We start from the raw sequence: 71,767 nt of genomic DNA, 5'->3' as shown, positions 1-71,767 counted from the left end.
GAAAGATGAGCCCAGAGCAGATGGGGAAAGTGACCCTGACTTTAATCAGGTTATTAATTCTTGTTGCTTTCTTTCTTCTCTGTAGCTTTTAGTAACCAAAGCCTTAGGGCAGTGGCACACCGGGAGATTCTGGGTCCCTAATGTGCGATGGGTATTTTACTTCATATGAATTGAAGGGTTTTGTTCTCTGCCCAACAAACTACTAAACTCTCCGTATGACTGTGCGGGGATCCTCCTGCCGTCTCTGCTGGAGACCCTCTCGTCTCACAGACTGTAAGAATAACTGCAACTTGCTCTGTTAAAGGGACAGTGTGTCTTGCAGTTCATTGTATCCTTTCCCTTGTTTTCATTGAAGGTGAATGGAACGGCTAAAAAACAGAAGTTGTCCGGCCAAGGGCATGTGTCCACTCAGAAGCAGGGGGTCCGACGAAGCACTCGGCATAGGAAAGTGCGGGGGGAGAGGGCCTTGTTGGTCTCGGCCAATCAGACCCTAAAGGAACTAAAAATACAGGTGATGTATCCAAGCTGTTTAGCCCCTTCCTGCTGATCTAAGGGTCATAGAGTGGGAGCAGGGAAATTAGGATTTCCGCTAACACGTCCGTTTTATTAGATGTTCACTTGTAAATGTGACTTCACTGTTTCAGCAGGGGGGGATACTGTGTGTGTACAGGAAGGGCAGGGAAAGGTAGTGCGACACTGGGGGTGGTATTACTATTATTTGCACTAGTGTTTCTATATCGGGGGGGGGGGGCTGGACTGGGACTATGAGTGACTAATACCAGTCTCTTCTTGTACTGGGGCAGATTATGCATGCGTTCTCTGTGGCTCCGTTTGATCAGAACCTGTCGATAGAAGGAAAGATCCTGAGTGATGATGCAGCCACTCTGGGGAATCTAGGAATTGTTCCAGAATCCGTTATTTTGCTAAAGGTAATGATGTTTTCTGTGTCCTACAAGAGCTGACGACATGTGTAATGAGTAATATACGTGTGATGAGTAATATACGTGTGATGAGTAATATACGTGTGATGAGTAATATACGTGTGATGAGTAATATACGTGTGATGAGTAATATACGTGTCATGAGTAATATACGTGTCATGAGTAATATACGTGTCATGAGTAATATACGTGTCATGAGTAATATACGTGTCATGAGTAATATACGTGTCATGAGTAATATATACGTGTCATGAGTAATATATACGTGTCATGAGTAATATATACGTGTCATGAGTAATATATACGTGTCATGAGTAATGTACGTGCAGTGAGTTATATAGGTTCAGTGAGTAATGTACGTGTCATGAGTAATGTACGTGTCATGAGTAATGTACGTGTCATGAGTAATGTACGTGTCATGAGTAATGTACGTGTCATGAGTAATGTACGTGTCATGAGTAATGTACGTGTCATGAGTAATATATGTGTAATGGATAATATACGTGCGTGATCATCACCTGGTAACCAGGTTCTACCACCAATATCTCTCCATACAAGTAGTAACCACAGCAAGATGGTCAGGGAAGGGAGGGATTTGTGGGGTATTGAGAATTTACCTGTAAGTATATTGTCAGTAAATTTGTAATTGCTGCCCTGGCCCTTGGTGATTAATGTCTGGGCAAATACTGGCCAGGTGGCAACGCTAACCACCAAGTATTACAGTGAGACTATGGTTTTTGAGTGATTTCTTATTCAGCAGCTCTCCAGTTTGCAATTTCAGCAATTGAGTTTGTAGGATCCAAATTCCCCTAGCAACCATGCACTGATGTGAATAAGAGACTGGAATATGAATAGGAGAGGCCTGAATAGAAAGATGAAAGATTTCAGCAGGTATCTGGTTGCTAGGATCCAAATTCCCCTAGCAACCATGCATTGATGTGAATAAGAGACTGGAATATGAATAGGAGAGGCCTGAATAGAAAGATGAATACGAATAAGAATATATCTGTAGCCTTACAGAGCATTCGTTTTTGATGGGGTCAGTGACCCCAATTTCAAAGCAGGAAAGAGTCAGAAGAAGACATAATTCAAAAACTATAAAAAAAAGAAAAAATGACGGTCAAGAGAGATGTTGCTTTGAATTAGCCATTCTATAACATACTAAAAGTTAACTTAAAGGCGATGCCACCCCTTTAATGAAGCTGCTGGAACAGGAATTTCAGTAGTGAAAAACTGTTTTTTGTAGATACATTGTGTTTAATTGTCTGGACTGAGCTGCCCTGCAGGTAATGCTACTGGTGTATCTCCAGTGCCGCACACCTAAGAGTGTAGTTGTGTTACTCACACAATATGTGTTATAACAACTGCACAACCAGCAGCCAAACCAGAGAGAGGCCTGAAACAACAACTGCAGCATTTTGGAAACGTTTATTTTTTGGTTTTAGGGAATGGGGAAATGGGCAAATTTGTGCTACAGTTACATAAATACAATCCTATAAGTGTCGTCCACTCCCATTACGTCTATGGACATACTATCAGGGAGCTCTATTAGATTAACATCAAACAATGGGACCCATATCCTTTCAAACTTGTCTGGACACCCCGGGCCAAGTACTTGATCCTCCACTAGGCCTAGTAGTCGTTCTCTGAGGAGCACACGCTAGGAAGGGTTGTCTACTAGATAGGTCATGACCTCCCCCCAGAAACTCTCTACTGGGGGGCACTGCCATACTAAATGTAGAAAGGCTCTCAGCCATCTTGGGCACTTAACCTTTAGCTGTCTGCTCAAATTTTTTGGAGCATTTCAGGGGTAATGTACAGTTGTGGCTTTGTCAGTTACCAGACATTAGATTCCCCCTGGGCACGTTCTGCTTGTAAAATATAAGCATATTCCAAGTCACCGAGGTGTTCCATGATCATATAGATGGTTGTTTTTATACAGCTCATGGAACTCCGAGGTGACTTTTAATATCCTCATATTTTGCAACAAGGGGCACTTTATTTATTATAATACACAAGTTTCAGTGAGTCATGTGACAGAAATGACATCACTCAGCTCTGATTATAACCAATGACATCACTAAGCACCATTTACAGGATATTCATGACTCTGGTGTGATCTATTAAACTCAATACAAAGACTAATATTTCATGTTGTGGTTTCAGGCTGACGAGCCGATGGCAGATTATGCAGCTATGGACGACGTGATGCAGGGTGAGTGGGGTTTCCTATTGGTGGGATTTGCTACTGTGTCTGTCTGCTCCCTACCTGCTCTCCTCATGACTTGATTTAATGTCACCTGCCTGGAGTCCTCTCTAGTGACGGGTCAGCACAGGACCAAGGATCTGTATAGAATGTGCTCTGAACACACATTGAGATAATTTTGTCTCTACATGAGCCTTAAGCTTCTGGATTGGCCAAGCCAACTGCCATTATTGTGGCCCATTAGTGACGAGGGGCTTCTATCCATGAGCCCTGTGCCCAGTATATATCATATACCTGTAAATATGTTCAACCTCATGCTCCATAGATCTCTGTTCCTTCCCTCCGACTCTGAGTGACTTGTGCTTTTGTGCTAATGCTTCTCCCTTCCCTTACAGTGTGTATGCCGGAGGAAGGATTTAAAGGTAACTTCACGTTATTTTTATTCCCGTCTAGACTCTCGTTCTGCTTGAGATCAAAAAGGTTTCCATATCTGAGTCATGTTTCCATTACTGCCTCCACCACCCCTGCCTGGGCACCGCACCCTGTCGTTTCACTTACTACTTCACCAGTCTCTTTGCCTTGTGCATCTCCTCTCTGTATTTTCTTATTCACCTTTATCCCTTCTGTGCAGCCGAACTGAATCCTAATTTGCATATGCAAATTAGGGGTGGGGAGGGAAATCATGTGACTTTTTGTTAGGGATGCACCGAATCCACTATTTTGGATTCGGCTGAACCCCCGAATCCTTCTTGAAAGATTCGGCCGAATACCGCACCGAATCCGAACCCTAATTTGCATATGCAAATTACGGGTGGAAAGGGGAAAACCTTTTTACTTTCTTGTTTTGTGACAAAAAAACATGCGATTTCCCTCCCCGCCCCTAATTTGCATATGCAAATCTGAATCCTGCTTAAAAAGGCCGAATCCTGGATTCGGTGCATCCCTACTTTTTGTCAGAAAACAAAGAAGTAAAAAAATGTTCCCCTTCCCACCCCTAATTTGCATATGCAAATAAGGATTTGGTTCGGTATTGGGCCGAATCTTTCGCAAAGGATTCGGGGGTTCGGCCGAATCCAAAATAGTGGATTCGGTGCATCCCTAATAAATATATATATATATATATATATTTTTTTTATTTGCGTTCTGACTTTCCAGCTTCCAAATGGGGGTCACAGACCCCATCTTAAAAACAAATGCTCTGTAAGGCTACAAATGTATTGTTATTGTTACTTTTTATTCCTCATCGTTTTATTCAGGCCTCTCCTATTCATATTCCAGTCTCTTATTCAAATCAATGCATGGTTGCTAGGGGAATATGGACCTTAGCAACTAGATTGAAATTGCAAACTGGAGAGCTGCTGAATAAAAAGCTAAATAAGTCAAAAACCACAAATAATAAAAAATGAAAACCAATTACAAATTGTCTCAGAATATCCCTCTCTACATCATACGAACAGTTAATTTAAAGCTGAACAACCCCTTTAATAGAGTTTTACCTTCATTGGCAGGAACGGGTCTGCTTGGGCATTAACCCTCCCCGGGCCAATGAGACGTCGGTGAGCTGCGTATAATATTGAGGAACAGAAGGCGGATCTTGGCTCTTCCACAAGACGGGAACGGTGTTGGGCTGAGCAGCTTCTCTTCCACTCGTCCCACTGGGAATGCCTTACACCCCCTCTCACATGCACTGACGGAGCGGGGGGGACACGGGACACAATTCAACTTTTATATGTAAATAGCGGAGGAAATGAAGAGTTTATGTGAAGAACAGATGCCATATTCCTTGTTTACATACAGATATAAGGGACTTTTTTTCTGCCCACTTCAGTGCTTTCTATCATATCAGTTCCCCTGAGAATAAGGGCCCGGCCCCTGGCATTGCGTTTCTCTTGTGTGAGATTTGTCTCATTCTCATATTAAACTATTCATGGGTTTGGCTGATCCCATGGTTCCTTTTTTATAAACCACCCGCGTTCTGTTTTCTTGCTGCGCTACAGTCTCGCATAGCAGCCAATCAGCAGGCGGTATTCACTAGTCACATGTTTAATTGTTGCTATGGGTTACTAGACCTGGACTGACTTTGAAGTTTCTTCCTCATGTAATAAAAGGCACAAAGTCAGACCTGAACTTTCACCCCAAGGTGCCAGTACTGTGTTGGCAGGAGGGACGCCCAGTATCTGAGCCAAAACAGGGGGCGTCTCCCAGTCCTGCACTAATATTGTCCTACTGGGAAACAGCTGTGTATTCCCACAGTCACATTCTGCCCTGCTGTTCCCTGTCCCACACGTCTAACCCCTCTCTAGCTCCCAAAATATACCCCTGTCCCAGCCAAGATGATGGTGCAAATAATGCACTTTATTATTGTGCTAGGCCAGGGCTGTCCAACCAAATTCTTGTGCCCCTTGAAGCTAGAAAACAAATCCAATAGATCTGCGAGATAAGAGAATAGATACTTGGGCAGCTCCTGACAATTAAAGGGGAAATAAACAATCTTACCTTTAAAGAAGTGCCTGTATGAGCCCAACCTTAAACTCCTGTCATTTGCTTCCCAGACTCTCGGTATCTGAGACCAAAGACAATCTCTGGGTTCCTTTACCCCCTCAATCCTGTGTGACTGATACAAGGAGATCCGGCTCATAGTGGGTCGAGGCTCATGAACAGCAAAAGATAAAGCCTGGGGCCAGGTCCACATGTACAAGTTTATTGCTCCTTTACCTTTAGGAGCAGCTCCGTGACTAAAGAAGGTTTATTGTTGGGCAGGAGGAACAGCAGCTTATGATTAAAGGAGAACTAAAGCCTAACTAAAGAAGTAGGTAGAAATGTTGTAGATGATGTTTTGTGCTTCTGTACCAGCCCAAGGCAACCACAGCCCTTTAGCAGTAAAGATCTGTGTCTCCAAAGATGCCCCAGTAGCTCCCCATCTTCTTTCTCTAGCCGGCCCTTCCTGTCAGTGCAGACGCTATGGGGTTAAGTATCCATCTCCGGAGGCAGGACAGAAGAAAAGGATTCGGCTCCACCCCCTTGATATATACTGATGCTCCTCCTGAACCCCTCAGTTTTTTTCTTCTGTCCTGCTGGAAGTGGGAACTGCATCCAGAGGTGTTCCGACAACTAGTTTCCAGATGGGGGGCACCAGACATAGACATGTTGGCCTCAAGACACAACTTCAAAGTTCCTACTTACTGCGCCAGGTCCCAAGACCCGGGGGCGGCGTTTGTGGACGCCTTAGTCATACCATGGACTTTCAAAAAGGTTTATGCTTTTCCGCCTCTAGCTCTACTGCCACGAGTCATTCGCAAGATCCGGCAGGAAGGGACACAAACCATACTCATCGCCCCAGATTGGCCAAGGAGGGCTTGGTACTCAGAGATTGTGAACTTGCTAGTGGCTCCTCCGTGGCGGTTACCTCTCAGACAAGATTTGCTCATGCAAGGGCCAGTAAAACACGACAATTTACAAGGGCTCCATTTGACGGCGTGGCTCTTGAATCCGCAATCTGGCGGGCCAAGGGGTTTTCGGAACGAGCCACAGACATTCTGCTGAAAGCCCGAAAACCATCCACTTCTAAGGTTTACCATAGAACGTGGAAGACATTTATTGACTGGTGTGAGGCCACGGGGATTCCATGGCGCCAAGCTTCTATACTAACCATTGTCGAATTTCTCACTCAAGGGTTTCAGCTCGGCTTATCCTTAGCTACTCTGAAAGGCCAGGTTTCAGCGCTCTCCTTATTGCTTCAGCATCAGTGGGCTAGGGAACCAGACCTTATGCAGTTTCTTCAAGGGGTGGGTAAGGTTAGACCTCCCTTTAGGGACCCTACTCCCCCTTGGGACCTTACCACGGTACTCAAAGTCTTGCAGGGGCCCCCATTTGAGCCTTTGGCTTCTTGTTCATTGAAGTTCCTTACCTGGAAGATGTCTTTCCTCTTAGCAATTACATCTGCAAGACGGGTGTCAGATATAGCGGCCCTATCCCAAAAAGAACCTTGGCTTATTCTGCACCAAGACAGGGCGGTTTTTCGTACGGTTCCATCATTTACTCCCAAGGTTGTCTCTTCTTTTCACATTAACGAGGAAATAAACTTACCTTCACTCTGCCCACGGCCATCTAATGCAAAAGAAAAAGAGTTGCACAAGCTAGATGTGGTCAGGGCAATTCGTTATTATTTGGATAGGTCCTAATCTTATAGGAAGACAGATTCCTTTTTGGTGACTTATGGGTACAACCAGGGTTCTCCAGCTTCTAAGAGAACTATTGCTCGGTGGTTAGTGGACACCATTAATTGTGCTTACGATGTCAGTGGCAAACCCAGACCGTTTAAAGTCAAAGCTCATTCCACCAGAGCAATGAGCACTTCTTGGGCTCTTTATAATTCGGCAACCCCTGAACAAATTGGTAGAGCAGCTACTTGGGCTTCGCTCTCCACCTTTTCCAAATTTTACAGACTACACGTCTTCATTCCGCACCTGCAGCCTTTGGTAGCAAAGTTTTACAGGCTGTAGTGCGGTGCTAGTAATTATCTCATCCCACCCAGGTCGGGGTCCAGCTTTTGGACATCCCCATAGCGTCTGCACTGACAGGAAGGGCCGGCTAGAGAAAGAATGATTTTTAACTTACCGAAAAATCTTTTTCTAGACGGCCTGGACTGTCAGTGCAGTAAGCCCCACCCTGATAATTTCTGTCTGTTATGTTGTTATGTTCACATGTTCTGATATTGTTATGTTGTGCACTGTTTGCATGTGTTTTCTGCTCTTCTCCTCCATACTAAGCTAGCAAACTAACTGAGGGGTTCAGGAGGAGCATCAGTATATATCAAGGGGGTGGAGCCGAATCCTTTTCTTCTGTCCTGCCTCCGGAGATGGATACTTAACCCCATAGCGTCTGCACTGACAGTCCAGGCCGTCTAGAAAAAGATTTTTCGGTAAGTTAAAAATCATTCTTTTCTGCTGATTCACTGATTCACATGCTCTGTGCTGCTGTCACTTACTGAGCTTAGGGAGCCACTCACAATATACAGTACACATAGAATAGAAATGTCACAATATAAGGCTGATTAGTAATTAATACACATAATTACTACATGGCAGCACAGAAACCAGTGCAATTAGCATCAGAATTGAATAATCAGCAAACCTGTAGCATCAGCTTATATTACAGCCAGGGAAGCTCATTTTCTGCTGGATAATTAGTGACGAGCCCTAAGCTTAGCTTCTCAACAGCCAATCAGAGCCCACTGAGCATGTGAGTGTCACAGACACTTTCCAAGATGGTGACCCCCTGTGACAAGTTTGAAGTCCTGGATCATTGCTGCTATTGACAAGCTCAAACTTTAGCCTCCTGCAATAAGTTCACTATATAAAATAGGACATTTTAGCCACATTCATTTTTATGGTTTAGTTCTCCTTTAAGGGCTAGGACCTTCCATTGAGACGGGGGTTGCCATGGAGCAAACTGGGAGTTGCAGTATGAGACACCTGTGTTTTTGCACCTGGATCTAATAATCGGGGCCACAGAATGTTCCATAATTCTTTCCATGGAAGGGGAACTGGCACAAATCCCACTGTTTCTTCATATCCACAAATGTTTTTCCATAAACTAAAAGTGTCCGTTTGTATTTGCTCCCTGGTTGCCAAATGCCGCACTTTATTGCCTCCTGGAAGGGCCGTGTCCAAGTTTATCTGATTCAGAAGGAAAATGTTCAGATTGGGCCAATTCATATCCATGACGTCTCCCCCCCCCCCCCCAAGAGATAACGATGATTATTTAATGGGTCTCCCACCCCACACTCTTTCTTACACTAACGATGCTCCGACTGGTACTGACTGTGGTTCTGCCCATTGCAGGTAAGTGCTCGGGGCACCGGCTGTGGGACTGAACCATGTGTGTTTGTTTGGGTCGGAACATTGAGATAATGAGGCGTTGACTGTGAGTGTTCAATGTTTTTGTGCTGATTAATTGGTGAGAACTTCCAAAATTCTGAAGGTCACCCCTGCCTGGAACTGATATGGGCTGTGCCAAACCTAAAGGGGAACCTCATAATGGAACTCCAAGCAAATTTCCAATATCCATTATTGTACTTACCCTTGTACAGACTCTACTACCTCTAGTAGGCCAGTCCTACCCTGTAGCAAAATACCTACATCAGGGAAAAGGAACATCAACAGGAATGTAGTCGATCTCTTGGAGTGCGGACATTGCAGTAATCAATATGTGGGCCGTACCACCTGAACATTGAAGGACGGGATAAGGGAACATATCAGGGAACATATATCATCACAAACAAGGAAGAAACCACCCCAGTAGGGAAACATTTTATGACTTTCCTCAAATGGCATCAAGGACCTACAAGTGATTTAGCAAGTAAAGGTCCCATTAGAGGTGGTGATGGATTGATCCAGAGATTGAACCTCACTGAGGCTTTTTGGATCCTGAAATTAGAAGCCAGAATAGCAATTGGGTTAAACGATAGACGTGATATCAGTTACGTCGATTAGAGAAACTCATCCGATGCTTGAGGTGACACAAGGGAAGACCTACATTAACATGAGGAGCTCAGTGAATCACATATAGTATATATATATATATATATATCTATAATACACAAAAGCCATGAATATCCTGTAAATTATATCCTTATAAACGGTGAGTAGTGATGTCATCAGTTATAAACGGTGAGTTCTGATGTCATTTCTGTCACATGACTCACTAAAATTTGTGTATTATAATAAATAAAGTACCCCCAGTTGTAAAATATAAGGATATTAGAAGTCACCTCGGAGATCCATGACCTGTATAAAAACACTCGGCCTTCGGCCTCGTACTTTTATATGGTCATGAAACTCCTCGGTAACTTATAATATCCTTATATTTTACAAGAGGGGGTACTTTATTCACTATATATATATATATATATAAATATATATATATATATAGTGCCATCTAATGTAGGAATGGAGACAATTACATGTATTACACATAAAAAGCCCCTATAAGGTGGTGACAAAGAATGAATGGGAAACAAAATAAGAATAAGTAGGGACAGCTCAGCTTTTAATAACCCCCGAAAACATTCTTTTCAGACGAGGAAACACCATAGAATATATCATGATTGGCACATTTCCTCTTCAAACTATGGGAATATACAGTAATGTTTGGCTTTAATGATGAAACAATATTTTAACATTTTCTCTTTGCTACAAGGTCTTTAAATGACTTAAATAAAAGGAGCAATTTTACAGAAAGCCCACTAGGGGTCACCTGAAACGTTTTAGGCCATTTGCAGCAGTCTACCACAATAAATATTGTCCAGAAGTGCCGTCTGCCTGTGGAGTGTATTGATAATTCTCTGTACTTCCTGTTCCTGGGCTGTTCTCTTTCCCATGGTCAGACAGGAACCTCCCCCTGGGTAAGTGAATCCAATCTCCCCCAGTACTTACCCAGGTACAGAGCTCTGATTCTCTGTACTTCCTGCTCCTGGGCTGTTCTCTTTCCCATGGTCAGACAGGAACCTCCCCCTGGGTAAGTGAATCCAATCTCCCCCAGTACTTACCCAGGTATAGAGCTCTGATTCTCTGTACTTCCTGCTCCTGGGCTGTTCTCTTTCCCGTGGTCAGACAGGAACCTCCCCCTGGGTAAGTGAATCCAATCTCCCCCAGTACTTACCCAGGTACCAAGCGCTGATTCTCTGTACTTCCTGCTCCTGGGCTGTTCTCTTTCCCATGGTCAGACAGGAACCTCCCCCTGGGTAAGTGAATCCAATCTCCCCCAGTACTTACCCAGGTACCAAGCGCTGATTCTCTGTACTTCCTGCTCCTGGGCTGTTCTCTTTCCCATGGTCAGACAGGAACCTCCCCCTGGGTAAGTGAATCCAATCTCCCCCAGTACATACCCAGGTACAGAGCTCTGATTCTCTGTACTTCCTGCTCCTGGGCTGTTCTCTTTCCCATGGTCAGACAGGAACCTCCCCCTGGGTAAGTGAATCCAATCTCCCCCAGTACTTACCTAGGTACAGAGCTCTGATTCTCTGTACTTCCTGCTCCTGGGCTGTTCTCTTTCCCATGGCCAGACAGGAATCTCCCCTTGCGTAGGATTTTTATAGAAATGTTTAGAGAATTAAGTTGCCATAGTGCCTGTCTGGGGGTTGTTTCCCCTCTATTTGCCCCAGTTATAGTCAGTGCTATTAGTGATGGTGAGTGATTCCTGTATTTGTGTTTCGATGCCCTGCAGCCTATGGATGTGGGGTCCCCACGTATCATCCCAACACAAGGGTGGTAAATGGAGAGGATGCCGGACCCTACAGTTGGCCGTGGCAGGTAAGAATCGACTCCAATTCTGTTGCCCGGTATGAAGGGGGCGCTGTCTCTCTGTTTATGTTTAATGCCATAACTACCCCTGGTTTGTCTCTTCCCCAGGTCTCTCTGCAGTTCCTGATCAGGGGAGGTAGATACCAACACACCTGCGGGGGGAGTCTTATTGCCCCCAGCTGGGTCATTACAGCGGCTCACTGCATTCAGTAGGTTCATAGCCCATGCCCAAGGGGCTCCACTGCTTTTTGTAGCCTCATCTAGAGACGTATTTCTAACCTTGACCCTCCATATGTTGCTGGACTACAAATCCCAGAATGCTTCAGCACTTTGTCAATGTATAAACCCTGCCTGGAGTTCTGGCCCTAAATCTAGACATCTGGGGGCCCAAGGTTAAGAATCATGGCTCTAGGGTAAAAGTCTAATTCTCACTTGGGGAATTTCCATCTAAAGTCAATGTGGGGTTACAACAAGCCAACCATCAGAACCCCATTCTTTTTGCCGGGCCCCATACAAGTGTCATGTGGGGCCATTGATTTCAAGGCTTCAGTAATGACCAGGGTTGGACTGGAGGCCCCTGGGAACCCCTCTCCAGAGCCCCTCGCATGCGCACACATACATTTATTTGTGGGGCCCACCAGGTTTATTCCCAGCACCTCACTGGCCTAGTCCAACCCTGGTAATGACTGGGCCCCCACAGTTGTCCTGTACCCCAATATATGTCTTGGACCCAAAGTCATCTCAAGCTTCACTTGTTGGTCCTGGATCTTGAATTGACTTTAGACAGGGCTTGGGTCATTACTGATACATTCCTTCATGAAAAGGGGTGGGGCTCCCTAGAAAGTGGGTGGAGTTGGGAGACAGTATTGGAGTGGCTTAAAATTGGACAGGTTGGGAGGTGAGTAATAAGTTATTTTCCGTTCCAACCTCATCTTGTTTTTCCATCACAGCTACGACTACACCTACCGCATTGTACTCGGGGAGCACGACCTGAGCCTCGAGGAGGGGGCTGAGCAGTATATTTTGATTAACAACAATGATCTCTTTGTCCATCCCCAATGGGACGAGGGGTGTGTCCAGTGCGGGTAGGTTCTCAGTAAAACAGCAGCCAGATGGCAACCTCGCTTAAATCTCATTGGCTGTTCACAGTGGGCGGTCTTGTAGAGATTGTCTACTCCCACTCATGAATTCCACCCTTAGTCATTGAGTTATAACAGAGTTTGAAGGAAAGGAAAAGGGAACAAGGGACACTGGCACTAAATTCAGGTCCAATTCCCTAAAATGCCCTAGAAGTTGGTTTGATGCCCATATTCCCATGATCCCCCTTATAACCCTTTCCATCTTCTTCTGGCTGATTTAATAAACTGGGGTTTGAGGAATTAGAGGCTCATATTTACAATATATTATTTAAGATTCTCCAGTAGGTGGTCCAGGAGTATTTTATGGGGACTTTTCTGCTCTATCGAGACATGTTGAGTTGGTATATTCCAAACCAGGGTCTCCTAAAAGCAGAGAAGTCAACAGCTAATCAAGTTTCTGGGTTCCAGTGAAACCCAACAAGAAGGTCCCAGCACCCTGAAATACCTGAATGTATCTCAAAGGTTTCATTTCAAGAGCAGCGGTTCCCAGACTATGGAGGTGGACTCAATGCTGTAGCTGGATTGGATCAGCCTAAAGGCCACTTGGATGAGCACATGGGGTTTATTCTACTAGAAACCTTTGGAAGACCACCTTGAAAATAATGTAGGGCAAGATTTGGGTTCAAACGTTACTTTCTGTCTCCTAGATGTGTTAAATCTATATTTTGAGTACAGCAGTGTTTTACACACCTATAACCAATGGGGTGTAACGAGATGTTGGACATCAAAGGTGTCTCTTAACCAGAAAGTCTAGAAACCAGACAATGGACAATGTCCCTTATGCTGCAATGTCCCTTAGTGCAGGAGCTGAGGGCTAATGTGTGGCAGGTTGGTGGCCATTGTGTGACCTGTCATCTGACCTTTACAGTAGGTTCCCTTTGTGCCCCATTTGACCTTCTGGTCTTGTGCCTCGTCTCTTTAGACATGACATTGCCCTTATCAAACTCTCCAGAGAAGCTCAACTCAATGACAAGGTCCAACTGGGCTGTATCCCACCACGAGGGGAGCTTCTCTCCCACAACCAACTCTGTTATGTCACCGGCTGGGGGCTACTTACCTGTGAGTACAAACTGGGCAGTACATAGCAACACAATGTGACTTTTGTACTAATGTAACTTTGCCCTTCCAGCTTCAGGACCTTCTCCTGACATCCTTCAGCAGGCCGACCTACCTGTGGTGGGCATTTCTATCTGCACCCAGTCTGACTGGTGGGGGAAAATCAATGAGGAATACCTTGTGTGTGCTGGAGCTGCTGGGAAGGCTGCCTGTAGTGTGAGTCTGGGATGGGCACATAGTGGAAATCAGTGAGTGATGGGAACTGGGCTGGGCTAGGAGATCCTTCAGTAGTCTAGTACCTACATACAGAGCTCTGATTCTCTGTACTTCCTGCTCCTGGGCTGTTCTCTTTCCCATGGTCAGACAGGAACCTCCCCCTGGGTAAGTGAATCCAATCTCCCCCAGTACTTACCCAGGTACAGAGCTCTGATTCTCTGTACTTCCTGCTCCTGGGCTGTTCTCTTTCCCATGGTCAAACAGGAACCCCCCCCCCTGGGTAAGTGAATCCAATCTCCCCCAGTACTTACCCAGGTACAGATCCTATATTATTGCACAAGGGTAAGACAGTAGCTGAGGCAGGAAGTAAAGGGAAAGCAATAGAATAAAACAGATATACTGTATGTGGAATATTGGGGACCCCTCTATCTCAGACATGAGAGGTGCAGGTTGGGGAGACAGTTATGGGGGAGATTATATACATGGGGGTAAGTACAGAACATAGAGATGATAGTAATGGCTGCTCTTGTGTTTTTGCCCTCAGAGTGACTCGGGGGGACCCCTGAACTGTAAGAGCAGTGACGGGAGGTGGTTTGTTTATGGGGTCACCAGCTTTGGCCCTGGGGCCTGTAATTTACCCAAGAAACCCACTGTGTTCTCCCGAGTGTCGGCTCATAATGACTGGATACAGGAGGTAAGTACTGGGGTGCAGCTTCGATTCTGCTTGAGAACTCCTGAAATAAGATAAAATGACTAATTCCTTGGGTTTTATTCTCAGGTCATGGATAAGAACTAGTGAAGCCGAGAGAACGGGTCCAATGGCACCGACACCTCACGGGGCAGAACTAAAGCTTTAGACCAACGTCTTTCTCTAAAGTCTCTGCTTGACCCAAACTCAACTGCCTATAAATGTCTGCTCCAATGACAATATGCAATAAATGGGCTGGTTCTGAATCACATGACAGTTCTATGGGTCAGTTCTGAATCACACGACTGAGTTCTATCGGCCAGTTCTGAATCACATGACTGGGTTCTATGGGTTGCTTCTTAACCACACGACTGAGTTCTATGGGCCGGTTCTTAACCACACGACTGAGTTCTATGGGTTGGTTCTGAATCACACAACTGAGTTCTATGGGCCGGATCTTAATCACACAACTGAGTTCTATGGGTTGGTTCTGAATCACACGACTGAGTTCTATGGGTTGGTTCTGAATCACACGACTGAGTTCTATGGGCCTTTTCTTAATCACACGACTGAGTTCTATGGGTTGGTTCTAAATCACATGACTGAGTTCTATGGGCTGGATCTTAATCACACAACTGAGTTCTATGGGTTGGTTCTGAATCACACGACTGAGTTCTATGGGTTGGTTCTGAATCACATGACTGCGTTCTATGGGTTGGTTCTGAATCACACGACTGAGTTCTATGGGTTGGTTCTGAATCACATGACTGCGTTCTATGGGTTGGTTCTGAATCACACAACTGAGTTCTATGGGTTGGTTCTGTATCACAAATGAGTTCTATGAGTTGGTTCTGAATCACACAGTTGTGTGATTAAGAACCGGCCCATAGAACTCAGTCTCTTACGACTAGCGAAGTTGCGCTCTGACGAATGGACGTAACTCCGCAAATTCAGTAAGACGCGGATTTTACTGACCGTTACCTCTATCGCCAGACTTGCCTTCTCCACCTCAGACCAGGAGAAGTACAATAGAGTAGATGGGACTTCCTCAAAAAATAGCTGAAAATTTTTCTAAGTCCCAAAAAACGCTGGCGACTTTTCATTTTTCAGGGTGATAGGCTGCAAAAGAACGTAATTTTTTTTGGGGTAACCGGCTTCCCCCCTATATTTCCTAACATATGGCACCTATACTATACAGTGGGCTCATGTGTAGGGCAATATAACAACTTTATTTTGTTTTATTAAGGTTCCCTGGACTTGTGTCATGTAATGTATTTGCTGCAACATATACGTCCATTGTACTTTAACTTCCCGCCGTATGTAAATGAGGCAACGCTGGCGCAACTTCGCAGTATCAGAACTAAAAGAAAGCAGTGGAGAATCTCCAACCAAGGAAGACAATTTCCAAAACTGAATAACTGTCAAAAAAAGGAGTAAATTCAAAATTAAGATTATTATTTTGAAATAAAAATTTCCAAAAAAAAGTTGAATCTCGAAATAAAGGATTTTTTTCTGAAAGTCGAGATGAATATCCTTCCACCTACACTGTGTAGCACTTATACTTGATATGTATTTTATATTAATAGATTAATTCCATCCCATTGTATCAATTCTAACTCTGGATTAGTGGATTTATTTCCACCAGATAATCACTTAATTAATTAATATCGTGTAAGAGCCGCAAGTTAAAAGCTCAGGTAAATTCAAGCCAAGACAATCATCTGAATTTACTAAGGACAATCTTAGGTTTTTTCCTGTTCTAGAAAAATCATCTTAAAGTTCTTCGGTGTGTTTGAGTTATAAAAGGAGAGCATTAAAGAATAACTAAACTCTGGAAAAAACAACATTTTAAAAAAAAACTTTTAGGGGTAGTTTTACTACGGTTCAAGTGAATTTTAGAAGTTAAAAAAGTTCAAATTTCAAAGTAATTTTTTGAATACTTCAACCATCAAATAGGATACTACAACTTCGAATTTACTTCGACTTCGATTCGAAGTAAAAATCTTTCAAATATTAAACCATTCGATAATCGAAGTACTGTCTCTTTAAAAAAACTTCGAATTCAATACTTCGCCAAATTAAACCTGCCGAAGTGCTATGGTAGAAAATGGTTGTAGAAGGTCCCCATAGACTAAGTCTTTGCACATCGAAAAAAAATCCTTCGATCGATCGCTAAAATCGTTCGAATCGTTCGACTTCGAAATTCGACCCTTGATAAATCTGCCCCTTAAATTAAGTGGGGAATGAATCCACTTCTCACTCTGTGAAATGAAACATTTAATTATGATAAAGTCTAGAAAGATCTGAAGATAAAAGTAAACCTAAATATTTCGTTTAAAGTCGAAAAATTTGATTTTTTTTCAGTCAAAATTCAAATTTTCAGGTTAAAAAAAACTTGAATTTTTCTCGAGGTCATGAAGGAATCAATGGTGGAGGTCCCTTGAACCCTTTGAAGATATTTGTAGCCTTCGTGATGTTCTAATTTTTTTCAGTGGGTTGCGAGCGTTTTTTTTTTTTGTTGCAAAAATGCAAATTCTGTTTTTTCACCCCGAGTTTTTTAATAAATTAGATAACATTTGGGTTGTGAGTTTATTTGAGGTATAAAAAAACCTTTAAAAACCTCACAAACTCAACCTTTATTTTCCTTTGAAAGCTTCTGTCGCCATTGAATGGGTTTTATCCAATAACCAATTATGGGGTTCAATAAAATCAAAACTAAATTAGGCAAATGATGCTCTTCAAGGACAAACCAAGAGCAATAAAGATCTAACAAAAATCATAAAAGTAAAACTAAACAAAATAAAATACATTAGAACAAAGAAAAATAGATAAATACATGAAAGAAATAAAAACAATAAAACACTTAGGGGCAGATTTACTAAGCTCGAGTGAATAATTAGAATAAAAAAATATTAGATTTTCGAAGTATTTTTTTGGGTACTTCGAACATCGAATTGGTCGAATTCGTTCGAACCGAATGATTCGAACGATTCGAAGTAAAAATCGTTCGACCATTCGATAATTTGAGTACTGTCTCTTTAAAAAAAACTTTGACTTCATACTTCACCACTTTACACCTGCCGAAGTCCAATGTTAGCCTATGGGGACCTTCCCCAGCACTTTTCTAAGTTTTTTTTTTGGGTCAAATAAAAATCCTTCGATCGATCGAATAAAATCATTCGATTCGAAGGATTTTATCGTACGATTGGACGATTTTTATTCGATCGTTTGATCGAACGTTTTGCACTAGAATCCTTCGAATTCGATATTCGAATTCGAAGGATTTTACTTCTAGGGTCGAATTCGAGGGTTTTTTAACCCTCAAAATTCGACCCTTGATAAATCTGCCCCTTAGAAATAATTAGAACAATTTCCAGGAAATATTTTGACTATTCAATTCCCTTATTCAGAAGATCTTGTGAATCCCATTTTAGTTAACAATTCTTTTTTGGGTTTATCAAATAAATCTAGATATCTGGACCATAAACAATAAAAAGAATAATTAGACTTTTCTTTCTCAAAATTATATCTAAAAGCTTCTCGCAAAAAAAGAACTTTCTTTAAGGTAGGGACTTCTTTCTGTATCCAATAAAGAGATACGTTTCCTCGTAGCATAAAAAGATCGAATTCAAAATCTCCTCTATTTTCAAGGTTGGATTGTCAAAAAAACTATCACTCTAAATTAAATCTAATAAAGCAAAGGTGGGATATCATTTGATTTATTTCTCTAATCTAAGAGAGAGAAATCTTTCCAATTTTTCCCATAATTGAGAGATTAAAGGGCAGGACCAAAAATAATGAAACATGTCCACGTTCTCAGCCTCACATTTTGGGAAATAAGAGCTTTTTTTAAAATGATCAAGTTTTTTATAGCAGGACCCGTAACCCTTATGGACTAAATCTAAGGGGCATATTTATCAAGGGTCGAATTTCGAATTGAAAAAACTTCAAAATTCAAATTCAAAAAGACCAACCGAAATGAAGTCGAAGGTTTTTTTTGGTCGAATAGGTAAGTTTTCGATCAAATAGGTCCGTATTCGGCCAAATTAGAATTGTACAAATTGAAGGAATAGCGCATTAGAGCGAATTCAATTAGAAGTTTTCCCAACAAAAAACTTAAATTTTTCAAAGTCCACCAATTAACTCCAAATGGGTTCTAGGAGGTCCCCCATAGGCTAAAACAGCAATTCGGCAGGTTTTAGATGGTGAATGGTCAAAGTCGATTTTTGAAAGAGACAGTACATGATAAATTTCGATATTCAAATTTTTGAATTCGACTATTCCCTAATTGGACTATTCCCTAGTCGAAGTACACAAAAAATAGCTTGAAATTCAAATTTTTTTCATTTGAAAATTCACCTTGACCTTTGATAAATCTGCCCCTAAATGTTGCAATCTCCAATTCTCAGCTCCCAACCTCTTATTATAACTCTTATAACCTCTTATTATAAGAGACAAAGTCCGAATTTACCTCAATATTTTCTGAAAAAAACTCCGACCAAATCCGCATGTTTTTTTTTGGCTTATTTATTAATACACTTTCCCCGAAAATTTTGTTTGCAGGAAAAAATCGTGAAAAATCTGATTTTTCACAATTTTTTTGGTATTTTCCATCCGATTTTCTTGGATTTTTCACCCGAAAACTCTGAATTTTGCCCAAACCCCCCCAAAAAATTTGGGGTATAGCCAAAAACCCAGCGCACATCAAAAAATAATTTGGACTTCTCCCATTGATTTAAATGCAACCTCAACAGATCTGAGATGCTGAATTTTCAGATTCTGACTTTCCCCATCCTCTGGGTTTAATAAATTCTGAAAAATTCATGATTTTTTTAAAAGTCTGATTTTATAAAAAAAAATTATGAATGTTTCGTGATTTTTGGATTTGGAGTTTAGTAAATAACCCCCTTAATGAGCAGAACTGATGTAATAGGATACTCTAGGCACTTAGACCATGATGGAGCAGAAAGATGTAAAGGATCATCCATTTTCGGAAGAAAATTTAGAAAATTACTGGATATAAAATTGACTTTATTACAGAAGGGAAGTTTTATAAGCTTATTAATCAATTGAATTAAGTTGTGACTCACAAAAGCTAATGAGCTAAGATTAAAATATAACCTCAAATGTTTGATTTGAAAATACAAAACCCTCTCGTTATCAGAAAAATGTAATTTATTTTGTAACTCTTCCCAAGAAAGAAGCTTTCCTTTGTCTAAATCCAATACATCTCTTAGCCAAGTTGGAATATTATTCTTAAAGCCACAACAATGTATTATTAAATAGGAAAGTCACCCCACTCTTATTATTAATTACTGGGGAGAAAACTTTATCCTCTACCCAAGACTCTCAATATCATTTAAATGTGTTTCTTGAATCATCACAACATCTGTCAGTCATTTTTGTCAATGTCACCAAAAACTTTCTTCCTTTTGATATAATGATTAAGCCCAAAGGATGATTCTTAGGGAATTCATATAATGGAGGTTTGACATGAATGGAAAATAAAATATATAACAAGAGGGTCACTTTCATAGACAATAAAAATAAAGCCATGGAACAGAGCATAAAAAAATGTAGAGAAACCAAATAAATCACCCAAGATAAGAAAAACAAAGAGTAGAATGTTCCCTTTGACAATAGAATTACAGAAAAACTGAAGAACATATAAGAAACTCTTATAAGACCTCTCTTTTTCCTGGAAGGAGATGAGGCCACAATCTTCTCTTCTAGCCAAGGAGAAAAACCTCCCATCACCCAAACCAGAGATCACTAACGTTTCAATAACCACAAATAAAGCAACAATTTAAGTGAATATAAGGTCAATCACAAGGTCCATCATAAGGTCCATCATAAGGTCCATCATTAGGTCAATCACAAGGTCCATCATAAGGTCCTCTCTATTGGAGGGAGAGGAGTCTGTCTCAGAGCAAACTGGAGATCTGGATCGATGTCTGGGAAGGGAAGAGTTGTCTCTTGCCGCATATTTTGAAGAACTTTGACATCTGGAAGAAACAACTTGACTCTTGTTTGTGAGTTGGGTTTAGAGGAGAAGCCTGTAGTAGAAGAAGTAGTAGTCAATTTAAGATAGAGGGAATCGATACATTGCGAGGTCTCCTGTTAAAAACCTTTAAACCTGAATCTAAAAATAATTTGAAAATTGCTGGATAGTCCAATGCAAATGTCACAATGACATTTGCTCCAGAATTATTTTTTTTTTGGGAGAAGGAATGAGAGTAGTCTTGAAAAATAAGAATGGGTCGACCATCCAACGTCAGGTTATTATGCTTTTTGTAAGCCTGGAACAATCTGGTTTTATCTGAATAATCCAAAAATGTAGCATTTAAAACTCTTGGACTCATTGTAGACATCTCCTTCCATGGTCCAATCCGATGAATTTTTTTATTAGATTTTTATTTATGATTTTATTCTTAACCTCAAAAAAGTCATTGAGAAGCCCAAGTTTCTATGAAAAAACGTACCAGTTATAAGAGAGGACAAAGAGTTATTTTTGTAAGATTCAGGAATTCCAATAAACCTGAGATTATTCTCCATGTCATCAATCTTTTCTTGTCTTTGCCCTTTGCACTACAAGTCAAGTCTCCTCATAAACAAACTTCAGACTCAATATTCTGAATTCTTTTCCCTTCTTGAGACAAATGATCAGAAATCTCTTGCATTTTGCAATGAATTTTGTCAATAGCTTTTGCCAAAGAAGCCTCGGTTGTTGGATAAATTAATTCCTCAACTTCTGCTGATGTCATAGAGTTTTCTCTTCAGCTTTTTGACTTTATAACACAAATCCTTTATCTGAAGAAACTCCGGCCAAATTGTCACATTCTTGGGGTTTCAAATTTTTTAACGTTCCATTTTTTTTTAATGTGTCTTCAAATGAGACTTGTGTGAAAATTAGAGACTATGGTATTTTTGGAATGTAATAAATACCCCACAGATCCCAGTGAAATTCAATACTTTTTTGGGTTTTTGCTTGTAATTTATATATTTTATATTTTCCCCCTCATTTTTTATTTCCTCTCTTTTTTGTTTTGTTTTTCTCTTGTTTGTTTTTGCTTTTTTTTCCCCTCTTTTTTGATTTTCTAATTTCCCCTCCTTATCCAACTCCTATTTCCCTTTTGAGTGAAGCTAATATAAAAAAGCTAAGACTAATATTAGCCAATAGTGATAGAGCTCCTCTCAGTGCCACCATCTGGCTCAGGTGCCGCACAAAAAGTCTTGATCTTTACTGTTGGCCGCTGGCTGTTGGCGGCTGCTCCTCGGGGCTGGACAGTAAGTAAAGTATATAAAATGCAGTATTTATAGCCTAATGCTTTTTTGAGGGTTATTTTGCCTTTAAACTGTAAACTATACTGTTGAGGCAGCAGCCTGTGCCAGGGTGGGACATTGCCAGGACTGTGTATTTTGGGTTGAATCCATGAAAGATCTGGGCAATGAGTATCTGGGCTGACAGCCAATAGAAAACAGTGTAGCCTTGGGCACCGGCTCCTGGGAATTGCCCCACCTGTGTCCCTATTAGGGGCCAGTGGACTCCCAGTAGCCTGATAAGGCTGAGTATTAAAGGACGGGGTCTGCAGTTGACTGTTTGTCTGTCTGTCTGACACAATGCTGCAGTTGGTCGTTGCTTTCCTCTTGGCCTCTGGAGGTGAATGCGGCAGGATTTGGGGTTAATTGGGGCAATTCTAACTAGACTGGGGGCTTTGGAGTGTGTAACAGTATCCGCCACTGACTGGGCTCATACAACTGAGGGTTATTGAACTCTAGTTCTCTGGGATGAATCCCATGTGCTCCTCGGGGGCGGGACCATGTGCCATGTGTTTTTCCACTTGTAAAGAGGAGGAGGTGGGCCCACTGGAGGGACCTGGAACCATGGGGGGAGGTTGAGGGGAACCAAATGAAGCTGCAAAGTGCTGAATAGAACTCACAAACATTCCTGTACTTGCCCTTGAGCTGACCATTAAAACAGAGTGTAAGCTCTTTGGCACAGGGGTTATCTCTATTGATATATGAATATTGATTTTATCGGGAGAATTAATGAGCCTATAGGAATTGCAGGGAAGGTGCTGCAGCCTCCACAGGCTTCAGTAGGAAGGTGCCCCCTGGTGGCCATTATGTGACTCTCAGTGGTCATTTTACTCTGATCTTGGCCCAGATATTGTGACTAATGTGTGGCCCTTTGTGTCCCCCTGTAGCCTATGGGTGTGGGGTTCCCACCTACTCCCCTCACAGCCGAGTGGTTAATGGAGAAGACGTAACGCCGCACAGTTGGCCCTGGCAGGTAAGTGATTCTTCCTATTTCCCTGGGAACGGAGATCATAGAATTCCCAATACTGGGATTTGCACCTTTGATCCAGTTACATAAAATAACATATATGTCCTGGCTCCTTCCCAGCATTCCCTGGGCCCCATTGGCTGAATGTGATGTGTATTGGCCCCTCTCCCAAGTTGAGACGTTCAATGAATAATCACTTTCTCTCCCCAGATCTCCCTGCAGTATTTCAATGGACAAGTCTTTGCCCACACATGTGGGGGGTCCCTCATCGCCCCAAACTGGGTCATGACCGCAGCGCATTGCATATCGTACGTTCCTTCTTCCTTCTGTCTGGCGGGTAACACACTTGGGGAGACAGGGGTCAGTGGGTAACACACTGGGGAGACAGGGGTCGGTGGGTAACACACTGGGGGAGACAGGGGTCGGTGGGTAACACACTGGGGGAGACAGGGGTCGGTGGGTAACACACTGGGGGAGACAGGGGTCGGTGGGTAACACACTGGGGGTTTTCATCATTTGTAGAACTTGGCTGCCTGATTCTATGCCCCTCCCCCTTTCCTTAATACCCTCCATGTTCTGGTTCTGCAGTTCTTCTCGGACTTACCAGGTTGTTCTGGGGGAACACGACCGCAGCATGAATGAAGGGGGTGAGCAGATCATTCCTGTGGCAAATGAAGACATCTTTGTTCATGAGAAGTGGATCAGCATTTGCGCTGCCTGTGGGTGAGTGGGGTCCATTCCACATGGAAAGTTCTGAGTGTGTTTCCCTTAGTAGGAAGATGGACAGTGGGACTGGATGGGCATTAACTGCACAAATCAGGGTCTCTTAGTCTGAAATTGTATTTGTGAATAAAGTTTGGTTGATAGAGTCCCAGGCAAACCAGACTTTGTCTTCCTCTTGTCCTACTTTCTCCATCTTCTCCTACTGTCTCCCTCTTGTCCTACTGTCTCCCTTTTGTCCGACTGTCTCCCTCTTGTACTTCTGTCTCCCTCTTGCCCTTCTGACTCCATCTTGTCCTACTGTCTCCATCTTGTCCTACTTGTCTCCATTTGCCCTACTGTCTCCATCTTGACCTACTGTCCGACTTGTCCTACTGTCTCCCTCTGGCCCTACTATCTCCATATTGTTTACCTGTCTCCATCTTGCCCTACTGTCTCAAACTTGTCCTAATCTCTCCATCTTGTCCTACTCTCTCCATCTTGCCTACTGTCTCCATCTTGTTCTACTGTCTCCAAGTTGTCCTATTATGCCTATTATCATCCACACTTCCAGCTACTGCTCAGCAAGTGCAGGCCTTCTTATCTGGACCCCTTAAGAAGTTCTTGATAGATGGACAATTTTTAGTTCTCCTGCTCAGTTTGTGGTGTAACATCTTTGATCTCTTCCCCAGGAATGACATTGCTCTCATCAAGTTGTCTCGTCCTGCCCTCCTTAATGATCAGGTGGAACTGGTCTGCCTGCCACCAGCTGGGCAAATCCTCTCCAACAATTACCCCTGTTACATCACTGGTTGGGGGCGTCTCACCAGTATGTTTGGCATCTCACCTCTTATAATGTGCCTTTATCAAACATAAAGTGTTGGTGATTGTGTTGTGTTCCCAATATGTTGTCTCTAATGTACACAGAAAGTGACCTCAGTGACAGGGGGGGGGCAATGTTGGGGCAAATCTGTAGATAACAAAAAATGCCCAAGGGAGATGGATATTATGGCAGTTGCAATATTTTGTGAGTCACATTTGAGTGACACCATGTCCATCCCACTTCCTTGTGTCTTGTAGCTGGAGGGAACCTGCCTGATGTTCTTCAACAAGCTCTGATGCCAGTCGTGGACCACAAGACCTGCACCCAGAGAGACTGGTGGGGCCCGAGCATCAAGACCACCATGGTGTGCGCTGGAGGAGATATCCGTGCCGGCTGCAATGTGAGCAATAACTTTCCTTTGGCCGTTGCTATGACAACACAAGAGAAACTATATCATCAGTGAATACTGGTCCCCAAAAACTACCGGGTCATAGAGTGTGGCCTTTACACACTCAGTTTATAATCCTTTTACGTTTAACCCTTGATGAGAGACCAGGGTGCTGCTATCCTTTTGTGTCCTTATTGAAATCACTAGAGTTGCGACTATCGCTGTTCTCTAAATGTTATTGGAAGTTCTGGTCTTGTTATTTACAGCAGTTTTACTTTTGTCGTTAGGGTGATTCTGGTGGCCCCTTGAACTGCCAGGCACCTGATGGCACTTGGCATGTCCATGGCATTGCCAGCTTTGTCTCAGGCTTGGGTTGCAATGCTCTGAAGAAACCAACAGTCTTTACCCGCGTTTCAGCCTTCAACGACTGGATTGGCAATGTGAGTATGGGCACCATCCCTGAGACTTGGGCACAGTGGGTGTGAGAGCCCCTAATCCCTTCTGGAGAATAATGTGAGCCCACTACAGATGCTACTAGGGGTAAGAAGGGGAACCTACTGTGATTATTGCTGCCCTGGTTCTTGTTGTCCTATATGAACCAAATAAGCACACGATGGAAGTCATTGTTGAGATTGTTTGAGATTTGAGACCTCCATCCCCTTCCCTTGTGAGCACAGGGTCAATCACAGAAATCATCTATATAACTGTAAGCTCCTCTCTATTATGTGCTGCTCTGGTTGGGTCACCTGAAACCCATAGTAGGATCTATGAACCCACAAATATTACTTAGTACATACAAGTCACACATGGTCCAATCAAAACATATCAATGTTCTTCTTTGTCTCCTGCTCAGATTATCAACAACAACTAAGCAGATGGATGGAAGAGGACAAGGTTGGAGAGGAAGGACAAGGAGCTTCAGATCATATGACCCTACTCTATGTCCCCATGAAAGGAGGTGAAACCGTCATGGTGGAACTTTCCCAGTAGAACCTTCTCTGTTCCGACAGAAATAAAGTTACATACATTCAGCAACGTGTCTCTTGTGTTTATATTTATGGAGACGGAATCACTGCTATGAAAGACTCTGTGACCTCCCTCAGACAGCCTGATTTGGGGTATTAAACCCAAAAGTTCTAGTTAGCAAATATTGGCCCATGTGGTATTGGACCTTCTGATTCTATTCTCCCACTTACCCCCTCCAGCCTTTTACACAGCTTCCCCACCCCCAAGGATTATCTAATAACCTGTACTGACCAACCCAACTCTAGGCCATGGTGCTGAACAATAGGTTGGACCCTATTGGTACTGAATGGAGCTGCCACCCAGCACTTTTACTTCTATGACAGTTTTTCCTCACTAGCAAGTCCTATGGGCAGGGGTATAAAATGGGCACCCAAACATACACCCATCAGAAGATATAAGTCTTGTGGGTGCTGAAATCCTGTTGATCTGATACAGATGTTTCCCCTTTTCATCAGTGGATCAGAACCACAATCGTCAAATTATAAACTCCATTTCCCACAATGACGAGACTTCTTCTGTCCTTACGTCTTCTATCGAGTCTGATCATCGACTGTGAAAAACGATATTGTTAAGTGTTGTCACTTTATAGATGATTTAATTGTGATTTGGGAAGGAAGTGAGACGAGTGATTGTAACGGTAAATCCATCTGGTGAAGAGATCACATACAATACTGGAAAAAAGAGTGTAGAATATTTGGACATAATGTTTTCCCAAGAAAAAGGAAAGGTGGAGACAGACAGGGTCGGACTGAGGGGCCCAGGGCCCCTTCCGACCCCCCGCCCCCTTACTATGATGCGCCGAGCGTGCATGGATGCTAAATCAATTGGCGCCGCGTGCATGAGCAGATGGCGCTGTGCGACGCATAAAAAAAAATTTTTTTTTCAAATCCAATCGGGAGAGGAGACTGGCGGGGGACCATTAAGGGTCGGGGCCCACTGGGTTTTTTCCTGGTGTCCCGCCGGGCCAGTCCAACACTGGAGACAGATGCCTATAGGAAACCAATAAGTAGGAACTCATTGCTATTGAGAGAAAGCTGCCATACTGATCCTCTCCTGGGGCAGGGCCGAACTGGGAGTTAAAAGCAGCCCCCCATTAAAATTAGACAAAAAACATTAGTGGTCAGGGTCCCCAATAAAATGAAGAAATAGACATTGGTGACCAGGGTTCCCCATTAAAAAAAAAACCATTAGTGGTGAGGGTCCCCATTAAAATTTTAAAAAAAAAACAGTAATGGTCAGGGCACCCCAATAAATGGTGGTTAGCGTCCCCCATTAAAGTAAAAAAAAAAAGGACCATTGGTGTGTCTTCTCTCTGTTTCCATTATTCCCCTGCTTCATCTTCTTGATATTTATATAATAATAATAATAATAATGCGCCTGAGCAGGTGGCATCTTAACAGACAAATATGACCCATTACTGTAATGGAGACAGACCAAGCAGACAAAATGTAGAACCAATTGGCTGATACAAATTTCTTTCAGTTCTGACCCATGGCCCACACTTGTACAGAGAGCAGTAGAGAGAGCTGTAGAGAGAGCCATAGAGAGAGCCGTACAGAGAGCCGTACAGAGAGCCATAGAGAGCGCCGTAGAGAGAGCAGTAGAGAGATCCATAGAGAAAGCAGTAGAGAGCCGTAGAGAGACATAGAGAGAGCAGTAGAAAAAGCAGTATAGAGAGCCGTAGAGAGAGCCATAGATAGAGCAGTAGAGAGAGCCATTGAGAGAGCAGTAGAGAGAGCCGTAGAGAGAGCAGTAGAGAGAGTCATAGAGAGAGCCATAGAGAGAGCAGTAGAGAGAGTCATAGAGAGAGCCATAGAGAGAGCAGTAGAGAGAGCCATAGAGAGAGCAGTAGAGAGCGCAGTAGAGAGATCCATAGAGAAAGCAGTATTGAGAGCCATAGAGAGAGCCATAGAGAGAGCCATAGAGAGAGCCATTGAGAGAGCAGTAAAGAGAGCCGTAGAGAGAGCCGTAGAGAGAGCAGTAGAGAGAGAGCCATAGAGAAAGCCGTATAGCACAGTAGAGAGAGCAGTTCAGAGAGCAGTACAGAGAGCAGTACAGAGAGCCATAGAAAGAGCAGTAGAGAGAGCGGTAGAGTCATAGAGAAAGCCGTAGAGTGAGCAGTAGAGGAGCCATAGAGAGAGAAGTAGAGAGAGAAGTAGAGAGAGCCATAGAGAGAGCCGTAGAGAGAGCAGTAGAGAGAGCCATAGAGAGAGCAGTAGAGAGAGCCATAGAGAGAGCCGTAGAGAGAGCCGTAGAGTGAGCCATAGAGAGAGCAGTAGAGAGAGCCATAGAGAGAGACGTAGAGAGAGCCATAGAGAGAGCAGTAGAGAGAGCAGTAGAGAGAGCCGTAGAGAGAGCCATAGAGAGAGCAGTAGAGAGAGCCATAGAGAGAGCAGTAGAGAGAGCCATAGAGAGAGCCGTAGAGAGAGCCGTAGAGTGAGCCATAGAGAGAGCAGTAGAGAGAGCCATAGAGAGCAGTAGAGAGAGCCATAGAGAGAGCCGTAGAGAGAGCAGTAGAGAGAGCAGTAGAGAGAGCCGTAGAGTGAGCCATAGAGAGAGCAGTAGAGAGAGCCATAGAGAGAGCAGTAGAGAGAGCCGTAGAGTGAGCCATAGAGAGAGCAGTAGAGAGAGCCATAGAGAGAGCAGTAGAGAGAGCCGTAGAGAGAGCCGTAGAGAGAGCAGTAGAGAGAGCCGTAGAGTGAGCCATAGAGAGAGAAGTAGAGAGAGCCATAGAGAGAGCCGTAGACAGAGCCGTAGAGTGAGCCATAGAGAGAGCAGTAGAGAGAGCAATAGAGAGAGCAGTAGAGAGAGCCGTAGAGAGAGCCGTAGAGAGAGCCGTAGAGAGAGCAGTAGAGAGAGAAGTAGAGAGAGCCGTAGAGAGAGCCATAGAGAGAGCATTAGAGATAGCAGTAGAGAGAGCAGTAGAGAGAGCAGCAGGATAGAAGGACACGGTGGCAAAGAAAAATATTTCACATAAATAGTCGAAGGAGCTTTGGTCTTGAGCCCAGTTCGTCCTGGCAAAATTTCACCAAAGGAAGGTGCCCAAGGACCCTGGCACTGGAAAGTGGGAATAAGCAGATGGTTCTTGGTGATAATCACATCAATTGCACCTGCTTGGGAACCAGTCCATGGGGTCTGTTCTTAGAAGCAGTAGATAATAGTCAGAGGTGTGTGGAACATTCTGGGTTGATAAAGACCATGACGTAAGGTTTGTGCTGATAAAAGTCCCTATGTACGACATTGAGTAATGCAAAACTTTCCTTTCAAACAAGATGTTGAGCTTGATCTTCTCTATCCTGGTTGTATCAGGAGGTGAGTGGGGAGTAAGAGCAGTTATTAGGGTTGTGACTATCTAGTTGGAGTTTGCAGGCCATCTCAATGGGTGTATTGGTTCTTTCAGCTCTAGTCTCTAGACTCTTTGAGTTCCATTCATTAGGAACCCTAGCTATAATATTCTGGAGATGATGTCACTGCATAGTCTAACAACACCCTGGTCAATAGGTTCCTTTGTTTGTTGTCTACAAACTCTTCTTTTTGGTTGGTAAGTTCATCTGTCTTTGGAAAGTAGGGTCCTCTCCCTCTAGTCTAAAGGATCCTCATCCCACTCATTAGGTTTCTCCACCTCTAGTCTAAAGGATCCTCATCCCACTCATTAGGTTTCACCACCTCTAGTCTAAAGGCTTCCCACCCCACACAGCAGGTTCCTCTGTCCCTGATCCATTGGCTTTCTCTTTTTGGTCAGTAGGTTCCTTTCTATTGAGTCTAAAGACTCCTCATGCCACTCATTAGGTTTGTCTGCCTCTAGTCTACCAGCTTCTCATCCCACACAGCAGGTTCATCAGTCCCTTGTCTACTGGCTTTTATTTTTGGTCAGTAGGTTCCTCTGTCTCTGGTCTAAAGGCTTCTCATCCCACACACCAAGTTCTCCTAATTCAGAACTATTTGCTTCCCTATTTGGTCAGTAGGTTCCTTTTATTCTGGTCTAAAGGTTCTCCACCTGGGTCAGTAGGTTCCTCTGTCTCTGGTCTACAGACTCTTCATCTTGGTTCCAGGCCTGCAAATTCTTCAGTTTTGCCAGTAGGTTTGTCTAATGGGTTCTTCACTCTGGTTATAGGGTATTTTCCGTTGTCGTAGAGAGACTTCTCATTCTATTAGGTTCACTGAGCTCTGGTCTGTTACTCTCTCTGCAGCCTATGGATGTGGGGTTCCCACTTACGCTCCATCTGCACGAGTGGTGAATGTTGGGGAATTATCTCTTAATCAGATCTGTATGTTGTAGTAGATGAGGTTGAAACAGACACAAATCCATCTTTTGCTGCTTTAGGTCTCTCTGCAGATACTGAAAGACGGGGTATTTGCACACAATTGTGGGGGGACCCTCATCGCTGACTGATGGCTTCTGACTGCCGCCCACTGTATCAAGTGAGTATCACCAGAGGCTACACAATGTGGGACACACACTTAGCTTCCCAGGGGCAATAGTAGGTGAATCATACTCCCTGTCTGTTGATTGGTTAATCTCTCTCATTGCAGTTTCTCCCGGACCAATCGGGTTGTAGTGGGAGAGTTTGACTTAGAGAAGGAGGAAGGAGCAGAGCAGATCTTTCCTGTTCCATCAGAGGACATGTTTGTGCACCCGTCATGGAACCCCAGTTGTGTCGCTTGCGGGTAGGGGGAGTGACCATTGTGTTACTGAGACCAATCATATCTCATCTGCACACTGATTGGCCGACAGTGGTCTGTCCTGTTTTCTCTTTCCTTTAGGAACGACATTGCCCTGGTCAGATTGTCTCACCCTGTGAAGATAAGCGATAAGGTTCAGCTAAGCTGCCTCCCCCCCGCCGGGGAACTGCTCCCCAACAATTACCCCTGTTATGCCAGCGGCTGGGGGCGACTTTACAGTAAGTACATAGAGGTTTTATTGCTAAATATAATCCCAAAAGGGGTTGGCCAGGTCCATTGAAAAACAATTCCTAAACTTGGGCTGTTCTCTGTACTTCCTGCTCCTGGGCTGTTCTCTTTCCCATGGTCAGACAGGAACCTCCCCCTGGGTAAGTGAATCCAATCTCCCCCAGTACTTACCCAGGTACAGAGCTCTGATTCTCTGTACTTCCTGCTCCTGGGCTGTTCTCTTTCCCATGGTCAGACAGGAACCTCCCCCTGGGTAAGTGAATCCAATCTCCCCCAGTACTTACCCAGGTACAGAGCTCTGATTCTCTGTACTTCCTGCTCCTGGGCTGTTCTCTTTCCCATGGTCAGACAGGAACCTCCCCCTGGGTAAGTGAATCCAATCAACTGGTATTACAGGAGACAGGGGCAGATGAATATCATGGGCTGGGGGGTACCATATAGAGCTTTACATTAGTAACACAATTTATTTTGTTTTACCCCTGTGCAGCTGGAGGGCCCATTCCTGATATCCTGCAGCAGGCACTGCTCCCAGTGGTGGATTACACTCACTGCTCCCAGAGAGACTGGTGGGGCTCCTCAGTGAAACCAACCATGGTCTGCGCTGGAGGGGACATTTGCTCTGTCTGCAATGTGAGTGTCAGACTGTAGGGGGAGCTGTGACACAAACAGTGTGAATAGAAGTGATACTGCCCCCTACAGGCCATACAGTAGATCCCACTGTAACTCCCTTTAAGTGTAGAACAGTAACATCAAAAAATTAAAGTGTTTTAAAGTAATGGAAATATAATGTAGTGTTGCCCTGCACTGGTAAAACTGATCTGTTTGCTTCAGAAACACTACTATAGTTTATATAAACAAGCTGCCGTGTAGCCATGGGGGCAGCCATTCAAGCACAGGATACACAGTAGATAACAGGTAAGTACTACTATAGTTTATATAAACAAGCTGCCGTGTAGCCATGGGGGCAGCCATTCAAGCACAGGATACACAGTAGATAACAGGTAAGTACTACTATAGTTTATATAAACAAGCTGCTGTGTAGCCATGGGGGCAGCCATTCAAGCGCAGGATACACAGCAGATAACAGATAAGTACTACTATAGTTTATATAAATAAGCTGCAGTGTAGCCATGGGGGCAGCCATTCAAGCACAGGATACACAGTAGATAACAGATAAGTACTACTATGGTTTATATAAACAAGCTGCTGTGTAGCCATGGGGGCAGCCATTCAAGCACAGGATACACAGTAGATAACAGATAAGTACTACTATAGTATATATAAACTATAGTAGTACTTATCTGTTATCTACTGTGTATCCTGTGCTTGAATGGCTGCCCCCATGGCTACACAGCAGCTTGTTTATATAAACTATAGTAGTACTTATCTGTTATCTACTGTGTATCCTGTGCTTGAATGGCTGCCCCCATGACTTTAAAACACTTTCATTTTTTGGTGTTACTGTTCCTTTAACTAACGAGGCAAACTTTGTAATTGACTCATATTGTCTTATTTAGGGTGACTCTGGGGGACCCCTGGACTGTCAGGCAGCTGATGGCCGGTGGTATGTCCATGGGGTGACCAGCTTTGTGTCTGGCTATGGCTGTAACACGCTCAAGAAGCCCAGTGTGTTCACTCGAGTGTCGGCCTTTAACTCCTGGATCCAACAAGTAAGTTCTGGGGGGTCCATAAACCGGGGGCCTGTGGGCGGGAATGTATTGGACCAATACTGGGGTGATTTCTTCTTTGTGGGGGAAGGTGACCTGGGGTAGATTAAATGTATAATTTGCTGGGGGGGAGGGGTAATAAATCTGCGTTCTGATTGGTCGAGATTATTTTCTCAGTGAGAATTCCGTCAGTTTGTTCCAGTAGATCCTTCCCGGGAATCCTCAGCCACAGAACTTGGGAATCTCTTCTATTCCTCTTGGTTCTGATTCTCCAATAAATCCTCAGCAGCCCAGAAGTCTTTTTGTTTTCATTGTGATCAAGTTCAGTTTGGGACTGAGGGGCCCGACATTTGGGGCCCATTCAATGTAGATTTAGGGGGGGACACACAGGCCTGGGGCAGAGTTGCCCTTATTTGGGGCAGATTTATTTTAATACCCCAAAACTACAGGGAAGGAATAGTTAATATAGAGTCACCCTATCATTATTGGGGCCAAAAGGAATATCAGTCTCAGGTCCTGCTCCTTGTCAGTAGAGTCGCCCCTTCCCCTTGGTACAAACCACATATTGATTCCACCCCCTGAAAATTGTGCAGCCTGGAGACATTCAGCTGCTGTTGGACCCTCCATTGTGCTGTCACTGACTGATTCTGGCCCCATTGTGCTGTCACTGACTCTCATTCTACCCATTGTGCTGTCACTGGAGGGTGCAAGGGAGGGGAGCAACTTTGGGCCATAGGGTGCTGTCAGCGGAGGGTGGGAGGAAAGACAGAAACTCCAGGCCATTGGGTGCCATCATTGCAGGGAGATACTGGAGATAACCCCAATGCCCATTGTGCTATCACTGAAGGAGTCCCTTTATTATTGTCACACTGGGAACCCCCCTTCTTTAGTAGTCTTGTGGTATAACCCCCCCCCATATAACATGAAGATGCAGGAGTCTGTACAGACTGAGTTTATTCCTTAGAATCTTCATTAAAAGCTTTGTACAAATAATAGAATTATTTCCGATAAATACATTTTCATTTAATTCCACGGAGAGAGACAAACAGACAACAGGAAACACGAGACGCCCATCGTGCCCAACATTAATCCCTGGGGCAATTAGTGTTTCTAACGGAAAATAAATTAAGTGGGGGGAGGGGGATAAAGTCACAGAGATGCCCCCGCCATTGTCATTACAACACAGAGCCACAAGAGGGGGTGAATATCCACACCCAAATATAGGGTTAATTTCCTGCTGATCCTGGTTCCCCTGTAACTGCCCCGGGCTCATTCCTACAGAACCAGAGGCCACACCCACCGGATCCACTTGCTCAGGAGCCAATCATTACTGAGAACTCACTATTAAATGAAAGGGTTACTGTCTGCTCTCTCTCATTTCCCTACAGAAATAGGGATTGGTAACACTAGATAGGTACCTAATATATAGAGACAAGGGGAAAGTGTTGGAAGGGTTACTGTCTGCTCTCTCTCATTTCCCTACAGAAATAGGGATTGGTAACACTAGATAGGTACCTAATATATAGAGACAGTTGCTATGGGACAGACGTTAGTAACGGGGAGCATGCTCAGTAGGGGCTGGAGGTAGAACCTTGGCTCATACCCTCACACAATTCTTCTATTTAGTTAAAAAGTCTTAATAAAATATATCCTGTGCAAAAGATCAGGGAGTTGAGCAAGTGCATTCTGGGAGTTATATTGCTCTGCTGAGTAACCATGGAAAGTGATGCTTGCAGTGGCTGTAGCGCAGTACGACTGTATCGTATAATAAAACAATAAAGATTCCCACCATACTGACTGTACCTGAGGTACCAAACAACGCACTAGGTGGCAGCATTTTCTTTTAAAGGGACAGTACAGCCTGTTTATGGCATTAGGCAGTATAATAAATCTGTAGTGGTACCAACCTGTGGGTGGCGCATTCCTCACCTGGTTAATAAACTGCAGCTTCTCTATTGCGACGCCAAAGCTTCTTATTGCACCAGCCTTACCATGTGACTGCTACTTGGGCTGATTAAGCTCCACCCCTAAAATGAATAGGGGGGATTTAGTCCACAAGCAGGAAGTGCAGGGGAATATGCTGGGCATCGGTACTGCAGGTTGTCTCATGGGGTTAAAGGGACACCCAGCACCAGTTTCCACAAAAATAAAAATACATTAACAGAAAATCAGGAGCCAACAGTTTTCATGTGTGTATCCCTTTAAGGGAAAGAGGTTCCTTCATGTAAGTGCCCCCGTCCTGTATAATGTGCGGCCCCCCGGCTCATGGCGGGACCCATTGGGGAATGTTTAGCGAATCCGTACGAGACAAACACAGACGCACATTAGGTCAGTAGGGAACATGCAGGGGCCCCGGAACTACCATTAACCCTTTCACTGTGTGACTGACAGTCAGAGTGGGTGCAACTGCCACCTTGTGCCGCTGGAGAGTCTCATACACGACTATAATGCCCCTGGCACCCAATCAGCAATCATTATTAATGTCCATTGCTGCCCAAACTATAAGGGGACCCCCACATGCTGAGCCCCCCAAGGTTTCCATGTCCTGGGTTAGTGGGGGGCAGCTGGGAAAGGTTCCAGTAGTGTTAGTGGCCGTTGGTCGGTGCAGGTCAGAAGTGCAGGTCAGTAGTGCAAGTAGTGATCACGTCCATTATATGCGCAGTCTCACCACCGGGGGTTCCCCACTCACATCTCAGGGTATCCCACTCCTTAGAGAATTATGGGGGTACAGGAGGAAGCAGATGAATTCTGTCCTTTCCCCTCCCTTGTCTGTCCCCAGTTTGGGAGAAATCCCCCCACAACAGGGGCAGTGGTCAGTCCATTGGCATCAGAACTGATAAGTCTGGGGGTTGCACTTCTGCTCGGAGGGGTCCCCCATCTGTTGCATCGAAGGCCGGAGCCTGGCGCAAATCCCTCAGCTTCTGCCTGCGCTCAGCAACCTGGGGAGACACGGCCCTTAATTTAACAGTGACCACTACTAACCCCACCCCCAAACTGTACCCCAAAAATAACCCCCACCCCACTGCCCTTCCCTCCCTCGTTCCCATCTGTTATAAAATGGACATTTAGTGAGTGAAGAGATGAACAGCAGTGTGGTCAGGAAAGGGTTATTAATACTCACTAAATAATATCAGCACTGACAACCCCTAAATGAGCCAATCCCCCAATGTGCAATAAATAGGGCTCCTCTCATCCAGGATGTAAATGGGAGTAGATACAGGGAACAGACTCCCAGCAGGGGTGGTTGGACTAATACAGTAAAGGAATAGGAGAGAGAGTGAAAGGAACATAAGGAAGTGATACTTTACAGAAAGGGGGATAGATACAGGGAACAGACTCCCAGCAGGGGTGGTAGGACTAATACAGTAAAGGAATAGGAGGGAGAGTGAAAGGGGGATAGATACAGGGAACAGACTCCCAGCAGGGGTGGTAGGACTAATACAGTAAAGGAATAGGAGGGAGAGTGAAAGGGAACATAAGGAAGTGATACTTTACAGAAAGGGGGATAGATACAGGGAACAGACTCCCAGCAGGGGTGGTGGGACTAATACAGTAAAGGAATAGGAGGGAGAGTGAAAGGGAACATAAGGAAGTGACACTTTACAGAAAGGGGGATAGATACAGGGAACAGACTCCCAGCAGGGGTGGTAGGACTAATACAGTAAAGGAATAGGAGGGAGAGTGAAAGGGAACATAAGGAAGTGATACTTTACAGAAAGGGGGATAGATACAGGGAACAGACTCCCAGCAGGGGTGGTGGGACTAATACAGTAAAGGAATAGGAGGGAGAGTGAAAGGGAACATAAGGAAGTGATACTTTACAGAAAGGGGGATAGATACAGGGAACAGACTCCCAGCAGGGGTGGTAGGACTAATACAGTAAAGGAATAGGAGGGAGAGTGAAAGGGAACATAAGGAAGTGATACTTTACAGAAAGGGGGATAGATACAGGGAACAGACTCCCAGCAGGGGTGGTGGGACTAATACAGTAAAGGAATAGGAGGGAGAGTGAAAGGGAACATAAGGAAGTGATACTTTACAGAAAGGGGGATAGATACAGGGAACAGACTCCCAGCAGGGGTGGTAGGACTAATACAGTAAAGGAATAGGAGGGAGAGTGAAAGGGAACATAAGGAAGTGATACTTTACAGAAAGGGGGACAGATACAGGGAACAGACTCCCAGCAGGGTTGGTAGGACTAATACAGTAAAGGAATAGGAGGGAGAGTGAAAGGGAACATAAGGAAGTGATACTTTACAGAAAAAGGAGTAGATACAGGGAACAGACTCCCAGAGAATCTGCACTGCGCTAAGGCAGAGAAAGTAAGTGAAGTCATATCAGGGGATCATTATTAGGGGGTGCTGGGGAGAAGCTGTGTGAATACATTTCATTGGGTGTTGATTACAGGGGATGCTGGGAGTGTAACACAGGGCAGGGTTAATAAGATTATTATATATAAATATCTATATTATATATCAGGGTTTGGGTGGCTGTGCTGTTGCTGAGTTTCCTTATCAGACTGGATCTGTTACTGTGGGTTCTGAGCTGACATTTTGCTGCACTAAACACACAGCACTTACCCCCCCCGGGGGCACTTATATAACAATTACAGTAAATAACAGGGGCAACTCTCCCCCCAGACCATCTGTGCAACTCCCTGAAGCCTCTGCACTCAGTACTTGCTGGGAATAGAAAGTGACAGGGGGGGAGATTGACAGACACACTAGGGAGAGAGCAGAGAGAAGGACTGAGATGGGGGGCTCAGACCCACCCAATTGCCCCCCCCCCCACACACAGACAGAGTGTAAGCTCCTGGGAACAAGGCTGACCTGTGAGGAGGCAGTTCCACGTAGAACGCACGAGGGAGGGGCTAACATCGCTGAATCAACACCGACACACAAGAGACATAGGAGAAAAGAAACGTTAATGGAAGGGTCCCGGGAGTTGTTGCCCTCCCCTGGGGCAGACATATAAATATTGGGGTTACTTGACTCCCTGGTGTCAGTCCAGCAGGGGCAGATACACAACACGACTAGTTCTGCCCCATACAGGGAGGGGTAAGAGAAATATCCGGGGGAAAGAGGGGCAGCCAGGAATTATTGGGGTCCATGAGAAAAGATGATCTTACCCTGGGAGTCTGGTTATGTCACGCCCAATACTCTGCAGTAAGTTCTGTGCTGGCCAATCAGGAGGCAGGAAAAACTCTTACCTGATTGGTTGTGTGATGTTCTGTCTGTTCCAATTGGATTTTGATCTCGGGAAAAGAGGGGTCCCCTGATCTGCGCCCGTCCGGCAGTGGGGAGTGGGGGAACCCTGGGGCAAGTGTAAGAGTCACAGCTGAAACCCACCACAGAGATGGAGCTGAACTATAACCCCCACACTCAGCGCCAGTTCATATGTATAGAGACCCGCACTGGGCAGAACCAAGAAGACTGGCACAGAACTGCACCACCCCCAATACTAAGCGAGTTCAATTCTGAGACTGATCCGGTACCTGAGGAACTGCCCCCGCTGGCCGTGCTCACACTACTCATGCTGTCCTCCAGCCACGTGCTGTACACAAACGAGTCCCTCTTGTGGGGGGTCCCCGAGGCCGAGGCGCTATCCTGCCCCAATAAAGAAAAGAAGAAGAGAGAAGTTTAAGGGGGGCTGTTGGGGCGACAGAGAGGAGGAGAACAGCCACTACCAAGTTTTTACTTAATAGGAATGTATATATTTATATAACCCAAAACTGGGTCTAAATACCCCCTTTTAGCAACATGAAGTGTCCTCCCAAAACAGACATTTAAAAAAAGAAGACATCAATTCCACTTTGGGGAATCTTTACACAATGTATGTCCTGTGTGAGGCAAATGCTCCTCTCTTTGGACCAGGGTGGACTCAACTCAACTTGCACCTCCTTGTGGCAATATTTACTTCACCAACTCAACTTCTTCTTTCCCAGGGAAACCATACTTGTTCTAGACCAACTGCTCTACCTCTTGAAAAATGCATTCTACTGTAGGCCACCTGCAACCCACGAAGGCCGCCTCCATCCCTTGTAGGCCATATGCAACTCATGGAAACCGCCTCCAGTTCTTGTAACACACCTGCAACCCATGAAGGCCGTCTCCAGCCCCTGTAGGCAACCTGCAACCCATAGAGGCTGCCACCATATCTTGTAGGCCACCTGCAACCCATGAAGGCCATCTCCGGTCCTTGTAGGCGACCTGCAACCCATGAAGGCTGCTTTCAGCCCTTATAGGACACCTACAACCAATGGAGGCCACCTCCAGTCCTTGTAGGCCACCTGCAAACCATGGAGGCCACCTGCAACCAATGAAGGCTGCTTTCAGCCCTTGTAGGACACCTACAACCAATAAAGGCCACCTCCTGTTCTTGTAGGCCATCTGCAACCAATGGAGGCCTCCACCAGTTCTTATAGGCCAACTACAACCAATGAAGGCCACCTCCAGTCCTTGTAGGCCACCTGCAACCCGTGGAGGCCGCCTCCAGCCTTTGTAGACCACCTGCAACCCATGGATGCCACCTACAGTCCTTGAAGGTCATCTACAACCGATGAAGGCCACTTTCAGCCCTTGTAGGCCACCTGCAACCCATAAAGCCTTCTTTCGGCCCTTGTAGGACGACTACAACCAATGAAGGCAATCTCCATTCCTTGAAGGCCATCTGCAACTCATGTAGGCTGCCTCCAGTCCTTATAGGCCACCTACAACCAATGAAGGCCACCTCCAGTCCTTGTAGGCCACACCCACGAAGGCCACCTCCAGACCTTGTAGGCCACCTGCAACTCCTGGAGGCTGCCTCCAGCAACCCATGGAGGCCACCCCAGTCCTTCTAGGCCATCTGCAATCCATGGAGGCCACCTCCAGCCTTTGTAGTCCACCTGCGACCCTTGTAGGCCACCTCCAGTCCATAAAGAAAATCTTCTGCTTTACTGAAATGCCTCCACCTCTAGGCACACACCTTCCCCAGTAAGGAAGCCTAAGCTAGGGAACACCTCCTCAAGACAAATTCCTCCTCCCCTGGACAGGCCCCTCCTCTTCATTACCCATTTTAAGTGCCTTTTTTCAGCCCGTCGCCTATCAGATGTGAAGTGCCAATGCTAGATATCCAGTGACATTACCATGCCCATGTCCTCTTCATCCAGCAGTTCATTTTCCTCCACCACGCTGGCAAAACTACTGGCACTGGATGAAGAACGAGAGAAATCTCTGCCGACATCGGGTTTGGGTGCCGATTCTCTCCTGCCATGAAACAAGAGACAAACAATGAGCCCATATAACTATAATATAACTACTATATAACTACTATATAACTATAATACAAATATAACTATAATACAAATATAACTATATCTATAATATAACTATAATATAATATTACTATAATATAACTATAATCTAACTACAATATAATATAACTATAATCTAACTACAATATAATATAACTATAATATAATTATAATATAGTGAATAAAGTAGCCCCTCTTGTAAAATATAAGGATATTATAAGTTACCGAGGAGTTTCATGAACATATAAAAGTACGAGGCCGAAGGCCGAGTGTTTTTATACAAGTCATGGAACTCCGAGGTAACTTCTAATATCCTTATATTTTACAACAGGGGGTACTTTATTTATTATAATACACAAATTTCAGTGAGTCATGTGACAGAAATGACATCACTACTCACTGTTTATAACTGATGACATCACTACTCACCGTTTATAAGGATATAATTTACAGGATATTCATGGCTCTTGTGTATTATATAGTGAATAAAGTACCCCCTCTTGTAAAATATAAGGATATTATAAGTTACCGAGGAGTTTCATGACCATATAAAAACACGAGGCCGAAGGCCGAGTGTTTTTATACAGGTCATGGAACTCCGAGGTAACTTCTAATATCCTCATATTTTACAACTGGGGGTACTTTATTAATTATAATACACAAATTTTAGTGAGTCATGTGACAGAAATTGCATCACTACTCACCGTTTATAACTGATGACATCACTACTCACCGTTTATAAGGATATAATTTACAAGATATTCATGGCTTTTGTGTATTATATAAATATAATCTAATCTAACCACAATATAATATAACTATAATATAACTACAATATAATATAACTATAATATAACTACAATATAATATAACTATAATATAACTACAATATAATATAACTATAATATAATACAATATAATATAACTATAATATAACTACAATATAATATAACTATAATATAACTACAATATAATATAACTATAATCTAACTAGAAGCTTCAGGTCCAGTCACTAGTTAGTACTAACCAGGTTTTGCAGTGGAGCAAATGGAAACAATGGAAACCCGAGCAGGTGGGATAACTATGACAAACCTGTTTTTTGTGGTGGGCATCTCAGGAGAGCTGTGATTGGATGAATTCTCAGATTTGGGTTCCTGGGAGACAGGGCTGACGTCCGGGTACTTCTGGGGGCCGGTGGGACTTTCCCTGTTGAAAGAATAAACTGGGATAATCCTCTGGGGCCCCACAGACCTGTAAGCGGCTGCATTTGCTGCACAAGCCATTTCCAGGGGTTACGGGCCTTCTGAATTTGCCCAAACAAGATAAGGAAGAGCCGGTCCCACGGGGGGGGGGTTATAATTAACAATGGATTCGCGTGATGCACTTTATGGGCCCCGAGGAGAAATCCCGTTATGAAAGAACATTCTGTGGTTCTCACGCAATGGAACATTCCCTTACTGACACCCACACTGATGTTTCACTGCTGCCCTATTCACTGCTACAGACACCCAAGCCCCACCCACTGCTTGAGTCACAGACTCCCTCCCCTCATTAAAGTACCTCTTCTCCTGGACCTCCTGGATATTCTCTATGCCGATGGCGCTGCTTCTCCGGGAGCTGAACGGACCGGATTTCTTCCTGGTCGGACTCTTTCCTGGAACAATCAATGACTGGAAAAACATGACCAATCACGTGGGTACAGGGATCAGGCTGATCAACTCCCCCCTTTGCTCAGAGTTGGTGCTGCCATGTTGCTAAAGCAAGGGCCTCACTATTGGTCAGAAATGGGTACTGCTCTACTATTGGTGCCTATAAAGACTGATTTAGTCAACATGGCAGCTCCCACGTATAGGATCAATCACGGATACTAAGCAGAGGTTGGTTGGGACCCAGGCAGGATGAGTATGAGGTTAGTAACCAGAATAAAGGGAAACTATTCCCAGAGGGGCAGCTTCTGAGCTAATAATGTTAACGTCCCATCATGCTTAGGGGGCACGTATGGCATCACCATAAAGCGAGGGGTGCATTCTGCTTTCCCTGTGAGGTCTGGGGGTGTTGTGGGCAGGGGGTAACATGCAGTTATAACAGTTACAGTCCCATGGCAACTCCCAGGGGCAAGTTTGTGCCCATCAGAGACCTTTATGCAGCTGTTCCCTTTTTGGTAGATACCAGTAAGTTTACTTTGCCTTTAACACACACAATTGCGACTCCCAGAAACCTGCACTACGGCTGCTGATAATCTCTGAGCTGAGTGGCTGAGGTTTAGGAGGGGCCAATCTTGGGGGCCTACATGGGGCAAAATGGGGGGGCAGAAACCTCTTTATCTGTCCTGGTGCAAATCAGTGAAACGTCGTGTAAATAAATAAATATCCACCTCTTCTATGGTTCCTATGCCTATGGCACTGCCCCGGCGTCCGTGTCTATTCACAGCTTTCCCTGGCACCAGCAATGACTGAAGCAGAAGAGAGAGGGGCACAGGGAGGGGCATAAGGGGGTAGTTAGGGTACAAGACAGGACAGGGGGGGCAGGAGGGGAGTCAATGGGAAGAGTGGGAAGGGGCAGTTGGAGTGGGAAGGGGCAGTTGGAGAGGGAAGGGGCAGTTGGAGAGGGAAGGGGCAGTTGGAGAGGGTGGGGTATAGGTGGGTTTAGGAAAAAGGAAAGAGAAACCACATAGGGCCCCAGCAAAAGGCAACATAACACAGAAGGGCCACAGAAGGGCCACAGTACAATAAACAGACACAGGCAGAATCCAGGAACGGAGGTGGAGACACGCGCACAGCAAACAGAGAGGGAGGAGTCACAGGTGGGGGAGGAACAAAAAGAAGAGAAAACAAGAAGTCATCATGCGAGGAATTGCAATTAAGGGTTAATTACTGCAAATGGAAACAAAAGAAATTGTGGAAACTCGTCTCTAATTAAGTTGCCAGTAGGGAACATACTGCTAATTGGGTTTTACTGGGCTCAAATTGACACTGCACTAAGTATGAAACATGAGAGTATTGGCTTTACCCCCAGTACTTTCATTCTCTGTACTTCCTGCTCCTGGGCTGTTCTCTTTCCCATGGTCAGACAGGAACCTCCCCCTGGGTAAGTGAATCCAATCTCCCCCAGTACTTACCCAGGTACAGAGCTCTGATTCTCTGTACTTCCTGCTCCTGGGCTGTTCTCTTTCCCATGGTCAGACAGGAACCTCCCCCTGGGTTTATATAAGTCTATATAATTGCTTCCTCCCCCAAGTACAATGGTGCAACTTCCTGCTTCTGGGCTGTCTTATGATTAACCCAGGAGTCAGTTCCTCTCTAACCATGGGAAAGAGAACAGCCCAGGAGCAGGAAGTACAGAGAATCAGAGCTCTGTACCTGGGTAAGTACTGGGGGAGATTGGATTCACTTACCCAGGGGGAGGTTCCTGTCTGACCATGGGAAAGAGAACAGCCCAGGAGCAGGAAGTACAGAGAATCAGAGCTCTGTACCTGGGTAAGTACTGGGGGAGATTGGATTCACTTACCCAGGGGGAGGTTCCTGTCTGACCATGGGAAAGAGAACAGCCCAGGAGCAGGAAGTACAGAGAATCAGAGCTCTGTACCTGGGTAAATACTGGGGGAGATTGGATTCACTTACCCAGGGGGAGGTTCCTGTCTGACCATGGGAAAGAGAACAGCCCAGGAGCAGGAAGTACAGAGAATCAGAGCTCTGTACCTGGGTAAGTACTGGGGGGAGATTGGATTCACTTACCCAGGGGGAGGTTCCTGTCTGACCATGGGAAAGAGAACAGAGCTCTGTGCTGGAGAAAGTACTGGGGTAGGGGTGGATTGACACTACTACTTTTGGACTTTTAATTAACACTGTAGGGTTCTGACTGTATGGATGTAGCCAGGCTGCACACAGGGGGCACATTATTACAGCAATGCTTTCTATACGTGACTGTCAGTATTGCTGGGTTAATGCTTGTGCCCATAGCTGACATCTCGCTAGTGCCCCCCAGTGGCTGGGCAAGTTTGGCAGGTATTTAATAGGAATGAAGGTGAACTTGCTGCCTCTGCTTTACCTTAATCTCCTGACTACCAACACCTTTTAACCCACAATGCACTGCTGCACATTCCTTTCCATACTGTCTATTTATTGGGGAAATGCAATAAGAAGTGCAAGGTCTAGTTACCCATAGCAACCTATCAGTGGGGAGCATTTGCAGGTGAACTTTTCAAAAAGAACTGCTATGCAAAAGGTTGCTATGGGTAACTAGACCCGGAGAAGATGTTGCTCCCTTTATAATTCGCCATATAGTCGATTTCTATAGTGTTGGGGTGCAGTAGCCTTCCTTATATTTTGGGGTGTGAGACTTACAATTCCGGGGGGCTTGAGGATATCGGGGTTGTTGTGGCCGAAGCTCCCGCTGTGACTGGTCGATACGGTTTGTTGCTTCTTGTTACTCAGCCCCACCGCGTCCATGGACTGACTCCGACTCCGGATCACCCTCTGACCCAGGGAAAAGGAAGAGGAATTAGAGAGAGAGGTCGTTAAGGGGAACTTGGGTCGCCGGGAGCAACTAATGAATCTATTATGTTCCCTATAATTTGTGCGTTTATATTGCGAGCGCTCGGCCGGCGAACATCTGCGCTCGGCCACTTACCCCAAGTGCCACGTATTGTCCTCTCTCAATAGGAGCCACTAATAGCGACTACACACTTCAGTGTCCTAGCAGCAGTCGCATAATAAAGTGCACTGGGTTCTCTGAGCAAATGGGCCCCTAATGCACCCGCCCCGGGCCATTCAGCCCCCAGCTCTGCAAATACTTCCTCCATGTATATATATGAGTATATAGCGTTGTGTATATATATATATATATATACTATATATATATATATATATAATATATATATGTGAGTATATAGTCTGTGTGTGTATATATTTATATATATATATGTGAGTATATAGCATGTCAGGGGATCATGGGAAATTCTCCTCCCCACCCTCAGTCAATGAGAAATCTGCTTAGAAGTGACATTCACGGGGTCTCTCACCTTAAATGATTCAAAGAAGCCTCCGCCTCCTCCTCCACCGTTTTCCATCTTGTCGTCATCCCCCCCGAGGCCCATCATGGCCTGACTGTTCAAGTGCAACTCCTCATAGAGGGTCTCCAGTAGTGCAGCTCGTGTGCGTTCCTTGGGGGGAATGGACAGACATTGTGCTCTTACTGCATTGTTCTACGTCCAGTTGGGATGGAACTTGGGCTTAACTGCACTTGTAACCTTCCCCTGGGATCCACTCTCCCTCCTGCTCTGAGAACAGCTCCTTTCCCAGGGGGAGGTTCCTGTCTGACCATGGGAAAGAGAACAGCCCAGGAGCAGGAAGTACAGAGAATCAGAGCTCTGTACCTGGGTAAGTACTGGGGGAGATTGGATTCACTTACCCAGGGGGAGGTTCCTGTCTGACCATGGGAAAGAGAACAGCCCAGGAGCAGGAATTACAGAGAATCAGAGCTCTGTACCTGGGTAAGTACTGGGGGAGATTGGATTCACTTACCCAGAGGGAGGTTCCTGTCTGACCATGGGAAAGAGAACAGCCCAGGAGCAGGAAGTACAGAGAATCACCTGTACCTGGGTAAGTACTGGGGGATATATATCAGTATAAAGAACACAGAGCACTCATGGGACTTAATTTATGTACAAAGCTTTAAAGGTTTACATAGTAACATAGTAAGTTTGGTTGAAAAAGGACACATGTCCATCGAGTTCAACCTTTTTTTTTTATTAACTACCTGCCAGTTGATCCAGAGGAAGCAAAAACCCCATCTGAAGTCTCTCCAATTTGCCTCAGAGGGGGAAAAATTCCTTCCGACTCCAAAATGACAATGGGACCAGTCCCTGGATCAACTTGTACTATGAGCTATCTCCCATATCCCTGTATTCCCTCACTTGCTAAACACCATCCAACCCCTTCTTATACCTATCTAATGTATCAGCCTGTACCCCTGATTCACTTCCCAGCTCTCCCTGTAACACCCCTTTCCCTCCTCTAATCTCATTGGCTCCCTCCTGTCTGCTGGGAGAGCTACTGGGTGAATAAAGCATCCGACCCTTCCTTGTACCTATCTAATGTTATCAGCCTGTACCCCTGATTCACTTCCCAGCTCTCCCTGTAACACCCCCTTTCCCTCCTCTAATCTCATTGGCTCCCTCCTGTCTGCTGGGAGGAGCTACTGGTGAATAAAGCATCCGACCCTTCCTTGTACCTATCTAATGTATCAGCCTGTACCACTGATTCACTTCCCAGCTCTCCCTGTAACACCCCTTTCCCTCCTCTAATCTCATTGGCTCCCTCCTGTCTGCTGGGAGGAGCTACTGGTGAATAAAGCATCCGACCCTTCCTTGTACCTATCTAATGTATCAGCCTGTACCACTGATTCACTTCCCAGCTCTCCCTGTAACACCCCTTTCCCTCCTCTAATCTCATTGGCTCCCTCCTGTCTGCTGGGAGGAGCTACTGGTGAATCAAACATCCGACCCTTCCTTATACCTATCTAATGTAACAGCCTGTACCACTGATTCAGGGAGACAATTCCACATCTTCACAGCTCTCACTGTAACAAACCCCTTCCCAATCTTTTCTTCTAATCAGATTTAAGTAGACATGTTGGTCCTGCACAGAGGACCTTTATGAAGACATCACAAACAGTTCCCCAAACCAACTAGTCATTAGTGAGTGAAAATTGTCACCTAAGTAAATATAGATAAGGAGAAATGAGAGGAGGAGTTGAGTGACCAGCACATAAAGAGACTTCAGTACTACTATAGGTCAGCAGAGTGTCAGCCTTTGTTCCATCAGTATCATGTGGATATCCTGGGACCCAAAAATTTGAAAAGCCTCCTTCAAAGAGAAAAGCTATAAGGGCAAAGAGTGGACTATACCTGGGGTCGCAGGACTGTATATTTATCATGAATTCCCATTCTGGGCAGTAGGGGGCAGAACAGAGCACAGGTTGTATCACAGGAGATCCACAAACTGGGGACATGGTAAGAACAGGCTCAGCATAGGGAGAGCTGTAATGTCTATACTGAGTGTCAGACTCGAGGCTCAGACGGGCGGCACATTATATTGAGTTTATAATAAAAATAATAAAAAAGCAACTGTCTCACAGAGAAGTAAAAACAGTAACGAGGGACAAGTTATTATTATTGGAGGCATATGATGGTCATGTGAGCTGCCTAATGACTAATAGTGAGCTGATAGCGTGAAAGGGAGTTGTAGTTGCACAACATCCGAAGTAGGAAATCTGAGACCAGGGTAACCAGTGGGGTCATACAGTGGGGGAACGAGTAGAGAAGAAAAAGGGGGAGAAGAAAATAATGATATATTTATATTTATATAGGGAAGATATGGAAAGAGTAGAATTGCCGCACCTCCAGTTTGGCGAATTTCTCAGCTTTATAACAAGCGTATTCTGCATTAATCAGCTTCGTAAGTAGAAATTCCTGGAATTCCTGCCCCTGTAGGTAGAACATTTCCCAGTTAGCACAGTGAGACTAGTGAGACTAATGAGACTAGTGAGCCAGACTGGGTGAGACTAGTGAGACTAATGAGACTAGTGAGCCAGACTGGGTGAGACTAGTGAGACTAATGAGACTAGTGAGCCAGACTGGGTGAGACTAGTGAGACTAATGAGACTAGTGAGACTAGTGAGCCAGACTGGGTGAGACTAGTGAGACTAATGAGACTAGTGAGCCAGACTGGGTGAGACTAGTGAGACTAATGAGACTAGTGAGCCAGACTGGGTGAGACTAGTGAGACTAATGAGACTAGTGAGCCAGACTGGGTGAGACTAATGAGACTAGTGAGACTAGTGAGCCAGACTGGGTGAGACTAGTGAGACTAATGAGACTAGTGAGCCAGACTGGGTGAGACTAGTGAGACTAATGAGACTAGTGAGCCAGACTGGGTGAGACTAATGAGACTAATGAGACTAGTGAGCCAGACTGGGTGAGACTAGTGAGACTAATGAGACTAGTGAGCCAGACTGGGTGAGACTAGTGAGACTAATGAGACTAGTGAGCCAGACTGGGTGAGACTAATGAGACTAGTGAGACTAGTGAGCCAGACTGGGTGAGACTAATGAGACTAGTGAGCCAGACTGGGTGAGACTAGTGAGACTAATGAGACTAGTGAGCCAGACTGGGTGAGACTAATGAGACTAGTGAGACTAGTGAGCCAGACTGGGTGAGACTAGTGAGACTAATGAGACTAGTGAGCCAGACTGGGTGAGACTAGTGAGACTAATGAGACTAGTGAGACTAGTGAGCCAGACTGGGTGAGACTAGTGAGACTAATGAGACTAGTGAGCCAGACTGGGTGAGACTAGTGAGACTAATGAGACTAGTGAGCCAGACTGGGTGAGACTAGTGAGACTAATGAGACTAGTGAGCCAGACTGGGTGAGACTAGTGAGACTAATGAGACTAGTGAGACTAGTGAGCCAGACTGGGTGAGACTAGTGAGACTAATGAGACTAGTGAGCCAGACTGGGTGAGACTAGTGAGACTAATGAGACTAGTGAGCCAGACTGGGTGAGACTAGTGAGACTAATGAGACTAGTGAGCCAGACTGGGTGAGACTAGTGAGACTAATGAGACTAGTGAGCCAGACTGGGTGAGACTAGTGAGACTAATGAGACTAGTGAGCCAGACTGGGTGAGACTATGAGACTATGAGACTAGTGAGCCAGACTGGGTGACAGAACTAATGAGACTAGTGAGCCAGACTGGGTGAGACTAGTGAGACTAATGAGACTAGTGAGCCAGACTGGGTGAGACTATGAGACTATGAGACTAGTGAGCCAGACTGGGTGAGACTAATGAGACTATGAGACTAGTGAGCCAGACTGGTGAGACTAGTTGAGACTAATAGTGACTATGAGCCAGACTGGGTGAGACTAGTGAGACTAATGAGACTAGTGAGCCAGACTGGGTGAGACTAATGAGACTATGAGACTAGTGAGCCAGACTGGGTGAGACTAGTGAGACTAATGAGACTAGTGAGCCAGACTGGGTAAAGGGACTAATGAGACTAGTGAGACTAGTGAGCCAGACTGGGTGAGACTAGTGAGACTAATGAGACTAGTGAGCCAGACTGGGTGAGACTAATGAGACTTAGTGAGCCAGACTGGTGAGACTAGTGAGACTAATGAGACTAGTGAGCCAGACTGGGTGAGACTAGTGAGACTAATGAGAGACTAGTGAGCCAGACTGGTGAGACTAGTGAGACTAATGAGACTAGTGAGCCAGACTGGTGAGACTAGTGAGACTAATGAGACTAGTGAGCCAGACTGGGTGAGACTAATGAGACTATGAGACTAGTGAGCCAGACTGGGTGAGACTAGTGAGACTAATGAGACTAGTGAGCCAGACTGGGTGAGACTAGTGAGACTAATGAGACTAGTGAGCCAGACTGGGTGGAGACTAGTGAGACTATGAGCTAGTGAAGACTAGTGAGCCAGACTGGTGAGACTAGTGAGACTAATGAGACTAGTGAGCCAGACTGGGTGAGACTAGTGAGACTAATGAGACTAGTGAGCCAGACTGGGTGAGACTAGTGAGACTAATGAGACTAGTGAGCCAGACTGGGTGAGACTAGTGAGACTAATGAGACTAGTGAGCCAGACTGGGTGAGACTAGTGAGACTAATGAGACTAGTGAGCCAGACTGGGTGAGACTATGAGACTAGTGAGACTAGTGAGCCAGACTGGGTGAGACTAGTGAGACTAATGAGACTAGTGAGCCAGAGCTGGGTGAGACTAGTGAGACTAATGAGACTAGTGAGCCAGACTGGGTGAGACTAGTGAGACTAGTGAGACTAGTGAGACTAGTGAGCCAGACTGGGTGAGACTAGTGAGACTAATGAGACTAGTGAGCCAGACTGGGTGAGACTAGTGAGACTAATGAGACTAGTGAGCCAGACTGGGTGAGACTAGTGAGACTAATGAGACTAGTGAGCCAGACTGGGTGAGACTAATGAGACTAGTGAGCCAGACTGGGTGAGACTAGTGAGACTAATGAGACTAGTGAGCCAGACTGGGTGAGACTAGTGAGACTAATGAGACTAGTGAGCCAGACTGGGTGAGACTAGTGAGACTAATGAGACTAGTGAGCCAGACTGGGTGAGACTAATGAGACTAGTGAGCCAGACTGGGTGAGACTAGTGAGACTAATGAGACTAGTGAGCCAGACTGGGTGAGACTAGTGAGACTAATGAGACTAGTGAGACTAATGAGACTAGTGAGCCAGACTGGGTGAGAATAGTGAGACTAATGAGACTAGTGAGACTAGTGAGCCAGACTGGGTGAGACTAGTGAGACTAGTGAGACTAATGAGACTAGTGAGCCAGACTGGGTGAGACTAGTGAGACTAATGAGACTAGTGAGACTATTGAGCCAGACTGGGTGAGACTAGTGAGACTAATGAGACTAGTGAGCCAGACTGGGTGAGACTAGTGAGACTAATGAGACTAGTGAGACTAATGAGCCAGACTGGGTAAGACTAGTGAGACTAATGAGACTAGTGAGCCAGACTGGGTGAGACTAGTGAGACTAGTGAGACTAGTGAGACTAATGAGCCAGACTGGGTGAGACTAGTGAGACTAATGAGACTAGTGAGACTAATGAGACTAGTGAGACTAATGAGACTAGTGAGACTAATGAGACTAGTGAGCCAGACTGGGTTAGACTGGACCTTTAGCTGCTTTGCAATTGGTCACTGTCCTCTTGTGTATATGGGGGGGGGGAACTGAATGAAAAGGAAACACTTTGCCCAGTCGGTAGCAGTAGGGGGCGCTGTGGGTTCTCTCTCTGTTACACCCCAGAGCTGGAGACACATGGGGGGGGGTATATTGTTACCTTACTGAAAACTGCCGGATCAGGGAGCGGGGGGCCGAAGAAAGGCACATCATCCCTGGCTGTAACAGAGACCTGAGTGAAACAGAAGCAAATCCAGGAGAAAAGGGTTAATAATAGGAATGCACCAAATCCAGGATTCAGTTCGGGCGAATCTTTCTGCCCAACCGAATATGCAAATTAGGGGTGGGGAGGGAAATTGTGTCTTTTTGTCACAAAACAAGGAAGTTAAAAAATTTTTCCACTTCCCAACCCTAATTTGCATATGTAAATTAGGATTCGCATTCGGTTCAGTATTAGCGAAGGATTCAGGGGTTCGGGTGAATCCAAAATACTGAATTCAGTGCATCCCTAGTTAACTGCGCCATTAGTCTGAGTATTCGGGAGTATGGGGGTAACTGTGGCCCTTAGTCTCTTTGCCCAACTCGTTAGCCAGAGAGGATACAGCCAATAGAGGAGGGAGGAGCCATTACTATAAATTAGGGAAATAAAGACGCAAATTAATTGCCCCGGCATCGGCTCATGGGGGGAAAGGGCTGCTGAACGGACAACTGGGATCAAAACCTCCCCATGTGCAGAGTTGGGCAACGAGAATGTGGGCCCCCAAAGGGTCAGATATGAGCCCCATTAACCATTAATGACCTTGTACAGGGTCTGCTCGCTGCACGGCTTCTCCACTTGCACCACGATGTAGGCGTGAAGGAAATTAGACGCAATCATATCGGGAACGAAGGGCGTATTCTCATCCTGGAACACGATAGCGACTATGTCATTGCCCACGTGCCGCTTCCTCTGCAACTGAACAAAGACAGGGGCTTGTCACTGAAAACCATTTCTTGTCTGTATATGTTTATTTCTATGTGTGGGAAGGAGCTGCCATATTGATTGTCTCAGCACAAGGCTGTAGATGTTATTCTGGGATGTGACTGGAGCAGCTGGGGGAGTAAATCTGACATTTCCCTGAGAGAGAAGGAACATTCTGTGAAGTAGGAAGGTCCTCGCTCAGGGCCACACATGAGCCTAATAATGGCCCCCCTTCATTTCTCTGCTACAAAGGCCCAAGGTTGTTGTTTGGGGAGGGGGAGGGGTACAGGGCTGAATGGCTGATCTTGTTCTGGAATATTCCGAGGGCCCCACGTGAATGTTTGAAAAAGGAGCAAAAGATCAGAAATCGGTGAAATTGTGAAACGAGACCCTGTGAGGCACATGGGGAAGAACCAGGAATTTGGGTGGGAGGGGCTAATGGCGGTGGGGTGAGTTCAATCCTGTTTTGTTACAGGGGGGCCTTTAGGGCAGAGACACACGGGCAAATTAGGGGAGATTAGTCGGCCGGTGACAAATCTCTTCTTCGGGCGACTAATCTCCCCAAATTGCCTTCCCACCGGCTAGAATGTAAATCACAGGAGGGAGGGCACTCACGAGGAAAACTTCGGGCGAATTCGGAAAACGAAGCCCTTCGAGTGCCAACCCACGGTGATTTTCATTCTACTTAGCCCCTCCCACCCGAAATCCTTGTTATTCCCCAGGTGCCTCACAGGGTCGTCTCGTTACACAATTTCACCGATTTCTGATCTTTTGCTCCTTTTTCAAACCTTCACGTGGGGCCCTCAGGGCTTATCTCCGATCCGACACGATGAAGCGCAGGCGTCACGTCGCATTGGCTGAATCTAATACAAGTAATAGGAATGTCGCACGTAGATTTCATCTGTTGCGACACAACTGTCAGATAAAGACCCGACATGCAGCATTCACATCTGTCGTGTTGCGTCAGATAAAATCAGCTTCTACGTGCGACATTCCTATTGCTTTAGATTTGGCGTTGTATCACGTCGGAACGGAGGTAATCGCATTGTGTAGTTCTATCCTTAAAGGGGTTATTCACCTCTAAATGAACTGTTAGTATGATGTACAGAGGGATATTCTGAGACAATTTGCAATTGGTTTTCAGTTTTTATTATTTGTGGGTTTTGACTTATTTAGCTTTTTATTCAGCAGTTCTCCAGTTTGTAATTTCAGCCATCTGGTTGCTAAGGTCCAAATTCCCCTAGCAACCATGCACTGATATGAATAAGAGACTGGAATATGAATAGGAGAGGCCTGAATAGAAAGATGAGGAATAAAAAGTAACAATACATTTGTAGCCTTACAGAGTGTTTGTTTTTAAGTTGGGGTCAGTGACCCCCATTTGAAAGCTGGAAAGAGTCAGAAGAAGAAGGGAAATAATTAAAGGAGACATATAGGATAAATGAAAAACCCCTAATTTTGTAGGCAAGTATAAGTAATATATGATGTTGCTTTTCCATGCTGCTAAAATTAATATTATCTTTAAAAATAGCCCCTTTATTGGAGCTCCCTATAGATCTTCTCTGGTCCCTGTTTCTAATGAGGGGTGGGCGTGTCCCTGCCAGAAGCACAGTAGGAGGGGGACAGCCAATCACAGCCCTGCAGTCACACACAGACAGGCTTCAGTTCCCTATCAGGTCCTGCTAGCTGCTGAACAAATAAATAATGAAGACCAATTGAAAAGTTGCTTAGAACCTCCCCTTTAATGCACAGGCTGTGTTGTACCCAGAATCCACTGCAGCACAGGTGGTTGTGAGTCACGGGGTAAGTACCTGCTGGGTGTCCCCCTCTGTGTAGGGCAGTTTGGTGCAAACGTGGAACATAATCTCTTTGTTTCTGAAATGGCAGTAAATGGATTCTGTCCCGGTCTGTCCGTGAGTCACGTCCAACCCTCCGCGGAACCTGCAGAACCAAACGCGGCTGTTAGTGAGTGGGAACCGGCAGTGACAGATTGTATATAGGAGTGAATGTGCTGAACTGGAGCCCTACACCTTGGCACCCGCACAACATTATATTTCATTACAGGGATTTTCTTACCCTTTAAAGTCCTGAAGGAGAACTTTCTCTCCGAGTAATTCCAAGAATTCGGCGAAGGCCGGACTCTCCTCTGTGGTGCTGAAGAGCTCCTCCTCCGACGTCTGGCGCACAAATACAGCGAGATTAATGGGGGGACCCTTATCTGTATTCAATCACCCAGTCCCCTCAACCAACCTAATCCAATCATACACCCCCCCCCCAATATCCCTCATCCAACCCAATCCAATCATACACCACTCCCCCAATAACCCTCATCCAACCCAATCATGCACCCCTCCCCCAATAACCCTCATCCAACCCAATCATACACCCCTCCCCCAATAACCCTCATCCAACCCAATCATGCCCCCTCCCCAATATCCCTCATCCAACCCAATCCAATCATACACCCCTCCCCCAATAACCCTCATCCAACCCAATCATACACCCCTCCCCAATAACCCTCATCCAACCGAATCATGCACCCCTCCCCAATATCCCTCATCCAACCCAATCCAATCATACACCCTCCCCCAATATCCCTCATCCAACCCAATCCAATCATACACCCCTCCCCCAATAACCCTCATCCAACCCAATCATACACCCCTCCCCCAATAACCCTCATCCAACCCAATCCAATCATACACCCTCCCCCAATAACCCTCATCCAACCCAATCATACACCCCCCCCAATATCTCTCATCCAACCCAATCCAATCATACACCCCTCCCCCAATAACCCTCATCCAACCCAATCATACACCCCTCCCCCAATAACCCTCATCCAACCCAATCCAATCATACACCCCTCCCCCAATATCCCTCATCCAACCCAATCCAATCATACACCCTCCCCCAATATCTCTCATCCAACCCAATCATACACCCCTCCCCAATATCCCTCATCCAACCCAATCCAATCATACACCCCTCCCCCAATAACCCTCATCCAACCCAATCCAATCATACACCCCTCCCCCAATAACCCTCACCCAACGAAATCATGCACCCCTCCCCCAATATCCCTCATCCAACCCAATCTAATCATACACCCCTCCCCTAATAACCCTCATCCAACCCAATCATGCACTCCTCCCCAATATCCCTCATCCAACACAATCCAATCATACACCCCTCCAATATCCCTCATCCAACCCAACCCAATCATGCACCCCTCCCCAATATCCCTCATCCAATCCAATCATACACCCCTCCTCCAATATCCCTCATCAAACCCAACCATGCACCCTCCTCCAATATGCCTCATCCAACCCAACTCAATCACGTACCCCTCCCCCAATATCCCTCATCAAACTGAACTCAATCATACACCCCTCCTCCAATATCCCTCATCCAACTCAACCCAACCCAATCCAATCATGCACCCCTCCCCCGATATCCCTCATCCAACCCAACCCAATCATGCACCCTCCTCCAATATCCCTCATCCAACCCAATCCAATCATACACCCCACCTCCAATATCCCTCATCCAACCCAATCCAATCATACACCCCTCCTCCAATATCCCTCATCCAACCCAATCCAATCATGCACCCCTCCCCCAATATCCCTCATTCAGCATCAGGGTTCCCCATGCCCCATAAAGTGCCAGTAAGGAGGCTGTACCTGCCCGATCTTCTGGTAAATGACGCCAAACTTAAAGTTATTGCTAATGACGTGTTCATCGAATGTGACAATCAGGCGCGAAGCCTACGGAGGTAATTGGAGCAGATTGGGAGAAGGCACAATACACAGGCAGGGGCCACAGACCAGACCTCTATTTATAGAGGACAAGTTCTCACCTTTGGGTACAGAACGGGGTGAAATCGATCAACGTTGACGTCCTCACACACCAGCTGCAAAACACAAAGCGACAGTTAGTGACGGCCAGGACAAGAAGAAGAGCTTGCACTCTATTACACGGTTTATAGTGACATTGTGGTCTGTAAGGAACAGGAGACACCTCTGCACCCCGACACCATTGTGACGCTTCACATCTGAGCGGCTGCTTTAAGAGCAAAAATAAAACCCGGTGATTGGACCAGCTCCGAGGCAGGAATATACTGTATATTTATATTTATTGTATATATTATATATATCAACTGTGCCCGATTCAGCAGAAACAGCCTGAACTCCTCTAATCCCACTGCCTGGGAAGCAGCAACTGCACCTCCCTTGGCTAATTATGGGGCAGATTAATTATAGGAAAGGGCCTGGGAATTATAAACTGCACTGGGAGGGAACATATAGGTGTGTGAGTGTAAGTGTGAGTGTAGGTTTAAGTGCACATAAAGGGACCTGGGACCACTGTGGAGCAGAATGAGCTGAAATAAAAACATTGGAGCTGCTGAATTTGTTGGACCCCCACCCGTGGTCTGTCTGGGGGCAGTAGGAGCATCATATTAAACAGCTGCCACTGTCCAATCAGATGCCAGTTTTATAAAAGCAGGTTGGGGATTGGTTATGGGGCCCTACAGCCCATGATCCGCCCTCTGCAGAGTAAAACCCGGACCAACATTTCCTCATTAATTACCTTTGCCATTTGCACAATGTTGGGGAACTCAGTGAGACACGAGATGGGGATCACATCATGGTACGTCCGCAATTTAGTCCTGCGAATAAAATCAAATCAATTATGTCTTCTGAGGTGTCACTGGCCCCCGTGTTACCCACCGACCCCCGTCTCCCCCAGTGTGTTACCCACCGACCCCTGTCTCCCCCAGTGTGTTACCCGCCGACCCCTGTCTCCCCCAGTGTGTTACCCACCGACCCCTGTCTCCCCCAGTGTGTTACCCACCGACCCCTGTCTCCCCCAGTGTGTTACCCACCGACCCCTGTCTCCCCCAGTGTGTTACCCACCGACCCCTGTCTCCCCCAGTGTGTTACCCACCGACCCCTGTCTCCCCCAGTGTGTTACCCGCCGACCCCTGTCTCCCCCAGTGTGTTACCCGCCGACCCCTGTCTCCCCCAGTGTGTTACCCGCCGGCCCCTGTCTCCTCAGTGTGTTACCCACCGACCCCTGTCTCCCCCAGTGTGTTACCCACCAGCCCCTGTCTCCCCCAGTGTGTTACCCACCGACCCGTCTCCTCCAGTGTGTTACCCACCGACCCCTGTCTCCTCCAGTGTGTTACCCGCCGACCCGTCTCCCCCAGTGTGTTACCCACCGACCCCTGTCTCCCCCAGTGTGTTACCCGCGGACCCCTGTCTCCCCCAGTGTGTTACCCACCATACTAAGTCTCCACAAGACAAGGGGCACTTACCGGAGAAGTAGGCGCAAGTGTTCCTGGTCGCCAATCACATCATATTTTAAGGAAAAGACAAGGTGCCCCAAAGCCGCATCCATTGAGTAATAGTTAAAATGCTCCTATGGGAAAGACATGGGCTTAATGACAAATTTATTATTCCGCCTCTCCGTTTAGCTTCCTTGTAAACAGGTAAATACTGTTGCTAGGGTAGGACATCCTGGCAACCAGAAAGCAAGACAAGAAAGGGCACAAGCACCTCGGCACCCAATCCTAATGCAGGGCCCCGACATGTGCCGAGCTCATCCCCCTAACAATCAATAGTGTTTGGGGGTGTCCAACCCACACAGCAGAGGATGCTGGGAGTTGTAGTCCTGGTTTACACTGCAGTGTATTAGGCACTTCAGGTACAATGTGCACACAGTCTGCTGGGAACCATTCAGCCAAAATGTCAACATTCAAGTTCTGAACAAACAGAGACACAAGGGCGTGTGCTGGGAAAATACAGGCCCAGATCTGCTAAACGGTGCTCTGCATTGCTGCACTCACTCATGAGCATATATATATATATATCATTATATAATGTACCATTTGCATTGGTGTGAGTTTCCCCTAGTGACCGACATAAGGCGCACAGGGGGTATAAATGTAGGGAGTGGGGTACATTGGGGTATTAAAGTATTATCTGCCTAACTTTTGTTCTGCAGCTCCTGAGCGTGGACTTTAACCTCTCATCCAGTTGCCAGGGTCCCACTTACCCTAGTGACCAGGTGGGAGTTGAAGGGCAGAAGAGAGGGGGCTGAACAGAGGAATTGTGATAAACAAAACTTGGATTGGACAGGGACAAAAGATTTTATCACCCCCCCCCCCCCCATAGCCAGAAACAGCAGCAATGGAAGTTACTGAACAGAGAGTTTGGATTTTACTGATTCTCTAACGTTTGGGCCCAGAATTGCCGGTTCTATTTTTAAATCTATTAATAGTAAAAAGATGCAGGTTGAGAGTGTTGCTCCATTAAATAATGGTACCAGTATGGTTGTAACAGATACAGATAAGGCAAATGTGTTAAATCAGTTCTTTTCTTCAGTGTATACAATAGAGGAGTGTGAGTTCCCAGGCTCACTTTATAGCTGCACTGATGGCTCAGCTCAATCTAGTCAGTGACTGACTCAGGATATGATTCATAAAGCTTTAATACAAATGAATGTAAACAAGGCTCCAGGGCCTGATGGCATACACCCCCGGGTTCTAAGAGAGCTTAGTTCAGTTTTAGACCAGCCCCTATTTCTGATTTTCTCAGATTCACTGTCATCTGGTATGGTGCCTATGGATTGGAGAAAAGCTGATGTTATTCCAATATTTAAAAAGGGATTACGATCTCAGACTGGCAATTATAGGCCAGTAAGTCTGACATCTGTGATGGGCAAATTATTTGAAGGCTTGTTAAGGGATCAAAATTTTGTCCTAGTGAATGGCATTATGAGCAGCAATCACTGAATCTGTGGTACAGGCTGATACATTAGATAGGTACAAGGAAGGGTTGGATGCTTTATTCACCAGTAGCTCCTCCCAGCAGACAGGAGGGAGCCAATGAGATTAGAGGAGGGAAAGGGGTGTTACAGGGAGAGCTGGGAAGTGAATCAGGGGTACAGGCTGATACATTAGATAGGTACAAGGAAGGGTCGGATGCTTTATTCACCAGTAGCTCCTCCCAGCAGACAGGAGGGAGCCAATGAGATTAGAGGAGGGAAAGGGGTGTTACAGGGAGAGCTGGGAAGTGAATCAGGGGTACAGGCTGATACATTAGATAGGTACAAGGAAGGGTCGGATGCTTTATTCACCAGTAGCTCCTCCCAGCAGACAGGAGGGAGCCAATGAGATTAGAGGAGGGAAAGGGGTGTTACAGGGAGAGCTGGGAAGTGAATCAGGGGTACAGGCTGATACATTAGATAGGTACAAGGAAGGGTCGGATGCTTTATTCACCAGTAGCTCCTCCCAGCAGACAGGAGGGAGCCAATGAGATTAGAGGAGGGAAAGGGGTGTTACAGGAAGAGCTGGGAAGTGAATCAGGGGTACAGGCTGATACATTAGATAGGTATAAGAAGGGGTTGGATGGTGTTTAGCAAGTGAGGGAATACAGGGATATGGGAGAGAGCTCATAGTACAAGTTGATCCAGGGACTGGTCCATTTTGGAGTCAGGAAGGAATTTTTCCCCCTCTGAGGCAAATTGGAGAGGCTTCATATGGCTTTTTTGGCTTCCTCTGGGAACTGGCAGTTAGGCAGGTTAAGATAGAGTTAAAAGGTTGAACTTGATGGACGTGTGTCTTTTTTTGACCTAACTTACTATGTTACTATGTTACTGTGTATTGGGACCTGTAGGTGAGTTCTTCCACCTGGCCTGGAATTGATGGATTTGTTTATGACTTTGGGATTAGTATTGCCCCCCCCCCAGAGCTGATGGTTCAGTCTGAGACGTGTCAGTAAGTCCCGCCCCACGAGTGACAGACACACAGACTTTACCTTCCCCAGGAAGTGTTTGTGGTACAGTCGGGCCGTGGAATTTCTCTCCAGTTTCACTTTCCCACTTGGCGACTGCACAGACTCCGGTTCCACCGACCTGGAAACATCGTGATTGGTCCCTTCAATCCAGTAACCCCCAAACTGGGGCAGGAGGATGAGGGGGAAGGGCCCGTCTCTTGTCAGCACCTGAGGGACACGAAGACTTAGGGGGCAGATTTATCAAGGGTCGTAAGTAAAAGAATTAGAATTTGGAGATATTTTTTGTGCACTTCAACTAGGGAATAGTCCAAATTCGAATCAAATTTAAAAAATGTGAAAATTCGAATATCGAAATTTATCATGTACTGTCGCTTTAAAACTTCGACTTCAACCATTCGCCATCTAAAACCTGTCGAATCGCTGTTTTAGCCTATGGGGGACCTCCTAGAACCGATTTTAAGTCAATTGGTGGACTTTGAACGTATTTTTTAAGTATTTTTTTTTTAGAATATACTTTGAATCAAATTTTTTGTAATTCGACCCTTGATAAATCTGCCCCTTAGTGACAACATGAAGCAGAACCAGCACCGGGAACCATGGAAACACCAGGCTCCGGTACCTACGGGTCCCCATACAGATCAAATACTAGTCCTGCCATAACATTATATAGTGACACAGTGTGGGGGGCGGGGCTGATTAACACAAATACCCATGATCCTCTAGTGCCCTTCTTACCCCACTGGGATGCAGTGAATCCAGGATTCCGTTCCGGATTTGGCCTTTTTCAGCAGGATTCGGATTCGACTGAATCCTTCTGCCCGGCCGAACCAAATCCTAATTTGCATATGTAAATTGGAGGCGGGGAGGGATATCACATGACTTTTTGTCACAAAACAAGGATTAAAAAATGTTTTCCCATTCCCACCCCTAATTTGCATATGCAAATTAGGAGTGGGATTTGGTTCGATATTCAGCCAAATCTTTCGGGAAGGATTCAGGGGTTCAGCCGAATCCAAATTCGGTGCATACCTAAAAGTAACACATCAAGGTGCCGGGGGGGGAGCAGTGTGATAAGGACCCCCATTGTATAAAGGCAGTGACCCCAATATATCCCCATGGCACCTCCTTTTGTCTGTGTATTTGCACTTCTGCCCCCGGGCCCCCATTGTGACATCTCACCCATTGTGGCATCAACTCTCCCAATATATATGCACAGTGGGTGATTCTACCAGTAAATGCCCCCCAGCAGAACAGTTAAAGGTACACATGCAGGGGGGCCCCAAATGATATTGTCACAGCATTATTTCTTTCTTACAGTGATGTATCATACGTCAAGGATTGACTACTGACCTCATGGACACTGGGGTACGGGATATAATCCTCTTCAGTCTGGGGAAAAATAAAGAATGAGAGTCATAGTTCTGCAACTCCTTCCCACTCCCAACTGGTACTACAGTCAATGCATAAATACAGCTTAAAGGGCAAGTCCAGTAAAATCAGGCATATTTGCATTAGGCCTATTAGCAACCTATTTTCAGTCTCAGTACTTACCAGTTACACAGCTGGTTTTGCTTCTGGGCTGCTCTCTTTCCCATTGGCAGATAGGATATTAGATTCATGTCCCTGCCCAGGAAATGCAAATAATAACTGATCTGTACCTGGGTAAGTGTTGTGGGAGATTGGATTCACTTACCCAGGGGGAGGTTCCTGTCTGACATGGGAAAGAGAACAGCCCAGGAGCAGGAAGTACAGAGAATCAGAGCTCTGTACCTGGGTAAGTACTGGGGGAGATTGGATTCACTTACCCAGGGGGAGGTTCCTGTCTGACCATGGGAAAGAGAACAGCCCAGGAGCAGGAAGTACAGAGAATCAGAGCTCTGTACCTGGGTAAGTACTGGGGGAGATTGGATTCACTTACCCAGGGGGAGGTTCCTGTCTGACATGGGAAAGAGAACAGCCCAGGAGCAGGAAGTACAGAGAATCAGAGCTCTGTACCTGGGTAAGTACTGGGGGAGATTGGATTCACTTACCCAGAGGGAGGTTCCTGTCTGACCATGGGAAAGAGAACAGCCCAGGAGCAGGAAGTACAGGGAATCAGAGCTCTGTACCTGGGTAAGTACTGGGGGAGATTGGATTCACTTACCCAGGGGGAGGTTCCTGTCTGACCATGGGAAAGAGAACAGCCCAGGAGCAGGAAGTACAGAGAATCAGAGCTCTGTACCTGGGTAAGTACTGGGGGAGATTGGATTCACTTACCCAGGGGGAGGTTCCTGTCTGACCATGGGAAAGAGAACAGCCCAGGAGCAGGAAGTACAGAGAATCAGAGCTCTGTACCTGGGTAAGTACTGGGGGAGATTGGATTCACTTACCCAGAGGGAGGTTCCTGTCTGACCATGGGAAAGAGAACAGCCCAGGAGCAGGAAGTACAGAGAATCAGAGCTCTGTACCTTGGTAAGTACTGGGGGAGATTGGATTCACTTACCCAGGGGGAGGTTCCTGTCTGACCATGGGAAAGAGAACAGCCCAGGAGCAGGAAGTACAGAGAATCAGAGCTCTGTACCTGGGTAAGTACTGGGGGAGATTGGATTCACTTACCCAGGGGGAGGTTCCTGTCTGACCATGGGAAAGAGAACAGCAGAGACTCCCTATAAGTAATACGGGGCACCCCCTTATGAACCCAGCCATCAGGTAGGAGCCTTTCCCAGAATACTCAGTAGAAAACCATTAGTACCTTGAGAGGAGCAGGAGGGAGCGAGTACCTCTGTTCATCCATTCTGCAGCCCTGAAAGAGAGAACAGTAACAATGGGACAGTTTCTCTAATGAATCCTGGGATTTCCGGGTCGGATTCTGTCTGTAACTAAACCCACTGGGCTGAGCATGTGATTCCCATTGTGGTACCAGAGAATATTGGGCTCAGGGGGTTGTTCTTTATATTTTACACCCTCCCTAATGTGCCCCCCAGGCTCACTCAGACTCATCCCACCCAACCATAGACTTGCACCTTAATGTACTTCTAGCTGGGCTGGGAATTGTAGGCCCCCCTATACCTGTCCACAAACTCTAAGGGTTACTGTCACACAGGTGGGGGCACTGACTCCTATTCCAGTGAAACAGAAATGCCCAAGAGAAGCAACATGGCAGTTACCGGATCAGTTGAGTACATAGGTATCTAGTAGGAATAAAGGGGAAGTACATACCTGCATCTTTTCAATCATTTCAAACAAGTCGGAGTTCTGCGGGAAGAAAGGAGTAGGAAATGTAGTGATTATTGTGAATTCCGACGTTCTGTATTCCCCCCTACAGGATCCAAATGCCACCCAGGGGTGCAGGACTGGCACAGACACATTGGGAGGCGCAGGGGTTACAATGCAAAGGATATGAATGATCTCACTGTAATTCTATTGCCTATAAACCTTTACTTCCCCTTTAATTCCTGTGTATGGGAATATAATAGTGCAAGGGGCGTGTAACCGGCACACGTGGGGCTGGAGACCTTTGTTTAAAGACAACAGGAGGCACAACTGATACCTCTAATGACTCACAATACATGCGGCAGGAATTAAAGGGTAACTGACACCTTTGCTATTGTCTATAATATAAATTATATATTGATTTCCATCCCTATTCTTAGCTCTCGGGCTCTTCCCTTACACAACAAACACTCCTCCCTCCGCTACATTCTCACTGCCTGAATGATACAGTTTCTGTGCTGCATGGCTACTTAGCAACCGGTGCAGTCTGCAGCATCCATCTGTCAGGGAGTCGCACAGCTGTGTGTTTGTCAGTACAGGAATGGGCACAGCCAGCACCCACCCCACCCACCCAATATTTACCTGCTGGCAGCACCCGGCCTGGCACCCAGCACATTTCCCTGTGTCAATACAGAAATAATTCCAATTTCCTTGTTTTCTACCAGTGATTGGAATCCAGAGTGACCCTGTTCTGCACAGCCGGGCCCCTAGGAGCCCAGATGCCTGTGACTGAGTTATTTTATTATTATTATTTTTTATTATTATGATTATTATTATTATTATTATTAACAAGTATTTATAGAGTTCACTGGGAGAGAGTCAGAGAGAAGGAAGCTGAGTGAGGCAGAGAAAACCAAACCACTGGACTGTTTGAAGGCAGAAGTAGAGCAATGCCATGGTTCACCTTTACATTAACTGTTACACAATGGCCAGTTCTAAGCAACGTTTCAACTGGTCTTCATTTTTGAATTATTTGGCTTCTTCTTCTGACTCTATCCAGCTTTCAAATGGGGGTCACTGACCCCATCTAAAAACAAATGCTCTGTAAGGCTACAAATGTATTTTATTGTTAATTTTTAATTCCTCATCTTTCTATTCAGGCCTCTCCTATTCATATTCCAGTCTCTTATTTAAATAAATGCATGGTTGCTAGGGGAATTCAGACCCTAGCAACCAGATGACTGACATAACAAACTGGAGAGCTGCTGAATAAAAAGCTAAATAAGTCAAAACCCACAAATAATAAAAAATGAAAACCAGTTAGAAATTGTCTCAGAATATCCCTCTCTACATCATACTCACAGTTCATTTAAAGGCGAACAGCCCCTTTAAAGCTGTATCCCAATGAATCCCATTGGAGTCAAATAAAGGGGAGTCAGTATGTGATGTGGGGGTGCAGCACAAGTTGTGAGACTGTAACTCCCAATCACAGAGCCGCAATGACATCACTGTAATAATGAGAGAACCAGCAGCCCAATCAGGAGCTCTAATTGGTATTATTATAGGGGCTCAGAATCATCGGGAAGAATCCATTATGAGGGGGGGGGGGTATTTGCACGTGTGACTGAAACGGAACATCCCCCTGGGGCAAATATTGTACCTGCTCTTCCCTGAAATGTCACAGTAATGCCCCGGGGCTCATTTAAACACTTCCAGCGCCTCATTGACCCCCCCTTTCATTTTCCCTGCCCTGTGCCCACAATATCCCCCCCCCCTCCCGTTGTTTGTGAATTGAATTCAAATGTAAAAGATTGCCGCTGCTTCTTTCCATTCTGAAGCTGCTCCTGGCCCTCTCTTGTAAGGCTTCTGGGAATTATGGGAAGACATTTGGGATCATCATTTCTTACAAATCACATCATTTTTCAAAACTGCTGGTTTTCTTAGTTATAGGGATGCACTGAATCCAGGATTCCGCGAGGATTTGGGCTTTTTCAGCAGGATTGGAATTCGGCTGAATCCTTCTGCTCGGCCGAACCAAGTCCTAATATGCATATGCAAATCAGGGGCAGGGAGGGAAATCACTAGACTTTTTGTCACAAACAAGGAAGTAAAAAATGGTTTACCCACCCCTAATTTGCATATGCAAATTAGGATTCGGATTTGGTTAGGTATTCGGACGAATCGTTCACGAAGGATTGGGGGGTTCGGCCGAATACAAAATAGTGGATTTGGTGCCTCCCTAATTATTTATGAGAAGCTGAACCACAGGAGGATGGAGTTTTGCTGGTGTTTCAGAGTCACGGAATAGAATCTGTCTCACTGGGGGGACGAGGAACAAAAAAGGGAGATGCTAATTTTTTTTTTTTTTTAATAAATCGGCACCAAATGAAGAACATACAAGACCCAGAATGCACTGCAAGACCCCTGATGTGAATAATAATGAGCTGAGTGGGTGGAGCCTAATCTAGTAAATGATCACCGATATCCTGCGTGTGCCGTTCCATCTTTATGGGGCAAAATGGATATTTTTGGGGGGTTATTGACAATTCGATATCTCTGTGATATTAAGGTGAGAGAACCGGACGTGTGTGGAGGGGGCAGATTCGGGAGAACAATCACTTCTCTAATGGAATTTACATATTTTGTATTTTCATGGAATTTACATTTCTATTGTAACTTCTTCCTTCTCCCTGAACTCTGAACCCACAAATGCTCCCCTCCCCAAAACTGAGGCTCAGACTGCAGCACCGGCTTTGTTACAATCAAATTCAACTGCCCCTTAGTGAATTACCCCTCCCCCCTGTACCCCCAACACCCTTGTACTGAGATAGGGACATGTAATGCTCATATATATCTGTATATTATACGTTACATTGTATCCAGCCTGGAGTTTATATGAAACACAGTCTAGTATTTAGAGCAGACAGAGAGAAAATGGTATAGATTGGGTATAGATTGCATAGAGATTGGATATAGATTACATAGAGATTGGATATTGATTACATAGAGATTGGGTATAGATTGAGTATAGATTGGGTATAGATTGCATAGAGATTGGGTATAGATTACATAGAGATTGGATATTGATTACATAGAGATTGGGTATAGATTGAGTATAGATTGGGTATAGATTGCATAGAGATTGGGTACAGATTACATAGAGATTGGGTATAGATTGGGTATAGATTACATAGAGATTATGTATAGATTGAATAGAGATTGGGTATAGATTGCATAGAGATTGGGTACAGATTGCATAGAGATTGGGTATAGATTGCATAGAGATTGGCTATACATTGGGTATAGATTGGGTATAGATTGGGTATAGATTGCATAGAGATTGGGTATATGTTGGATATACATTGGGTGTAGGTGACACAGACAGGAGGATATAGTTGGAGAGAAACCCAAACTCCAGCTGCCAATCAAGTACAAGTGATGTTGGGAGTTGTAGTTGAAGTAAAGTGAAAGCAGGTTGAGGGTAAGAATAAAGAATAAAGAAAAGTAATGGTCAGTGAATGACGAGACATAAGTGAGAGGGAAATACAGGAGAGACCACTCACAGTCACTGCAGGGAGACCCTCATTAAACGAGAGGAGACTTGTGACTTTCCCGTATTTATCAGAGTTTCATTCCCAGTCCCATCTACTCACCCCCCATTCTACTCACCCCCCATTCTACTCACCACAAGGGATTCACATGAGAAGGAAAGTCTGTCTCCAGCTCTGGGGCCCGTCTCTCCATCCTCTCTGTAACCCCTCAGGTCCCACATGCTGCCCCTCCTGAACTTCTGCACCCGCCCACTGGCTTCCTGGGTGCCCCTCATGTCCTTACACTGAGCCAGGCCAAGCCATGAGTGTGAGTGTGAGTGCGAGTGCGAGTGCCGGGGAGAAGCAGCCACAGCTGTAACGAGGGCTGGGATAAGAGCAGGAGGCGAGTCCCAATCAGGAAGAAGAGCAGGAGGAACATCTGAACACCAGGAAGGGCTTGTCTGTTTCATATGGGCAGTACCACAACTGTGTGTGATTGATACTGTGTGTGATTGTGTGTGACTGATACTATGTGTTTGTTTGTGTGAGTGTGTGTGTGTGAGACTGTGTGTGTGAGACTGTGTGTGTGTGAGACTGTGTGTTTGTTTGTGAGACTGTGTGTGTGTGAGACTATGTGTGTGTGAGACTGTGTGTGTGTGAGACTGTGTGTGTGAGACTGTGTGTGTGTGAGACTGTGTGTGTGAGACTGTGTGTGTGTGAGACTGTGTGTTTGTTTGTGAGACTGTGTGTGTGTGAGACTATGTGTGTGTGAGACTGTGTGTGTGAGTGGAGGCTGTGCCCCAGGCTTATGGCTAAGAATAAGAGTAACAAAATGTAGGGACCCACCCCCTGCCCTGCAGAGCTTGCAATCTTTTTTTAAGCACCTCACAAAGGAGGTGAAAAGAAAAAAAGGAAGTTCACACCTAAGCCCCCTCTATACCCCCTGCCGTCATGTAGCGCTTATATCTGCTGCACTCAATAGGCCAGCCCAGCACTGTCTCACCCTATACACACACATACAATCCTGTCTGACACACACAACGCTGGCCTATCGAGTGCAGGGGAATGAGCAGCAACACAATATGCAAGGCTGGACTGGCAGGGAGTTGTACATATATAATATACTGTTTAGATAGTGACTTACTGCAGTGATGTAAACAAGACGGATTCTCAGGCTGCACCAGGTGGGGGGGGGGCAGTGAGTGACCCAGTTAAGTGCAATGTATCATTATGTAGCAGCACTAATAGTATTTAATCCCCATCAGTAAGAGATTTTATTATTATTATCCCTCCAGCCTCCTCCTCCCGGGGCCTGGGGCCCTCACTCCCACTGCACCTCCCCCCCCTCCAGTCTCATCATTTATTTATCTGCCCCCTCAGATCAGGTATCTCCCCCCTCATATACCCCCCACCCACGGCTCACTGGAGAAACCACAAATCACTTACACCCCCAACATCTGCCTCATATACTGGGAACTTTGAGTATCACTCATGTATTATAAGGGATGATGTACCCCCTACTGTAAATGATAAGGATATTAGAAGTCACTGAGGGGTTGTTCTGTGACCATATAAAGACACAAGGCTGCAGGCTGAGTTATACAGGGAACTCTGAGTATCACTCATGTATTATAAGGGATAATGTACCCCCTACTGTAAATGATAAGGATATTAGAAGTCACTGAGGGGTCTGTGACCATAAAAAGGCACAAGGCTGCAGGCTGAGTTATACAGGGAACTCTGAGTATCACTCATGTATTATAAGGGATAATGTACCCCCTACTGTAAATGATAAGGATATTAGAAGTCACTGAGGGGTTGTTCTGTGACCATATAAAGGCACAAGGCTGCAGGCTGAGTTATACAGGGAACTCTGAGTATCACTCATGTATTATAAGGGATAATGTCCCCCCTACTGTTATTGATAAGGATATTAGAAGTCACTGAGGGACTGGTTATAACGGATTACATGAATTAAACTGCTCTACAGTTGTGTGTACAAAAACAAATAAAAGGGGTTGTCCACCCTTAAGTTAACTGTCAGTATGATGTACAGAGGGATATTCTGAGACAATTTGCAATTGGTTTTCATTTTTTATTTATGGTTTTTGACTTATTTAGCTTTTTATTCAGCAGCTCTCCAGTTTGTAATTTCAATCTAGTTGCTAAGGTCCATATTCCCCTAGCAACCATGCATTGATTTGAATAAGAGACTGGAATATGAATAGGAGAGGCCTGAATAGAAAGATGAGGAATAAAAAGTAGCAATAACAATACATTTGTAGCCTTACAGAGCATTTGTTTTTTTATATGGGGTCAGTGACCCCCATTTGAAAGCTTGAAAGAGTAAAAAAAAATAAGGCAAATAACTGAAAAACTATAAAAAATAAATAATGAAGACCAATTGAAAAGTTGCTTAGAATTGGCAATTCTATAAAATACAAACGGGTAACTTAAAGGTGAACCCAAATGTGAAAGGTGTCACAGAGATACAGAGGGGTTAATTATATAGCTATGGGTACAGAAGGGGTTAATCACAAGCAGTAGTAGAAAACATCATTATGACGTGTACATAGAGCCACCATTTACCACAGTGCAGTAAAGCAGAAGGGATGAATAACTTAGGACAGGTAGAAGCACTGGAGGAGGGCAATACTCTGCTCTGGAGCAGAAAGGGTTCATTCCGACGGGTTTACTAGTGAGATAAGCACAGGAGCTTTCAACCTAAGGGCAGTGATGATAGGATGGTGGTGCTGTAGGGGTTAATGAAAGTCACTACTAGTGATGGGCAGAAGGATTAGGGTAAGAGTGGGCCTCAAGTGCAATGTGAGAGTGCAGTACGTTTGTAGTGGGAGTGCAGTGAGAGCAGGGAGTGTGCAGTGAGAGAAGGGAGAGTGCAGTGAGAGAGCAGTGAGAGTGCAGTGAGGGCAGAGAGTGTGCAGTGAGAGTGCAGTGAGAGCAGGGAGTGTGCAGGGAGAGTGCAGGGAGAGTGCAGGGAGAGTGCAGGGAGTGTGCAGTGAGAGCAGGGAGTGTGCAGTATAGCAGTGAGTGCAGTGAGAGCAGGGAGTGTGCAGTGAGAGAGCAGGGAGTGTGCAGTGAGAGCAGGGAGTGTGCAGTGAGAGCAGGGAGTGTGCAGTATAGCAGTGAGAGTGCAGTGAGAGCAGGGAGTGTGCAGTGAGAGAGCAGGGAGTGTGCAGTGAGAGCAGGGAGTGTGCAGTATAGCAGTGAGAGTGCAGTGAGAGCAGGGAGTGTGCAGTGAGAGAGCAGGGAGTGTGCAGTGAGAGCAGGGAGTGTGCAGTATAGCAGTGAGAGTGCAGTGAGAGCAGGGAGTGTGCAGTGAGAGAGCAGTGAGAGAGCAGAGAGTGCACAGGGACAGACTGATACAATGGTCATTCAGTCATTGTATGGCGCCATCTACAGGGATCCAAAGGGATTTGCACTTACTCCTCCACTAACTGCCCCTTCTGGGGGTATTTGCACTGCCCAAACTGCATCTGCCTGGGGCAAATCTTCCTCACCTGTCTTAATGATTTCATTGCTAGGGGAGGGGGGCATGTCTGTTCCTGTCCTCTATTGAGGGGGCAGAATTGGGGTCCCCCAGACTGTCATATCCCTCAACCTGTAAAAACTCCTCCCACCCACCAAAGCTCCTCCTTAATACTCAGCTGTGTATCTCAGGCTCAGTCCTGGGCAATAATGTTACTAAAGGGAAGCGGAGGATTGGGTTGGAGCAGCCCTGCCCCCTGCTGGCCAAGCAAAGGAACAGCAGTCACAATGGATCCTTATTTGTGGGGAGTCTCTGGATTAAGTATCAGATATTGTTACTTTTCTTACTACTCACTTGAGTACCAGCACGAGTACTTACACACTGGGAGTCCCCTCTCAATATTCCCAATACTTATTAAAGGGGAAGTAAGGCCTCCAAGCTACACCCTGAGCCATATGTCGCTGGTGCCAGACTAACAGCAGAAAGTCATGGGGTGCCAAGCAAAGCAGTGCCGGGGGTTGCCAAGCTGGGGGTCTGGAGGGCAGGCTGGGGGCACTCACCTTATATCTGGGAGCACTTTCAAGGGGGGAGGAGTTGGTTCTGGACAAATCTAAGGTGTAAGAAATGAGTTGGCTGTGCCCATCCTGGCGCCTGCAAATTAAAAAGGAAGATTTTGTAAAAATCATCAATCTGGCTCCAAGAGCTTGCACTCTACTGCAAGTCAAATGATGATGGTCCAGCTGAGTGTGCCCACAACATTCCTTCTCTTCTCCAGGCACAGCATTCAGCCCTATTGACTGTAGCGGGGGAAACACTACAGGGGCCACAGCACATTTACACTTCAATTAGCCTTTAATTGCTCGTTTAGCAGCTCATTAGCGCTGAGATCTCATTAGCGCTGACATCACTACTGGTGGGCGGAGCCTGTGACAGAACTATATAGCTTTGCTGGAGCAGCAGAAACAAAACCACTGCAGTGAGGAATAAGACTAAGAGGGGCAATTAGCGTGGCTCCGGGTAAATTGCACGGCCCTATAATTATCCAAGGGCGCAGTCACAACCAGCAGTGCATTTGGGTGGGAAACAAGACCAGTTTCACCTGCTGAGAGATTTAGGGGCAATTAAAGATTTAGTTTCTAGTATCACCTGCACCTGGGTAAGTACTGGGGGAGATTGGATTCACTTACCCAGGGGGAGGTTCTTGTCTGACCATGGGAAAGAGAACAGCCCAGGAGCAGGAAGTACAGAGAATCAGAGCTCTGTACCTGGGTAAGTACTGGGGGAGATTGGGTTCACTTACCCAGGGGGAGGTTCCTGTCTGACCATGGGAAAGAGAACAGCCCAGGAGCAGGAAGTACAGAGAATCAGAGCTCTGTACCTGGGTAAGTACTGGGGGAGATTGGATTCACTTACCCAGGGGGAGGTTCCTGTCTGACCATGGGAAAGAGAACAGCCCAGGAGCAGGAAGTACAGAGAATCAGAGCTCTGTACCTGGGTAAGTACTGGGGGAGATTGGATTCACTTACCCAGGGGGAGGTTCCTGTCTGACCATGGGAAAGAGAACAGCCCAGGAGCAGGAAGTACAGAGAATCAGAGCTCTGTACCTGGGTAAGTACTGGGGGAGATTGGATTCACTTACCCAGGGGGAGGTTCCTGTCTGACCATGGGAAAGAGAACAGCCCAGGAGCAGGAAGTACAGAGAATCAGAGCTCTGTACCTGGGTAAGTACTGGGGGAGATTTGGTTTAGTGACTGTGGGGGAGCAGTGACCATGGGAAAGAGAACAACCTCATAGCCCATTGGTGGTGAAGAAAAAATTGGAATAACTGCAAAACAACCCCAGTGTGAGTGTTTGGCAGCCACAAGGGGAAGAGGTGGGGGTACTACATGATGCAGCTGTGCCCCCTCCCTCTGTTCTCTCTTCAGATTAATCAATAACTCCCCCCACCCCCCCGGCTGCTCTGACAGATGATGTGACCCAGATCCAGAAGTCATAATTACAGAGACAGAGAGGAGATCACTAATCTCTGGTACCAATGCCCCCCCAGACATGGTTTCTAATCCCGTTACATAATTGGCCTAATCCTAATGTGTCTGAACCTCTCCCGCTGTGTGGCCCTGGGGCCCCTGAGCCACTTTTATCTCATAGCAGACGTCAGTTTAGTACTGGGGCCCCGGGGCCAACGTGGAACTCCCAGCAGCCCTCACTCTGGCAGTCAGTTCTCTCACTATAAAGTATACGATTAAAGGGGAACTACACCCAGAAACTATTTCCTGCACAGTGAAAGAAAATGCATTTGCAAGTATATATACAGTATGTAGATAGTAGATGATAGACAGATAGATGATAGATAGAAAGAGGATTAATGTTCAACTGCAACTCCCTTAATACCCTAGTAGTTGTTGAGTTACTCAGGCTGGATGTCAGTG

General features: G+C 45.5%; 4 protein-coding genes and 1 pseudogene across 5 annotated transcripts in view; 4 read left to right on the top strand and 1 right to left on the bottom strand.

Moving 5' to 3' along the window:
- usp48.L (ubiquitin specific peptidase 48 L homeolog) overlaps nucleotides 1–5,111 on the top strand; it is a 25,052-nt gene extending 19,941 nt beyond the window's left edge. For both annotated transcript variants that reach the window (XM_018226513.2, XM_018226514.2), the window contains exons 22-27: nucleotides 1–49; nucleotides 356–511; nucleotides 804–929; nucleotides 3,108–3,156; nucleotides 3,543–3,569; nucleotides 4,656–5,111. The exon at nucleotides 1–49 is cut by the window's left edge and continues 56 nt beyond it. In XM_018226513.2, the coding sequence (XP_018082002.1) occupies nucleotides 1–49; nucleotides 356–511; nucleotides 804–929; nucleotides 3,108–3,156; nucleotides 3,543–3,569; nucleotides 4,656–4,678 (430 nt within the window). In that variant the 3' untranslated portion in view covers nucleotides 4,679–5,111. The remainder of the gene's footprint in view (nucleotides 50–355; nucleotides 512–803; nucleotides 930–3,107; nucleotides 3,157–3,542; nucleotides 3,570–4,655) is intronic.
- Nucleotides 5,112–8,897: 3,786 nt separating this feature from the next.
- LOC108695955 (proproteinase E) lies at nucleotides 8,898–14,820 on the top strand. The gene is made up of 8 exons (XM_041569895.1): nucleotides 8,898–8,990; nucleotides 11,374–11,459; nucleotides 11,559–11,659; nucleotides 12,401–12,535; nucleotides 13,512–13,648; nucleotides 13,719–13,861; nucleotides 14,406–14,555; nucleotides 14,640–14,820. Exons 1-8 carry the CDS (start codon nucleotides 8,951–8,953, stop codon nucleotides 14,655–14,657), a joined length of 810 nt encoding a protein of 269 aa, XP_041425829.1. The 5' UTR covers nucleotides 8,898–8,950; the 3' UTR covers nucleotides 14,658–14,820.
- Nucleotides 14,821–22,161: 7,341 nt separating this feature from the next.
- Nucleotides 22,162–25,781, top strand: cela3b.L (chymotrypsin like elastase 3B L homeolog). The gene is given in 8 exon segments (NM_001093671.1): nucleotides 22,162–22,209; nucleotides 22,757–22,842; nucleotides 23,047–23,144; nucleotides 23,425–23,559; nucleotides 24,228–24,364; nucleotides 24,616–24,758; nucleotides 25,034–25,186; nucleotides 25,600–25,781. Coding segments are annotated over 8 exon segments (810 nt in total). The 5' UTR covers nucleotides 22,162–22,169; the 3' UTR covers nucleotides 25,618–25,781.
- LOC108695956 lies at nucleotides 25,626–32,857 on the top strand (annotated as a pseudogene).
- Nucleotides 32,858–33,287: 430 nt separating this feature from the next.
- On the bottom strand, nucleotides 33,288–41,320 carry rap1gap.L (RAP1 GTPase activating protein L homeolog; the record flags this gene model as incomplete). Its single annotated transcript, NM_001094661.1, is given in 9 exon segments — nucleotides 33,288–33,728; nucleotides 33,729–35,289; nucleotides 37,180–37,229; nucleotides 37,560–37,663; nucleotides 37,845–37,956; nucleotides 39,477–39,597; nucleotides 40,737–40,850; nucleotides 41,205–41,295; nucleotides 41,298–41,320. Coding segments are annotated over 6 exon segments (551 nt in total), but the record flags the coding sequence as incomplete, so codon positions are not given.
- Between the last annotated feature and the right edge of the window lie 30,447 nt (nucleotides 41,321–71,767).

Source organism: Xenopus laevis, chromosome 7L (assembly GCF_017654675.1).
Source record: "Xenopus laevis strain J_2021 chromosome 7L, Xenopus_laevis_v10.1, whole genome shotgun sequence".
Taxonomy (NCBI): domain Eukaryota; kingdom Metazoa; phylum Chordata; class Amphibia; order Anura; family Pipidae; genus Xenopus; species Xenopus laevis.
This window is presented reverse-complemented; position numbering and strand designations above follow the sequence as displayed.

Coding starts and splice junctions, on each gene's coding strand:
- LOC108695955 (XM_041569895.1), top strand. CDS start 8,951: ATGCTCCGACTGGTACTGACTGTGGTTCTGCCCATTGCAG. Junction 8,991..11,373: donor TGTGGTTCTGCCCATTGCAG/GTAAGTGCTCGG, acceptor GATGCCCTGCAG/CCTATGGATGTGGGGTCCCC. Junction 11,460..11,558: donor CCTACAGTTGGCCGTGGCAG/GTAAGAATCGAC, acceptor TCTCTTCCCCAG/GTCTCTCTGCAGTTCCTGAT.